Source organism: Hetaerina americana, unplaced genomic scaffold, assembly GCF_022747635.1.
Source record: "Hetaerina americana unplaced genomic scaffold, ioHetAmer1.1.p SCAF_80, whole genome shotgun sequence".
Classification (NCBI taxonomy): domain Eukaryota; kingdom Metazoa; phylum Arthropoda; class Insecta; order Odonata; family Calopterygidae; genus Hetaerina; species Hetaerina americana.
The window spans coordinates 438,602-499,549 of record NW_027287428.1 but is presented as its reverse complement, the minus strand read 5'-3'; the positions used below and the strand labels follow the sequence as shown (position 1 = coordinate 499,549).

The 60,948-nt window shown below is 35.6% G+C and overlaps 5 protein-coding genes across 5 annotated transcripts; 3 read left to right on the top strand and 2 right to left on the bottom strand.

Annotated features, from left to right (window-relative positions):
* Nucleotides 1–3,803: 3,803 nt before the first annotated feature.
* On the top strand, nt 3,804–4,330 carry LOC139698273 (dolichyl-diphosphooligosaccharide--protein glycosyltransferase subunit 4). Its single transcript, XM_071597149.1, has 3 exons — nt 3,804–3,916; nt 3,994–4,112; nt 4,195–4,330. The coding sequence occupies exon 2, from the start codon at nt 3,995–3,997 to the stop codon at nt 4,103–4,105; it is 111 nt and encodes a 36-aa protein (XP_071453250.1). The 5' UTR covers nt 3,804–3,916; nt 3,994; the 3' UTR covers nt 4,106–4,112; nt 4,195–4,330.
* Nucleotides 4,331–4,839: 509 nt separating this feature from the next.
* On the bottom strand, nt 4,840–7,237 carry Cox17 (Cytochrome c oxidase copper chaperone COX17). The gene is made up of 2 exons (XM_071597133.1): nt 7,169–7,237; nt 4,840–5,290 (listed from the first exon to the last, which is right to left on the bottom strand). The coding sequence occupies exon 2, from the start codon at nt 5,247–5,249 to the stop codon at nt 5,067–5,069; it is 183 nt and encodes a 60-aa protein (XP_071453234.1). The 5' UTR covers nt 5,250–5,290; nt 7,169–7,237; the 3' UTR covers nt 4,840–5,066.
* Nucleotides 7,238–7,303: 66 nt separating this feature from the next.
* S1P (membrane-bound transcription factor site-1 protease) lies at nt 7,304–35,335 on the top strand. Its single transcript, XM_071597134.1, has 15 exons — nt 7,304–8,244; nt 8,624–8,774; nt 10,633–10,856; nt 13,721–13,905; nt 17,491–17,607; nt 18,808–18,945; nt 19,192–19,368; nt 22,268–22,690; nt 24,033–24,159; nt 26,842–27,086; nt 27,955–28,157; nt 28,608–28,757; nt 30,064–30,202; nt 30,708–30,818; nt 33,860–35,335. Exons 1-15 carry the CDS (start codon nt 7,657–7,659, stop codon nt 34,251–34,253), a joined length of 3,372 nt encoding a protein of 1,123 aa, XP_071453235.1. The 5' UTR covers nt 7,304–7,656; the 3' UTR covers nt 34,254–35,335.
* Nucleotides 35,336–38,420: 3,085 nt separating this feature from the next.
* LOC139698281 (acyl-coenzyme A diphosphatase NUDT19-like) lies at nt 38,421–43,157 on the bottom strand. Its single transcript, XM_071597161.1, has 3 exons — nt 42,306–43,157; nt 41,692–41,896; nt 38,421–40,421 (listed from the first exon to the last, which is right to left on the bottom strand). Exons 1-3 carry the CDS (start codon nt 43,026–43,028, stop codon nt 40,198–40,200), a joined length of 1,152 nt encoding a protein of 383 aa, XP_071453262.1. The 5' UTR covers nt 43,029–43,157; the 3' UTR covers nt 38,421–40,197.
* A 107-nt stretch (nt 43,158–43,264) lies between these two features.
* On the top strand, nt 43,265–59,259 carry Herp (Homocysteine-induced endoplasmic reticulum protein). Its single transcript, XM_071597160.1, has 6 exons — nt 43,265–43,391; nt 43,729–43,908; nt 44,000–44,520; nt 50,549–50,712; nt 57,548–57,740; nt 57,829–59,259. Exons 2-6 carry the CDS (start codon nt 43,768–43,770, stop codon nt 58,163–58,165), a joined length of 1,356 nt encoding a protein of 451 aa, XP_071453261.1. The 5' UTR covers nt 43,265–43,391; nt 43,729–43,767; the 3' UTR covers nt 58,166–59,259.
* Nucleotides 59,260–60,948: the final 1,689 nt, after the last annotated feature.

Here is a 60,948-nt window from a genome sequence, read left to right as displayed (position 1 = left end):
GGTCAATGAAAAATGTGTGTACATTTTCCGACGATTTTCCAAGTGAATTTGACCAAGTAAATGAGAATATAGCTTAATAAAGATATTTGCATAGGGAATGAAGGTAGGTTCGACGTATTTTTATACAATGGTAATAGAATGCTTCGAAAGCATGAACATGGTAAATTGGGTGATTTCGACACAAGAATACGCTGAATGTGTTCTGACAAGCTATATTCAAGGGAAAAGGAACCGGAAGGGGGAGATAGCACCTTAAAGAAGTATTCAAGTTATCATTGAAACTTTCTTGTAAGGAAAAATGAGTTTAATTTTACAAACGTATGTTTAAGGTGATAATAATAGAGTAATATACAACGGATTGGACGAGAGCCAGCGAGGGGTTGTAATAGTATTGAATAAAAAGGTAAGAAGAAGCGTACTTAAAATAGAGCAAGCAACGGATAGAATATTACTAGTAGAAGTAAAAGCAGAACCAACCAACTTGGTCATTTTTCAGATATATCTGTCACCAAGCAATCATAGGGAAGAAGAAGTCGATAGGATACGATCAGTTCGAGGACACAATCGCGTGTGTTCCGGCAGGGAAATATTTGATAGCGATGGGAGATTGGAATTTGACGGTAAGCGAAGGAAGAAATGGTAATGAGGTGGGGAACTACAGTTTAGGTACGAGGAAAAACCGCGGAGAGAAAGCAATTGACTTCCGCAGGAGACACGTGCTAATCATCACCAATACTTGGTTAAGAAAGGGCGTAGGTATACAATGTGTGATGAAAAAACAGACCTAATTCTATAACTTGTTTATTTCAACGGATACAGCTTGATCGAACTTGTCGCTCTCAAAGTGCATGCCTTGGCTGACGACACACCTTTGCCAACGTTTCTTCCAGCTCTCGGACCCTGCCTGGTAAGCCGCCTTAGGTCCTCTTTAGGTCCAGCGTACAATTAGTTGTAATGTCCGCAATAGAGTCGAATCGGCGCCCTTTCAAGGTTGATTTTAACTTTGAAAACAAAAAAAGTCTGATGGAGCCACGTCTGGAGGGTAGGGTGGCTGCGGGATCACGGAAGTTACGGTTCTGGCGAAAAACTCTGTCACGATCAGCGCCGTGTGAGCCGGCGCGTTATCGTGGTGGCATTGTTTCTCCACATAACCGGCCGCTTTCGGCTCACTGCAACCCTCAGCCTCTTCATTACCTTCAAGTAGAAATATTTGTTGACGGTTTGACCTTGAGGGACATATTAGTAATGAATCAGCCCTTGCCAATCGAAGAAACACACCAGCATAACCTTCTCATTGAACCGGGACATGCTAGCTTTCTTTGGTCGCGGAGAATGAGGACCTTTCGAATGAGAAAACTGGGCCTTTGTCTCGGTATCACAACCGTAAACCAAGGTTTCGTCACCGGTTACGATGGTTTTAAGAAACTCTGGGTCGGTATTGGCTCGATCCAGCAGTTCTTGACAAATGTCCACATGTTTTGTCTCTGTTCATCAGTCAGCACCCGCGGGACGAATTTTGATGCGACGCGCGTCATGCCCAAAATGTCTCTCAAAATTGTCTGACAGAATCCAAAACTAATGTTCACTTCCTCGGCTATTTCTCTCGCAGTTAAACGGTAATTTGCCCGCACCAAATCGTTCATCAATTTGACATGGTTGGGGTATGTCGAAGTGGAAGGCCACCCCTTCGCGAATCTTCATCTGTCGAGGTTCTGCCCGATTTAAATCGACAGTACCACGCAAAACACTGGCTTCGACTCATAGCTTCATTTACAAAGGCTTGCTGAATCAATCCAAATGTCTAGCACTTTTGCCGAGTTTGAAACAAAATTTCACGCATACACGCTGTTCCTCCAGCTCCTTCATTGCTGCCGTTGCACGAGGCGACGAACAGGTTACACGTACCGCTGCTGCTGTGTAACGACTCAACGTAAACAAACGCAACACCTCTCGTTTTAGTCGTCAGATGTGCCGCTAGATGGCACACTGTCTCTCGTTTACTGACGTATACGTACTGACGTCTACTTCGTCTCTACAACAACAAAATAAATGCAAGTGCAAAACAGATAAATGTACCAAATCACGAATACCATATGTACCATCTACACAAATCCTTTAAAAAATGGGGATACCTGCAAAGCCTACTGAACAAAAAAATCCTCAAACTCTCTGTCAATGCATTCCTCGTCCCAAAACAAACATTCCTAAATGCCCTAACCTTCTACCTTCCCTAAACAATCTAACCTTCACCTTCTACCTAAGAGCCAACAAAACCAGACATATAACACTAGAACTCTCCCGAATTTCACAAAACAATCATTCCAAATAACTTTTATTTCCACATTGTCTCATCTAAACACCCGTAGAACTTCCGCGAGGTCTTCAAATCTTCAAGGCCACCTGCACCCCCCCCCCCCCCGTTTCTTCTCCGCCCATCTCCGCACCATGTAACCGCCCACGCTGGAATTTAAATTTTTTAAGTTTAAATTTTCAGGTAATCTTTTACCTTTGAGTTCTCTTGGCGCTTTCGGAAATTCACTCTGGGTAGTCACCCTAGATGCCTTACTATCATAAGTGATCTCGTTTCGTTTATCGCTAGAGGTACTATTCCTTGTATTTTTCATCTTCAAGTGACATAGTGTTTGACGTCTTTACAATTTTATAACTTCCGCGTTGTTCCGTCAAGGTTTTGTCTTATCTATTATAAATTTACTGGGTATGAACTTGTTAACAGGTGACTTATCCTTCTGTAGGCCTGGCATACCTTTCCTTTTTTGAGATAGGAACTAAGTGATCAGGCGAAATCATCCGGACAATTTTTTTCTATTAAATGTAAAGAATTAGACCATAAAAACTCTTCCTCCCACGTTCTAAATATTTAAGTGGTACCACGGGTATGGGATACTCCCACGGCCTTATTTGATATCAAACCCCCGTAGTAATTATTTTGACTTATCTTTAATTTTTTGCTACGATTTCCTCCTTTTAATTCCTGGGTGCTTTCATCTTCCTGTATAGAGCACCATTCCGTCCTTTCTATAAACACTCAGTACCTTCGCACCGCGTCTTCCACCACACTTATTTCGCTCTGTTTTTCGCCTTATTTTAAGTTTATTTACGAACTCTTTATACTTCCTTCTACCTACCTCTGTATTTACATTATTCCATTTCACTCTCATCTACAGTTCTAATTATCTCATCCGGAATTCATGGCATTCTATCCGTGAGGGAGGGCTCTTCCGTTAGTGAGGGGGGCGTTACCCAAGTTCATTAAACTTTAAACTACGCATAGGCTTTGGCCTTATTGTGGACACATTTACTTAATTGGAACACGTTTCTAACGCCTCTCTTTCCAGGGTTATCCACTATTTTTTTTTAACTATAGGACTCCTTCATAGCATTATATTTCTCTATATATGCTACAGAACGATACTTTCACTAAAGTTTAAAAATATGAATTTGGTGCCTCAGTTACAGGCATGGTACATAATCTGTAGAAAGCGTGGATAGAACATGTGTTGACACGTTTATTAGATTAAGTCAACGGCTGTAAGGTCGTTTAAAAATCCAGAATTACCTCCACTCTCCCAGGAATATATTTTCATTAAAATGTTCAACTAGCTTAAAAACACTAGCATTCATTTCAATAACACACCGTATGTCTATGGTCCATTACACTAATTATTTTTTAAATATTAAAGATCTATGTCACCAAATTTTCTTAAAAGAAGTACAGAATGGAAGATGGCCACACTAGGTTTTCATGCGGTTGGCTATATTGACCAGGAATTTCCGGAAATCAACCGAAACAAAGAAGCATCGCTAATGATTGCGCTTCAAATATTTCGTTGATAAAACGACACGTAATTCACTCCTCCTAACTGTAGGATTTTTCAATCCTTGAATAACGCTCTAGGTAAATATTTATCGTATTTATTTTTCATAACTAATATTTATGTTTCGAGACCTACTAATGGTAAGTTTTTCTTACAGAATGATCACCGACGTTCAACTAGCAGTTTTTGCCAACGTCCTCGGCGTTACATTATTTCTATTGGTTGTTTTATATCATTATATCGCTGCAAACTATTCTAAGAGCAGTTAATTAATTGGTAAGTTACAGTGCTTCTCATTTCAAATGTCCCCAATCAATATAAATGGTAATGTTTCTAATATGCAACCACTTGCTTTCAGGCCGGTATTCCCTTTATGTGACCGATTTCCGGCGTAAATGATGTAAAATTATGATCAGGTCTTCAATGAAACAACTGAAAGTACTATGTAACTACAAGTAAAGGTTTTTATTTTTTAAATAAAATGTAACGTTAAATCAAGTATTATTACTTACGCTTACTTCACTGAGAATAATTCATTTTCCAAAAAATGTGACGTGGGACCAGTGTCTGGCTCCTAGATAGTCGGTATACCAGTGCACTTAAGATAAAAATTATCATTAGTCGGTTATGAGAAATATGTACCTTATTAAATGGGTCTGCCAAATGTAAGAAACTTGACTTCGTTATGGAAGCAGACATGATTGCGGGTTTGGATTCGGTATGCAAAATTGTGCATTATTGAACCGTAAACGAGGTTAACAATGCGAATACTGATCGCTGCATTGAAATGCCCAAATCACCTCGACTCGTATTTAACAACCCTTAATTAATCAATGTGTGCTTCTTAGCAATGAACTTCGTAATCTATTATGAAAAAAATGACTTGGTTATATAAAATGAACATTTAATTGACTTTATCATTGCCGTTTGATTCTTCACTACTGGTGTTAGAAAATATGTCTAGTTACCAGTGGGTATACATTGTTAACAAAATAAGTCGAGGTTTTATGAAAAATCCACAGTTATTTACATTTTATTTGATAATTTAACTTACAAAGTGAAATGAACAAGATATACTGTACATGGCAACAATTTCATTCCGGAAGGACTCCCTTTTTCCAGATTTTCCAAGACAAATAAATCAACCCTAGAAACGTCTAAACATTCTTCCCTGGTCAGGCGCTGGAACCTCATTTTCTAAACACTAAATTCACTAAAAAGCGTATGATATTACACCTTAAATCCATGTTTTCTCATACACTCCCTGTGTGCTTCAATAAGATCCTTACAATTTTCTTCGCCTTTTTCTATAATGCAGGCATCACGTAATTTTTTTGTTTCTGGACAAGCACAGCAAGGTTTTAGCTTTTTTTCTTTAGGAGCTTCTTGAGGTGTACTATTCTGGGCTCCCATTTTTCTCTCTGAGAAAGTTCCTTCAATTTGAAATACTATACCTGAAATAAAATAAAGCTTGATGTGAGTTGATGAAAACAAGGTAATATTCGGCGAATTGACTTTGCGGAACAGTAGAATGCTTGAAAATAAATATTCCACCTTTTTGTTGCAATGCCCCTTTAAATTTGAAAGGAAATCACCATAAAAGGAGGGTGTCCATTGACACCAGTGGAGGTATTGTAACAAGTGTGGAATATTTAAGTGCTTAAATTTTCCAACTTAAACGATTAGTTTACGTTTTTTGGTGACGCACGGCTGAAACTACGCACAAAATCGTCAAAAGGTTTCCCCTGGAATGAAAGAATCTTTTCTTTTGCTTGGTTTTAATGGCTTATGTATCACTTTGATTCTAGTTATAAAAAATCCAACCTTACTCATCAACTTTAATTAACAGGGCAGAAAATGGCCTGACTGCATTTAACATAGATATTAAGATAGTCCCATTCTTCAGGAATTCATCAGAACATTCCAACAAATTCACAATGCCATTGATGTTAAGCCACAACATAGCTTTTAACAAAGCGAATTTCACAGGTTTCCTGCATTTCATTATTCTGGTCAACTGCAAAAATTTTCTCACCCATGCACTGCAATATTAAATATTATGAAAAATAACTTTGTTGTAAACTTTCATGGTCTGCAGCCCAGATGTGTATAAAGAAATAGACATTTGAGAGCATTAATAGTGAGGTTAAGCTAAAGTAAAGAAGCAAATATATTTCAATCAAGGTACACAACTGCAGCTCGAAAAGATGTCATCAGAGGCTCACCATGATATGATACAAGTTTTTAATCGAAGAATAACTGGTAAGTTTGGTTTGAAGTAGGGTGATCAGAATTACAGTTACTGGTTTATAATTCGCCCCAAACTTTTTCTTGGGGAAAGCTGTAAATACATACGTAAATATTTTTACTGGAATAAAACTTTTCACCATACCGAAATTAATTTTGCATTGTAATTAAAATATTTAATGGTAATAGGTTTGACCTAGTTATTAGTCAATGTTATATAAAGCCAGATGGGTTAATAGAATTCACATAACCTTAGAAAACTATCTTAACTGAGGCTAATACTGTCAGCTTTATTTCTACGCGATGAAATAATTCAAGTTACCATAAATGTAATCTATATCCGAGTACTTAACATTATTTCAGTATCCAACATCAAGGGGAAACAATGGTAGGCTAAGAAATGGGTCAGCTTTGGTTCAATTTTCACATGAAATCCATACACGGACAATTGCTCAATTCCCAGAATTATAATTTAGAATATATCCTTAAGTTCTTTCAGGTTGATTGCGGCTGAATGTCTATGAATCCGATGGATTCTTCATTGAAAACTTTCAATTCAAGTGGATTTCCTAATTCTACAGGCCAGTTTCACCTATTAATAATACCAATTCACGACAGGCAACTGAAATGAGCGCAACCGATGTTTTCTCTAACGAATTTCTCCCGTGCTATATTAATTATAGGTGGAATTCCGTCGCAGGAAACACTCGAGTTTTTACGATTTTTCAATCTACCTGGATTAAAGGAGAGTTATTTACTGTCATTCATACAATGGTGGAGCTAGATCGCAATATCAAACCAGCCTTGTCGTACTCCAGAGTATACATGATAGACCCTATCATTACTTAGATAATACTTAACATTTTTCGTGCGGCACGTAAATTTTTACTCAAGCCCACAAATAGTCATTCATATTCGTGCTTAAACCTATCATTTGAGGGCCTCCACACATGTCATATCCGCGAACAAAATTGAATGAAAAATTAGTTGTCTAGCTTAAAGAACTCTCCTGAATTGATATTAAAATTACACATATCAATTTTTAAAAACACTACATGAGTTGCATTAAATTAAACAATACTCACCCGACACCCCTTTTCCGTTCACAGCTTAGACTAGTATTTTTGCATTTCGGTTTTCAACCACTTCAAAATTATTCCTCTTACGCTGTTCATTTTTTAATTTTCCAAATGAAGACAGTGTTGCGTATCTAACTTGGAGTGGATCAGTAAGATAATCAATTATCATGTAGCACGTATAGTTAACAATAATATGAATCGTGTGGGCACGGCCAGTTATTTAGAGCAGGATTTAAATATTGTGTGATATTTGTGGCCAAATGGGGACCTTATAAATGGCTTATATTGAGCGCTACTTAAAATGCAGGACTGAAGCCTTGGTGATGGCTAGTGTTGTTAATAGGTGAACAGTTAATTTTATCCCCTGAGCAAAGTTGTCTCTACGTGAGAAGTGAATAAATGTGCTTAATAATGTTACAATTTTATCTAATAAGATACTATTATTTGTGGTAAATTATGTGAAGATATTTGGCCTGGAAGACTTCTGGTTTAGAATGAAACTAAAAGTACGCTTGCGTCAGAGACACCCAAGAACGATACTTACTCTCTTGTTACTTCTTACCCATTTCGGAGGGACAGAAGACAGTATCTCGGGTACCTCGTGCAACAGTTCGTTAGATTCTGTTCAACATGTCAAAATTGGTTTTTCTTCTAGAGTAATAAGAGATGAGTACATCGTGACTTTCCGTGGCTATTATCGTGCGGAAGCTAGGGAAAAATTTGTTCGTGCAGCTTTGGGTGAAAAGTATTCTACTGCATGGAAAGTCCTACCACGTTTAAATCCGGCGAGTGATTATCCTAGCGATTTTGATGTCCTTACTTTAGACCGCAATAGCTTATGTGAAAGTGATGGCAGCTCTTGGGAAAAGGAGCTACGGGATGATCTTGAGGCCCTTGGTGATCACCCGTGTGTGAAAAGGGTTACACCACAACGCTTGGTAAAGAGATCATTGAAGTTTTACAATGGATCAGAAGTGGTTGAAAAATACATGGAAAATGACCAGCTCAGTGAAAACAAAGTGGAAGGATATGAAAGATGGCAGTCCTCACGTTCTTTAAGAGGAAATTCTATCGGACAATATGTGAGTATTTATAGGTTAAATAACTTAAAAAAAGTATATTGTTCTGTTTTTGAGTGTCATTCGTGAGTGGCTACTTATTGGAAAACATTTTGTCTTGTGTGTCATGCCCTTCAGCATTTCTGTTAACACCAGAGAATATCATTTTACTGTTTTCAAACAAATCCACCTGCTTCGCATTTCGGTCGGCTTTAGAATTATGTGCTTTTCTTATGAAACAATAATTGATTGCAAGTAATCTCGCTCAGATGAAACCATTTCACAGTGTAAAAATTACATCTAAGCAATCCCAGGCTGTTGTTGTGGCCAAGTCTGACAATTGTAGCAATACAGTAGTTTGCATTGTGATTTAAGTGTGTTACTGTGTGTTATTTGCTTATAGGAAACTGAGAACGGCGATGCAACATCAGTCGAGGGGAGTGCATTTTGGCATTCCACTGGACGTCTCTCAAGCCGCAGGCTCTTGCGTGCCATTCCAAGGCAGATAACTAGTGTTTTACAGGCTGATGCTCTTTGGTCTATGGGAATCACAGGTATGTGTAATAATAGTTCACTAGTACTTAGTAGTAAGCCACTAAGTGAGAATTCATGTTGCTCATAAGTTGATAAATATCAAATGATTATTAACTTAGGAAGAATATTATCACTACTAGAAATCTAATGATGGAGGTACGCTTTGATGGACACAAGCTACCAAATGGTACAGCGACAATTTCCATGTCTCTCTTAGCAAAGCACAACCCGTCATCCTACATTACAACAGGTCTGTCTTCAATTCTGCATATTTCCTCCCGCCCTGCATTCCGTTCATCCCTTTCCTACTCCTGACCTTTCCTTGCTTTGCTATCACTGCCTTCAACATCCCATTGCCAATTAAAACACTCTGCATCCATCTTTCTTGCCTCTTTTGGATTTATCCCCACAGTTATCTCTCCTCCCTCTCCATAGGTGGTGCTTTCTCGTTTAAGTTTTGGTTATGACTAACCCCTGTCTACTGCAGAACTCAATTGCTTTCTCCCCACATTCATTCATCGTGCCTAAATGTCCCCAACTCACTATCATCTCTTCCTTCTCTTATCGTCTCATTCCAATCCTCCATCACTATTAAGTGTGTTCCTCCAAGAACACCTGTGATTATATCCTGTGGTAGCTTTAGGTTGCTCTTTGCGAAAACTAATTTATGATCACTGTCAACATCCGGACCTGGGTAACCGTGGCTGGATTTTATTTGATTCCTGAACTGTTGTTTAACTATGATGTAATCAATGTGATGCCTTTAAATTTTTCCTGGTTGCTTCCAAAGTGTATCATCTTCTTAATGGTACTTCAAACAATGTATTTATAATGACCATGTTGTGTTGATCACAGTATTCAAGCAGCCATTCTCCTCTATTGTTGATGTTTCCTAGACCGAATTTCCCTGTTGTTTTTATGTCAATGTGAGACCCAATAACAGCATTAAAATCTCCCATTATAATTATATTATCTTTGCCTTTTGTCATCCTTATCAACTCATCAATATCATCGTACATTATACTCATCATCTTCTGAGCTTTATGTTGGGAAGTATGCTTATATAATCACCAAGTCAGTAGGTATGCTTTTAATGTTAATCATCATTAGTCTATCATTTAACATATATGAGCTAGATATTTTATTTCCTACTTGGAATTTAGAATTACTGCTATCCCATTGTTTCCCCTCTTCTCACTTCCGCTATTTATTACTTTGAAAGCATCACTCTTGAATTCTCCATTTCCTATCCACCTGGTTTCAGATATCTCCAGTGTATCTATACGATTGTCTTGCATTACTTTATTTCTTCTAATTTACCTGAATTCAGTTGTGTTCTCACATTCCAGGACCCTATAATCATACATCCCTTACTATATTTGTTTGAGGGATTTTGCTTGATGACTACCCAAGAAACTTGTTCCTTCTCCTGCCAGATCTTGAGTTCGGAAGCCCATAATCAGTAATATTCCTTTGTATATGATCCATAATACATTGTCCATGGCTGCATAAACACAAGATATCAATGGAGTGGTCTCTCCTTGCCTTCTCTATCGTTTGCCGTTGGCCATCTTTGTTGCTCCTCCGCCTTTAGAGGCTATTTCTAGTCCCTGGGACAGGAGGGTGCCCCATATCCATTGAAGGGTGGAGGAGAAGGTTTATACCGACCTTCATTCGGCCTCCAGAGCCACGTTAGCCATCCTTAGGTGCCCTTCCTCCACGACAAGGAGGTGTGGTTGGATATTTCCCTTCATTGAGGAGTGAGATCTGAATGGCATTTCTCAATCTCTCTAGTACTTTAGGGGACACACATTATATTTAGGCTTCTGCTATGACTCTTTCACCCAACGTGAAATCCACATTTTCTTTTCAATTTAGGTGCTGGAGTTAGGGTAGCAATTTTTGACACTGGGCTGCCAAAAGGGCATCCCCATTTCCGACGGGTGCAGGAGCGCACAGATTGGACTCATGAACGTACCCTCGAAGATGGATTGGGGCACGGAACATTTGTTGCTGGTCTGGTTGCAGCAGCAAAGGGCCATTGTCTTGGAATGGCTCCAGATGCTGAACTCCATGTATATCGAGTGTTCACTAATGCACAGGTTTGGCTTTCCAAATTGTCATTTTACTTGTAGATAAGTGATAATATTTGTAAATGAATCATGCCCAGTGTAATTGATAGTTATTCAGGTTATGAGGTTTGGTTGTATATTCAGCATTGTCTGCATTTCAGGTTTCACATATGTTTTTAAGTCTCATAATCAGTAATGATGATTGTTCATTTCAATGCGGGTTGAAAATGGTTGTGACAAATCAACCGAAAACAATGTAGAGGATGCGGGGGCTAAGGGAAACCAACTCTCATGACAATCAGTGCTGCAAAAACTTTTTTTTCTAGTGTATGTATCTACATTAATGGTATAGCTTTATCTTTGGTGATGTTGCAGAAATATCAGCTCATTTTTGGGATAGTGATGGTGTTAATCAAAATGACATTCTTTGGCGTTTCTATTCGTTTGAGGATAGTTATCACTCAAGTATCCCCTTATGTATAATGTGACAATCTTGAATTTTTTTACTGTTAAAACAAGTAAGAAGTTTTAATAATTTATTTTCATATTAGTGCTAACATTTTAAACTTTCTCAATATTTACCCCAGTTTGAAGGTTCATTGATACATAAGCTATATCCTAAAATTTTTATTCCTAGTTCCCAGGACTATAGAATCATGGTAGGGAGCATGGTCAATTCTTTTTCTTTTTTTAGAAATTCGTATTACCCATGTCTACTGAGAATAACCTGATATTTTAGGGTTTCATTGGTGGACAATCATTTAAGGTGTTTCATCAGGGTGTCTAGCTTTCATAAGAGTGGGAAAGATATTGTGCCCAACAAATTTGTTGGTCATTGTCAGAATTAAAAAATTGTATGAAAAATAATAATTAATATTCTATAACGTACAAAGTCTAAATAGAAATTTGTAGACACCCTGCTGTAGAGTACGAAGTATTTGTAACTGAAATCCAATTTGAACATTGGGAACTTTGCTTTTAAAAGAGAAATGAGTTAGCGTGTGTGTTCCTTCTGCAAATAGTAAGCATACTCAATAAGTAGACTCAGAGGTAGGCAGGGAAAATTTTATTATTATAGATTAACTTGACACAGAATGTGGGTTTATAATTGCAACATTTTATAGCTACTTCTTTTTTTGTTTATGTGGCACCTGCTGTGTCAAGCCAGAACTGACTGGCTTAGCAGGACCAAAATGAGTATTCCATTCATAATATTCAATTTATACTACTACTGTATTTAATGAAGATTATTCTACAATTTAAAACACATTTACAGACAATTTTCATCATATTTTATATAAAGAAGATATATTTTGTATTGAAATGTTCTGTTGTATATGGTATATGATGGTGATTATACTACTATTGTATATGAAAAAAATCTGTGGGTTAAGGTAGGTTTGTCGGGACACAAACTACCAAATAATTCTATTGTCTTCCCCAATAAAACACCACCCAATATCTTACCCCACTACAAGCCCCTCTTCATCTTCATTTCCTTCCTACCTTAATCCCATCCAATATTTATTTATTTAGCATTAGTCCGAAAACTGCTCATTTTAGCCTTTACATCAGACTATTAATAATGGACACATTTACAAACACCCAAGCCCTAGGTGGAGGAAAACCCACCCGGGTGGGAATTGAACCCGCGACCCTTGGAATGACAGATGAGGACGTTACCCACCACCACCACCAATATCTATGTCTTATTCCTGGTACTTCCTCACTTTCCAGGTTTTCTCCCCTTTATCACAGCCTTCAATGTCCCAGTACCAATCAATATGCTCTACACCCATTTTTCATGCCTTTTTTTGATTTCTCCCTACAATCCCCTCTCCCAGCATCTCTCAATCTCCTTTGTTTGTTTTCCTTTCTGTTGCTTTTACCTTTGTCATCCTTCTCCAAACCCACATATCAAAAGGCTCCAATCTATGATTATCATCCTGCTTCAATAACCATGCTTCTGTGCCACACATAGCTACGTTACATACCCATATTTTTGTGAGCCTTTTCATAATGTCCTTACTCAACGTCCCAGTTATCAATTCAACATTTAGCTTACCCCCTCTATTTCTGGAAAACCTCATAACCTTTGTTTTATTTACATTTATTCTTATCCCATAACTATCGCACTGAATTTCTAATTCACTCAGCAAAGCTTGAAACCTCTTGGGTGAATGGAAAACTAAAGCATGGTCATCTGCAAATCTTACTGATTTTATGAATTGTCCACCAACTTTCATTCCTATCGCCAGTTCTTCCCATGCCTCTTTAATCATTTCTTCCTCACATATGTTGAACAGTAAAGGTGACAATGGGCACCCCTGTCTTAATCTTCCAAACACTGCCCATCTGGGCTCTACATCTGCCACTTGCTCCTGAGCACACTGAGACATGTACAGAATGCAGGAAAGGCTTCTATCCCTCCAATCTACTCCAATTTACTGCAATACATTCATTGATTCTACCCAATTTACTCGATCAAATGCTTTTTTGAAATCTGTGGAACAGACATATACATTCTGATTGTATTCTATGTTCCTCTCTATTAGTGCCCTCATTACTGCAATGGCATCACATGTGCCTCTCCTCTTCCTGCAATATGTAGGGCAGCAATTTCACCCTTTCTCTGCAAACTTTCCATATCCTCGCACTGTATTTTCCACCATTCTTCTAAAAATATTATCCATAGAATCTAAGTATATGCTTAAACTGGCTGTATGTTAAATATATGTTTTTGTTATATAATTAATATATGATTATAACCATGAAAACATGTTTTTGAAAAGTTGTATGTCATTTGTGTCCTAGAAGTTACATAAATTCCCTTCTTCCATGTTGCTGTGATTTAATTTTGCTTCTGCTTATAATTGAAATATTGTATTCCTTAGGTCTCATACACTTCATGGTTTTTGGATGCTTTCAATTATGCCATCTTGAAACGTATTGGGGTGTTGAATTTGAGCATTGGTGGCCCAGATTTTATGGATCGACCATTTGTTGACAAAGTTTGGGAATTGACTGCTAACCGTGTCATTATGGTCTCAGCAATAGGGAATGATGGGCCACTTTATGGGTAAGTTTCTCAATGAAATATTTGAATTTTCAGAAAGGTACATATCTAATTGGTAGCATTTCTGGCAATTATAATTCATCATAGGTAAATAATCACAAGGCTTTATGTCAAAGATGAAATTTAGTTTGAAAAAACTAAAGTCTGGCTGTTATAATATTCTAATATCCTATTGAGTAATAATATTCTTATCCACTTTTATGAACTAGTAATCCTCATGAATAGTAAAAGTTAAATGTATCATATATCTTCTATATCAAATCGATCTAGAAGGAACACACAAATATTCTCAATCAAAAGCCAAAAAATTACTTTGAAATGGTTTGTAGAAAACCAAAACAATTAGTGTAAATGTTGAAATCATTCTGATTTAAACTGGGAATAAGTTTTCGTCACCTATACCCATGTCGATAGTCACATTTGGTACTTAAATTTGTATTACTGGTAAACTTTTGTCTAGCTTAAACATGAGCCAGATGTAAATGCTTATTATCATCATCAGGTGAGCCGCTTATTCAATGCCATCCATATATGTAATCACTAATGAAGGAAGAGGTTAAATTCTGGAACCACTGAGTTACTGCTGTGAAAATAGTAACCTCTGGGCAGTATGTGTTATTTTAAAACTTATTGCTGTCTTAGAAACCAAAAGGGCATATTCTGATGAAATGATAAACATTTCCATTAAAACTCTTTGATAACTTTTAGAAGAGTGTTTGGAAAATTACTTAAGTTCATGATTATTTCATAATGTGTTAGAATATTCCTTGTCAAGCATATGCATCATCAGAGTCATTGTCCTACTTTATTAAGTTCAGAATTTCAGTGGTATAAGTGTAAAGTCTAACTGGCATCTTACGAAATTAATTTCATTAAAAGAAGAATTCATTAATTTAAATTGTATTTATTATTTTATATGATAGCACTGTATCTTACCATTACTCTTGTTATATACTTGAAATAATTAAATGGTTGGGGAGCCAAAATGGCCTTACATTTCAAAAATGAAATGTAAGGGCATTTAAATGCACTCTAAATGTCAAAATAATTGGGCAACTATCCAGATTATATTTGCAAAACTTGCAAGATTCTTACATTTATATCTGATGAACTGTCAAGTTTTCATGCAAACTTAATTGTTGTGCATTACTGAAACCATAAGATGAATATTTATTGCTTAAATGCTAAACGTTATCTTCTGGCATTATGACATAATGTTAGGTTCAGTGTTTCAAACTGTTGCCTTGCACAAGCAGACATTAATACCAATGAAGAAGAGCTTCAATGTCTAATGAATGAAATAATGTGAGTTGAAAGTATTGTGATTGGAAAAATAGTGATATTTTTCATCTGACCATTAAGCTATCAATGATATATCGTAAAGCTCAATATTTTGCTTTATCCTCAAGGACAAGTGTATCTTGCATTTGTTAATATAAAAGCAGTGCTTTTCTCTTTCATTGATGAGCATATTTTTGTGTATCCTTGCTTCATACCATGATTATGCTTGTCATGTGTAGGGACTACATTGCTCTGCTAAGTATGCCTGTAAAAAGTATTATGTTCTCAGTCCCAAAACAATTAAATTGGATAACATATTTAGTTACATACTTTAGATTAATTTTCTATGGAATTCTAGCCAGAAATTATGTATGATTATACAAAACATTGATTCCATAAAATTTTTGTTTACCATTAGCATTTATTTTCTGTGATTTTGCTATGTGGAGATGATTACTCTGTGGCTCTGGACAACTTTGTTATGCAGCAGTAATAAAAAATATGAACTCATAAATCTTGTGATTCTATTCACACTAACAGGTAATAACTTATCACTTACTTTTGAATTATTTTCTGAAATAAGTGCAAACATGTGTAAAACACATTCTACCTCTGGTGTGCTGGTGATGGGATTGGAATGCATGTGTTGCTTAATGCAGGCACAAGAGGAGGGGCAGATAATTAGCACTACCTAAATGTGTTGAGAGTGTTAATAAGGGCCAGGGACTAAAAGTAATGCTTTGGAGATTTGATATCCAAAAATGCATATCATTATTTTCAGCATATAATTGTAACCCTCCAACCTTCCTTCACCTTACTTCCGCATGAGTCCACCCTTTCACGTTCACTCTCTCTCGGTCTCACCCTTTCTCCTTCTCCCCTCATCTCTCCCTCCCCCACTCTCCCTCTCTTATGTAGCCAAGCAGCATCAAATCCATAAATTATTAAATATTAACTGTGACTCTTATTTTGACTATTTAAGGCACTTGCAGTGTAATTAATTAATTGGCATTCTCTAGCAAATCCTCTCGACATAAAAACTGTGCTTAGATAACAAAAATCTAGCGGCAATCATGGTGTTTGATAAAGGAAAGAGCTAGAAAAACTAATTAATTGGAAATTGATGCCTATGCTTTTATAGAAGTGCTGATAATACTTCATATTGACTTAGATAAGCTGTAGAGGCATTAAGGGCAATTAAGAATTGTTCATGGAACAATGCAGTTTTCATTTGGCATCATATTGCTTCTATGGCATAATTAGTATTGTCCTGTATGGTCCTGGTCAATAATTACATGATGTCCAAAAAATCATAAAGCAGACACATGAATGTAATTTAGTTTTGGAATGTCAAGTTTATGATTACTGAATATGCTCATTTCAAGCTTATTTAACCATCTGGGGGACTATTATGGTTTATTGACCAAAACATTTTGGAATAGTGATGCTACTCATAATTTAAATTTTTCTCATGTCACTTCTATTTTTCAAACTAATTTCTTTTGGTAATGTTGGTTATTTGTTACTTTTTCTTAATAGATGTGTTTAGCACATAAATAGTGCTGATTAAAAATCACATTATTTTATATTCATTTTGGTTGATAATGTATAAGTAATGCTGTCAAGTTCCATGCGTGAACATGGGAACAGTGAATGTTTACAGGATAATACTCATCATCTGCGTGCACAAATATCGTAAGTGATAACTCTCCGTTGTCTCTCTGTGTATAATTGGAGCTTTATAATAATCATTTCCATAATGAGAAAGGCGTACAAACAGAAATTAAAAGAACCCAAGTGCATATTCATTACAGAAGCCCTTGGTGACAGTTTTACTCAAAAGTAATGCCTAGCAGGAGGCCATGCTACTGATTTATACTTACCTTTTTTACAAATTGTAAAAAGGACCAACAAATGTTCAAGAAAGAAAACTAAGGCTTTTGCTCTATACATGCCATTACCAAGGATCATAGTTTAGCAGAAAAGTACTTTGCCTAAAAAGGGAACATACAAGTAAACTTGTAAAATCGGAATTTTTACTATATAATCTCATTTGGTCTGTATTAAATGAAAAAAGATTATTTTGTTGGAAGTTAAATTTTGTCGAGTCTATCCTTACTCTAATATGGAATGACCATTTAGGTTTTCCTTGGCTATCTGGATGCTTTAAAACTTGATTATGTATATGGATATCTATTTCCATCTTAATGCAGAATATAGTGTATTCACAGTCATGAAAGTTATTAATTTGAGAGATAATTATTTGTATATGTTTTTAGACTAAGTTGTCATATTAATTTATTATAGTACTCTCAATAATCCTGCCGATCAAATGGATGTAATTGGAGTTGGAGGGATCAATTTTGAGGACCAAATTGCCAAGTTCTCCTCTCGTGGAATGACTACCTGGGAACTCCCTCAAGGGTATGTGTGTACCATTCTATGATTTGGAATGTTACTTATCTTTTCAAACCAGGTATGAGTTTGAGCTAGTGTGGTCAAGGCTATATATGTCAGATGTGCCAATAATATCTGTTTTGTCCTAAGAGATAAGATTTTTAATGTCTTATTCCTGGTTTGTTTAGTTTTTTTCTGTTACATTATGATCATTCTACTAACAGTTTTTTATGTATCAGCTATCTGTGCTTTCTTCACAGTCAAGTCAGAGTTTAAATATGTTCATGAATTTGCACAATTTTCAATTTTTGCTTTTATTTTTCACATTTTAGGTTACAAGTGGTGTAGAATGACTTAACCCATCAGTTAACCCTAACAAATGTAACTCTGCTAATACTTAAGGATACCTGGGTTTATGAACACAAACACACTATCCTTGACTGTTCACTGGAATGAATTCAATTCAATCCAGGGACAATCACAGAGCTGACACAATCACAAGGACTCAGGAAAACAGTCACTCAGACATTTGAAAAGGGCCCAAGTACTGGGAGAATATTACTCAAATTGAGCAACATCAAGAGATAAAAACAAACAGGGAAAGATGGGGGCGTGCATCGTATGCACACATATTTTGGCCATAAAGTTGCCCTCCTCATCAAGCTGAACGGAACTCCTCAACGGGGTCCCTTAAATACTGTGAAGCATTCCATTTGGGTTGAGTGTGTGTGTCTCAAGTTGGTCACTGATGAGGAAGTAACACCCCCGCAAACTACTACAGAAGGGTATTCTGGTTGAGAGGTTGTGATTGGTCCCTTGTCCCTGGAATTTCTCATGCCCCAAGCCATCACAACAAATTTAGTTTTCTTTGTGGGATGAGTGGTGCTAACGTATTCTGGCAATAGCAATTTTCCTTTGCTTGTTATTTTACGAGCCGTAGAGCTCAAGTTTCCTAGATTAAAAAAAATAGTGTTTACCTGGAAAACTTGCCTGCTAATTTAAAAAGCTGGAGTGAGATTATATTAGTGAAAAAAATTAAAAATTATTAAAAAATTGACGTGAAGTTCCCACCTAGTTATGATTTTGTTGTCTCTTTTGAATGCAATGCCCAAGTCATTTCATTTTTAAAAGTCTAGTACTTTAAGTGAACCTAAATCCCAATGGTGCAATAATATTTCATGGGTAAATGTTGATGAACTTGTATGTGAAAAATTCTTTCCTTTTCAGGTATGGGCGTGTGAAACCTGATATTGTTACTTATGGATCAGCTGTGAGAGGCTCAAGCATAAAAGGAGGTTGTCGCACACTATCTGGCACAAGTGTGGCATCTCCAGTAGTGGCTGGTGCTGTAACTCTTTTGGCCAGGTAGGTTGATTAGTAATAGGTTAGTTTGGTAATTCATTCTGTGGAAAATTGAGTTTTTTGTGAGCACGTTTTTAATTACATAATTCCTATCTGAGTTTTCTTTGTTGGTATTCAAAGATTATTCTCTGTCAAAGTTTCAATATTATGCTACATGGTTACCAGATAAATGTAATATTTGTGGAGCATGGCCTGTAATATTTATGTTGGTTTCTATACTAATATATTGGATCTCATTCTTCCCTGTAGTGGTGTACTTCATCGGGGTAATGTTATTAATCCTGCAAGCATGAAGCAAGCTTTGATGGCTTCAGCGCGACGTCTCCCTGGAGTTGGAATGTTTGAACAAGGCCACGGCAAACTTGATCTCTTGCGAGCATATAGACTGCTGACTACTTACAAGCCCCAGGCCAGTCTTAGTCCCAGGCAAGTATGACAAGATAGGCTGTGATTTGCCATGGCCCTAAACGTGAACCACATTTTTGCAAAGTAGAACTAAGCTATTTTTGATATTCTCAAGATTTGGGTAAGAATAAAGTGTATTTTATTATTATTAAGTAATCTACCGCTAAAGGTAGGTTTTTAATGGAAACAACTATGAAATAAATATTCTGTGACTGCTAACAAAACACAATCCAGCAAGCTAATCTAAATTAAGTCCCTCTTCATCTCTGAGTACTTCCTTCCTCCCATCATCCCGTCCAACATCCTTATCATGTTCCTGCTGTTTCCTTGTTCGCCTAACATTCTCCCCTCTATTACAGTCTTCAACATCCCACTGCCGATCAATATGCCCTTCATCCATTTTTCCTGCCTCCTTAGGATTTCTCCCAACAATCCCCGCTCTTCGCCCACCATACCAAGTACTTCCTCATATGTTTTCCTTTTGGTCCACTTCACCTTCTCAATTCTTCTTCACACCCACCTTTCAAAAGCCTCCAATCTACGTCCATCTTCCTGCTTCAATGACCACGTTTCTGTGCTGTACATAGCTATGCTCCATATCAAAGTTTTAACGAGTCTTTTTTTAGCATCCTTACTCAACGTCCCTGTCATCAACTCCCTCCTCCTTGTAAAAGCTTCTTTGCCTAGCACAATTCTTCTCCATATATCGCTACTACTTTGACCGTGTTGGTCCGAAACCCTTCCAAGATTCTCAAATTGTTCTGCCTGCTCTAGTTTTTGCCCTCCTATTTTAATGTTTAGTTTAGCCTTTTTATTTCTGGAAAATCACATAACCTTTGTTTTATTAATATTGATTCTCATCCCATATCCCAGTCGCACTGAATTTCCATTGCACTCAATGATGCTTGCAATGCCTTGGCTGACTGACAAACTAAAGCTTGGTCATCAGCAAACTTAACTGATATTGCAAATTCCTCTTCAACTTTCATTCCTACCTCCAGTTCTTCCCATGCCCCATTAATCATTTCCTCCTCATACAAGTTGAACAGTAACGGTGATAATGGGCAACCCTGCCTTACACCTCTTTGTAACACTGCTCATCCAGACTTTCCATTCCCCACTCACACCTGCACAGTCTGTGACATGTACAGGTTGCGGATTAGCCTCCTGTCCCACCAATCTATTCCTATTTTCTTTTATATGCTCATTAGTTTTTCCCAATTCACTCTATCAAATGCTTTTTCGAAATCTACGAAACAGGCAACTACGTCCTGATTGTAATATATATTCCTCTCAAATAGTGTTCTCATTACTGCAATGGCATTGTGCGTGCCTCTCCCCTTCCTAAATCGAAAGTGATCATCCCCTAAGTATTCATTTACCTTACTCTCCATCCGATGATGATCCTGAGAATCACTTTAGTTACCTGGGAAATGAAGCTTATTTTTCTGTAGTACTTATGTGATATAGCCTTTTTTTTCAAAATAGGAACTAACACTGATCTCACAAAGTCTTCCAGCCGGATTCCTTCCTCATAGATGGTATGAATCAGTCCATATAGTCTCTTCCTCCCACATTTTCCTAAACCTTTTAGTAGTTCCGCTGGAATGTTGTTCACCCCTGTGGCCTTTTTTGATTTCATCTCCCTCAATGCCCTTTATATCTCATCATTGAGTACGATAGAAGGGTAAGAACCAGAACAGGTGAAACAGTTTATGTATCTTGAAAGGGTCTTGGACCAGGTGACCATAGTTGTTGAGATATAATAAGAAGAATTGCATTAGAGAAAGAAATTTGGAACCTTAAGTATGTGGGCAGGATAAGACTAGGGAAAAAAATTGGTAGTGTGTGTGATTTTGTATGGCTCAGAAATGTAGCTATTGAAGCATGATGACAGGCTTTTGAATATGGGTGTGGAGAAGGATGGAAAAATTTATTATGAGGGATTATGATTGGAGAAGAAATCAAGCCAACAAATACTAAACCTTTTGTAAGGTTCCAATCATATGGCCAGCATCAAGTTTTTGTGGAACTCTTTACCGATATTTTGGTTGGAGTAGTAGTAGTATTTAGGGGAGGCGACCAACAGCTGAGGTCATTTGCGCCATAGGGGATGGATGGACAAGGAAGGATGAAGGGTGGAGAGAAACCCGGCGTCGGCATTAGCCTACTCTTTACGAAAGGCACCAAGGGGTCTGCAGCATAATGTTCCATCCGACAGACGGCGTACTCACTAAGTGCACTCCACAAAGCACCTCAAGTAGGGATCGAGACACCTCTGGAAAATATTCAACACCGCCAGGATTTGAACCCGGGCCCTCTGGGTGGGAAGCCAGTACATTAGCCCCCACACCATCTCGATCCCCCTTTTTGGTTGGATTACTGACCATAACAGTATTGATAGTTTCACAAAGGGAAAGGCGAAAGTATCGAAGTATTGCCCGTGGTGAAGTGATACCAAACAATAAACCTGGTGGGAAAGAAGAGAGCATTATTTGAAGAAATCCAAAGAAGGCAGGAAAGGTGGATGCAGAGCATTTTGATTGGTGATGGAATGTTGAAGACTGATAGAGCGGGGAGGATATTGGATCTTTGAGTTAGGGTTAAGAAAGGGTTAGCAATTTGGGATAAAATGAAGGGAGATAGACTGCATGCAGAATTGAAGAAAAGTTTACTGCTGTGTGGGGTTTCAGGTTTAATCTTGTTAGGTGAGACTAAGAAGTGTAGGAGTGTACAATGTGTCCATCCATAAATTTACCTTAAAATAGTAGACCACCAATAATAATATATATTTAGGTGAAGTCCTGCATTAGTAATCTCTGATATAATATATGTACTTAATTTATGTGTAGAAATTGTTGTTACCATAGTTAAATCAAACACTTCTAACCTGCCATGCATGATGTGTCTTGTGTTGCAGTTATGTGGACTTGACTGAATGCCAGTACATGTGGCCTTACTGCACCCAGCCTCTATACCATGGTTCCATGCCCACATGGGTGAATGTAACTATTCTCAATGGACTGGGAGTGTCGGGAAGGATATCAGGTGGAGGTCCTCAGTGGCATCCATATGCACCTCAAAATGGTGGTCGATTGGATGTCTCTCTCCAGCACTCAGATGTCCTTTGGCCTTGGGCTGGCTACTTGGCTGTGGCACTATGTGTGCCAAAAAGTGCTGCTACCTGGGAAGGGATAGCCCAAGGGCATGTGTCTCTTACAGTTGAGTCACCAGCAGAAGAGGATGGTGCCGGAACCACAGCATCACAGGATGGGGAGAGAGTTAGGCGTTCTTCAGTGCGACTTCCTATAAAAGCAAAAATCATACCAACACCTCCCAGGCAGTAAGTCACGCAATGCTTTGAGTTCATACATGAATTTCTTTCATAATGTGCATTTCAGCGCACAATGTAATGTTTTTTTTAGTCTTCTCTTGCATAAAGTTATTCAGCCAAAAGATCTTCAGGATTGACCTAAGACTTTCTGTGCTGCTATTTTAAGAATTGCATGGTATAGGTAATCCATGGAATAAAGAAAAAGGTATCCCAAAATAATTGCTGATCTGTTTTGCATATAGAACCACATACAGGTTCTGTAGATGTGCTGTATTGGTAGTTAGTTTCATGCATAAAAGGCTCACATAAAAGGATGTCATTATTATTTAATGCTTAGTTAATAAATGTCTAATTATGTAACTTCAAATGAATAAATAATTTGGTTTGTGTTCAAATATTTCAAGCTATGCTCTGATGAAATCAGTTGACTTGTTGTATTTGATTTTGCATCTCAACTGAAATAATTGATAATAAAATGCATTTACAAATTAATTTTTAAAAACTTTTACCTATGATAGGATAACCATTCAGCCAGAAAAATTGTCAGGATTAGCCCGGCTTCATCAATCATTTGGGGAAGAGTGGGGAAGGGAGGTTGAAATTAATGAAAAAGTTGGGAATTGATTATGCAATTGGGAATCATGAATTTCGTACTAAAAGGAACAACCTTCCTTTTAGTTATAAGGTAAATTCATGTTTGCCATCAGGAGTTGAATGTTAAGACCAGGTAGATGTGGAAGATAGGCATGGGCTTTGGTCATACCTGTCTCTCACAAGGAGATAAGGTAATGATATACGAAAAGTGCCTAAAAAATCAGGCAAAATTCTGGAATGAGAATTCATAAAATGAGAGATTCCCCTATCTGCATATACTTGACTGTGAACAATTAATTGCTGTGCCATTTCCTATGGTTTAATATTTATTGAGAATTATAGATATCCCTTAGTTTAATACAAAGTTGCTAGGAATCTATTTGAACCTGCAACTTAATGTCTGCTTCATATTGCTGGCAAAAATTAGCTCTTGTATGAGTTGTTTTCAAATAAATATCTTAAGGTCTTCATGAAGTGAGGGATGGCTGTATTTTCAAACTGTAGACACCTAACAAAAATTATGAGGTAGTACGTTATTTGCTGGAGTGATTTTTAAGTAAGGAGAATGCAGCATTAAGTTTGAATTTTGCTCTCAATTTTTAAAGGTGATTACATAAATGCATGCTGCTTCTAATAGGCACAAAAAACTAATTTTCTAGTAAGAAATGCTTATAATAAGCTTGAGGAATTAAGTTGGTTAAAATTTTGTGGATATCAAATATTGATGTAACTGATCAAATTCTATTTCTATTTGCAGCAAACGAGTACTTTGGGATCAGTATCACAATTTACGTTACCCCCCAGGTTATTTTCCCCGTGACAATTTGCGCATGAAAAATGCTCCACTTGATTGGAATGGAGATCACATACATACCAATTTTAAGGTGAGTAACATGAAAAAATTATGTGCAGAATAAAATAATTCAACTTTCCCAGTACGGTGGAACCTTGTTAACCAGCGTGTCACATAGCAAGTAATTTGAATAACAAGCTAAAATGTGTAATTGACACGGAACTGAGTATGGCTTTGTGTAGGAGGAAAGTGACAACCCCAGTGGAAATAACTGCAGAAATGATTTAGTGGCAGGGATATAAAATATCTGGGATTTTACGATGAATAAATGTTGACATACATGTAGCCGCTAATTTTATAATGTAATAATTCAATTTTCATCATATTAAGTATTAAAATCAAAATACTCCAATCCTTTTCTTTAAAATATATATTGTAAATTCTAGCATGAAGAAATGCTGTGCATCTTATGGAGTGGGGAGTATGGTAAATCATTAAACATTAAATATGATATTTATCCTAAAATTTGGGATTATTATCTTGTACTACGAAACTAGAAATACTTCTTTGAAAAAATAAACGTAGTGTTTGAATTCTAAAAAGACTTGTTTGGTGTGTTGAGTAAATTCATGGTAATTATCAGTTATTTAATGACTGCATATAAACTAAAAGAGTTGCAGTAATTAATCTGACATAATGTAGGTCAATTATCACAAAATATTGCATATTTGAAAATGTGTAATGCATTTTTCTTGCAAAGGTCAGGCAGGTGCCTGCTTGAATCTGTATGAGGAATATTTTATCCTCTATATTTTTAAACACTGCATACATACAGTTTATAAATGAGACTATTATCATATTGCAATAAAACTGATTCATTGTCTTTCATTACAAAAAGGTATTGTCTACAAATTTTATGTTTATAGTTAGAGCTGGAGATCTGGCTTATAATATCAAGGAAATTATTCATTTTATTGACATTTTCTGTACTGAAGCATACATCCTCTTAAATAGCGTTCATCATTATGCTGATCTTTAAAAAAATCATTTAATCGTACCATAGTTTACATACAGATGAACAATGTGGAAATATCCAAGATTTAATGAGTGCAATTTTTTCTTAAATGAACCATGCCATTTAAAAGTTATCATTGGTTTCAATTTTTTCTTATGCTCAAGATTTGTCAGCTTCTCAAGTCTTTCAAAAATTGCAGAGCAAATTTGGCTAAAATATGGACAAAAACTGACGATAGCCCAAAGTATTTTTGCATTGTAGATAAAAATGTAGTTGTACAGTGGCAAAAATTCTTGAATGGGGAGTGGGCATGATGATAAAATTTTCAGTAGGATCAATTTGGTAAAGTGATGATCCCATCGCTGCTAGTGATATATTTAGACTCTCTTTTGATGCTGATATTTTGGTCAACTAGGTTACCATCCTCAGAAGTGCGAGCTTAATTAGTGGGATGACAACAGTATCAAACTTCACTTGACCTTAAACTTTCACTCCTGTTGATTGTTGCCTAGTTGAGTAAAATATCCATATAGAGTTGCGCAAATAATCAAAATTGGCTCTAGGATTGTCACCGTACACAGTTTTTATAATATTAAATATTTATCTGTAACTGAAGACTATATGCTGAAGTGCATTTGTGCAATTTGTGAAGCAACCCCTTCAGTGTATCATAAGGTGCCATTCTAACATGTATTTCTTTGTTTGATTCAGCTTATTTAACCCATGTTTTATAATGTCCCGTTGGACTGAAGATTAACTTTAACCTCTGGTTAACGCCAAAACTCGGTTTTATGACCACTCATTGAGTTCAGAACCTAGTTAAAAGACTCACTTACTGAAAGACTATGTTATTGTGGTTAGAATGTTTACATTCACCAATGTGCAGTATTAGTCATCTATAAAATCAGATCTGCCGGTAATCTCCATGTTAAATTAATTTCCACATTAACTAACAATTTGCTTGTCAATTGGTAATTGGCTCAAATTTATGTGGTAAGCAATAAATGGATGTGAAATTATAAGTAAATGCCATAAAAATTAAGTTGTTGGCAATGAAGTACCATATGTACTTGTGTTTCAGGTTAACTTAGAATACTAAATTTAAATTCCAAAAAAATTAAGGGTTAACCTGTATGTAAAAGGGTTTTCTATTGTTAGTCCAAAAAGATTTAATTTGCAGTATGAGTTTTACCTGCGCAAGGTGGCATATTAAAATTTACTACTTTTACCGCCTAGTAATAATAAGGTCGTTGCAATGCCTTTTCTTTCTACAAACAGTACTGTTGATGCTGTTGTCTACTTGTTGTGGCACATTGGTAAAAGCGAGCATCTGTACATAATGGCAGTACTTGTAGCACTGTTGGTGAATTTTGGAACATACTCAAAATCTCAATATTGGTGATAATGATCAATGCATTGAAGTAATCAAAATAAATATTGATTCTTTACTACTTGATAGCTACTGTTTCTAGGGAAAAGTTGTTTTTCTCTTATTTCTTATTACTTGAGAACATGATTTTCAAAAATGTTTTAAAGTTAAAATTTAAATTAATTTACTGGAATTCAATTGGCAGCATTTAATGATGTTGAAAAAACTCAACTTTTTACAAAATATGTAAAAAATAGGAGTATTGAGTCAAAACTCAGATGGGGTTAACTATATACATACAGTTATTCATTAAAATTTGAATTTTTTTATTTTGTATATCAGAGGAAATTATGAGGAGTGCTTCATGAGAAATAAATTCATTTTCCCAGGACATGTATCGTCACTTGCGATCAGGAGGGAGATATGTGGAGGTCCTCGGCTCCCCATTTACATGTTTTGATGCCCGATCATATGGAGCCTTGCTGTTGGTTGATCCAGAGGAAGAGTTTTTCCCAGAAGAAATTGATAAACTCAGAGATGATGTTCTCACACGAGGGCTCTCTCTCATTGTCTTTGCTGACTGGTACAATTCATCAGTTATGCGTCGAGTGAAGTTCTATGATGAAAATACCAGGTGTGCAATAAATTTTTAGCATTTTTGTATCTATTTGAAACTACAAATTACTAATGAAATAGATAATAACGTACAGTTATTTACATTGAGTATGTATTTTTTTGTGTGATTGTACAAATCTTCCATTGGTTTCAAATGAATCATAAACACCATTTATTTTCTATTGATAAATATCAACAAAGGGCTATCAAATCATTTTTAACACAATCACTACATAATGGTAAAAATTAGTGCCTTTTGTGATACCTTGTTTGCCTAATTCATGTAGGTATCCATTCTGTAAATGGAGATGTGAGAGGTCAGGAGAAGGTAGAAGAGGAAAGAGAGAAAAAAGAGTTCTGTCAATGTGAAAGTGTCTGGACTCATTAAGAGTTTTTGTCTCTTTGTTTACAAATTTGAATTGATTGTGATATCTTGCATTTCAAAGTTCTCCATCCTGACCTCTTCTTTTCATAGAGTTCATGAAATTACCAGGTGTACATGGTTATACAAAACAATCACACTACAAGGAATTACGTATAGGGGAAAAGCACTAAAGTCAATAAGGGCTAGACAGTATTCCACTAGAATAACGTGTGTAGTATTCAATTCCACAGTTTTCACGCTATGAGAAATTAAAACGTTTACCCTGTCACATAATCATTAATAAAGCATCTTTAGATTTTCATTGTTCTAAATTCTCTCTCCAGACAAGCCCAAATCCTCAAAATTCCTTGTTAAATGCAACAAAGAACCATGAGCTCCGAATTTTATGATGAAAATTTTGATGGTCTTATCATTATTATACATGTGTATTTATATATTTATTTTGCATTCACATTAATATGTACATATCAGCACTGTAATGCTTTATGCCTATTCTTCCCAGGCAATGGTGGATGCCAGATACAGGAGGGTCAAATATTCCAGCACTGAATGACCTCCTCTCTTCTTGGGGGATTGCCTTAGGCGATGGTGTGTACGAGGGAGATTTTATGCTTGGTCTTCATCCAATGCATTATGCCTCTGGGACCAGCCTTGCTAAATTTCCGGAAGATGGTATTGTGATCTCAGCTTCATTGAATGACCAGGGTATGTTATGTTCTCAGTGATGGTCTCTTGATTGGAATAGCTATAAAAAATATGAAATAGTATTAACTATTGATGCATTGATATCATACTATAAATAGCTTAAAAAGCAGGGTCCTCTGTTTGAAAAATATTGATTAATTTCCCAGATGCATTTTCTTCAAAAGTTCTAGGGTGCCCCTCATAATAGTATAACTTTCTTTGTTAATATACTTAATACTGCCACATAGGTATTACTTTTTCAGACTTCTCCATTAATATGTTGCTCAAAAATCATTATTTTACTTCTACATTTGTATTATATTCAATGAGTTCTCAAACTGTGGTGTTTTTGTAAATTTACTGAAATGGAAATTTTGGAGAATATTGCATTGCATGAGAAAGTTTTCAGGTTCAGAATGTATCCAGTATCTCAAATTCCTATTCATTGAATTGTTATTCTTACAAAATCAGGGAGGGAGGTTTTAGGTGAAGAGACGAGAAGAGTGGAGAATGTCCCAATACTTGGGCTTCTGCAGCCTAAGGGGCCCACTGGGAGCAATCCTGGGAGGATAGTCATATATGGAGACTCAAATTGTTTAGATAATAGTCATTTGCAAAAAGGTAAGCATCAAATTAACTTATAATAATAGTATAAAAAATAAGGGAGTGATACTAAGAAAGAATTTTTCTTTGTATATTGTCATATATAGTAGATGTTTGCGCAATGGTATTCCATTCTTGTCATCATTTGGTGATTTTTTTAGTTTATGTATATGTGATGAATTCAAAATAACACAAAAATTAGGATATTTGTTTCCCTTTTGGTTAAAATTGCTACTTTCTATTATCTAAATTCCTGTAAAATCTAAATTAATTTAATGAACATTTCTAATTGCTGTTCACTCCTTTATATCATCTTATAATATCGGGAATGTTCATCATTGTTTAAAAATCTATAATTTAAGGAAGTAAATATAAGAGGGAGGGCTGCCACCAAACTCACCTGCAACAAACTTCTATAAATATATAAAGCTATTTAAAACAAGGTGCATCTTCTAGCCAGTGCAGAAGCTGATTGTTGCTCGGGTGGAGACACTCCTAAACCATGACAAACACTAGTTGAAAGGCTGTCTCTTTTTATTTTTTAAATAATTCAGCTTTTAAGGCTACAAATAATAGCGTGATTGGTTTTATGAGTGAAATAATGTGAAAATGTACTCTTCTAAACTTTTCTTTGTAATAGAAAATACTAGTTTGTAATAAAAAGTCCTTTTTTTGTTGAAAAATTTTTTGGGTTCTTCTCTTGTGTCTGTGGTATCTTATTTTATGTACTTTGCTGCTCATCTCCTTCTTACTATCATTGCCTTTGATTGCTGATAGATTCTCCAGTCATCCTGTTGATGCCTTCTGGGCAGTTCAGATTTGAGAGTTAATTTAATGGTTATGATTGGTCAGTTCTCCTGGTTAGTCTTATTGGTTTGAAACCACAGCACAAGAACTGACGTAACAGAGCCATTACATAATATGGCACTGGACATGAATCCTTTATCACCACTCCTGACATGAAGACAGATACTTAATGTATGGTGAAACAGTCATCATTGAAAGACAAGTCAACATGAGGAGAAACTGAAAAAACCAGCAGCTTCATACATTTCTTCATTGAATATTTAAAAAATATGTTATGGGTACAATAAGGAGTAAAATAAGCTTGGAATTGGGAAAAAATATTTCTCACGTTGGGATAAACAATATTTCTCTGCTTGGTAGATGAATACTGAGGAGATTTTTGTGCACAAGGACTGCTCCTTATTGGTGACTATTCTTTAACAGCTGAAGTGTTATTTAGTGTATATGCTAACTGAATTTTAGTTAAATTTTATTGACATGATAATTTTATAATGATAAAGTAATTCTTCATTCACAGATTGTTTTTGGATGCTTGATGCCTTTTTGGAGTTCACATCTACAGGGCAGATACCATCAGTATTTTCAGACCATCAATCTAAGTATGTACTTGCTGATAGTGAATTGCCTGTTCGAATGGAAGGAAATCATTTATACAGGTACCAAAAGCTCTCTAATCAATTTGCCCTCGATATAATAAGATGAGGTGGCCTTACAATGACAATTTCAAGATTTACTAAAATCTTTCATTTCATAAGATATTATTATGCCATAAATATTTCAGAAATAAGTACACATCACAATGCCTTATAAATGCCAAAATATTATTTCTGCTCAAAGAAGAATATAAGTGAAACAAGGCTTAAAATGCTTCTTGTTACAAAACATTATGTCCTCAAACAGGGATCTTGTCTTCCTTAAACCTTTGAAATTTTAGGAATTTACTCTTCATACATGATTTATGACATTTCCGTTTGTTACTCATGATGAAGTATCTATTCCTCAAACAACATCAACTAGTAGTGCATTAGGATCAGTTTTAGAATTCTATACTATTTCTAGTGAAATATCATTATTATTCATAAATTAGTAAATGTTACATAAATAATCACATGCCTTAGCTAATTGAAATTGGTAATGATGACATTTTTGTTACTATTGCAGGTATTCTAAAGTGTTGGAAAACAAGATTGGTCCTCCCCAAGCTAGACCACTGCCACCATGCCCACACCTGTCTTGGGCTCAACCCCTTCCTTTGAATAAATCTGCACCAACGTGAGTGAAACCCCTTTTTTCCTAATCAAATGTCAGATTGCCGCTCAGGAACCACATTTATTACTGTTTGAAAAACTGAATTGGCATGCTAGATAGCTTTACTCAATGTGTTGTTTTGATGTGATTATAATATGCCACAAATTGTAGGATATCAGTCAATGTTTTATCACCCTAAAATATCCAATTTTTATTGTGTAGTATTTTTATTGTATTAGTTTTTATGTTTCTTCTTGTAGATAGTGCATAATTTATTCAAAGCTAGAGAAAAAGACCAGGCAGAAATGTTAGTCATAATTGCACTATTTCACCTTAATGTGAGATACATTTATATTATGTATCATTTTGAATTAATGTAAGTTATGAAAACAAATATAATCAGTGTATGAATGAATCCAGGAGACATATTCCGACAAAAACTCCTAAGTCAATAATGACTACATGGTTTCATGTACCACTTCTGATTGCATGTTTTATGTATGATTATATGAGTGCCATATATTTTTAATATACCAGCAAATATGTTACCATTGTAAATTTTTTGGATCAAGTACTACAAAGATACAACATGAACATAAACAGTGAGAAGACTAAAATCCTAGTATGTGGAAGACAGAAGTGGAATAGTACAGTAGTCACACTTTCCTTCACCTATCTTGGAAGTGCCATCATATGGGACAGAAGAAGTGCTACAGACATCAAGCGAAGAATAGCTCAAGCTAAGAGAGCATTCACAATGATCAGACAACTGCTCTGTTCAAAGAAGATAGAACTACAGAAGAAGAAACGACATGTAAAAACATTTGTATGGAGCATGGCACTCTTAAGAACTACAGAAGAGGAAACAATACGTAAAAACATTTGTATGGAGCATGGCACTCTATGAATCAGAAGCATGGACCATTGGAAACTAGATGAGAAAAGACTTGAAACCCTTGAAACCTGGTGCTGGAGGAAGATGCTTAAGATCAAATTGATGGATAAAATAGGAAATGAAGAAGTATACAGAAGAATAGACAAAGAACGGGCCTTATGGAACACCATAGAGAGAAGAAAAATCATATGGATTGGACACATCCTGAGGCACAATGGATTTGTGAAGAATATAATAGAATGGAAAATCGAGGTAAAATTCCCGAGATGAAGGCCAAAGGATAAATACATGAGACAAATAAATAAGAAATGACATTGCAAAAAATACCAGGAAGTAAGCCAAATAGCATCAGATAAGGTAGGATGGAGGGCTGCAGTCAACCAATCTTAGGGTTGAACGACTAATGATGATGATAAAGATTATGCAAAGGATGTGCCAATTGTAACTTTTATGCACTCATCTATTCTGTTAATGATAAAGGTAGCAGATTTGAGTATGACATGACATGTGGTTTAAGAATAAATATTTTCCAAAGCTACATCATCATAATGTTCTTAGAACAAGTTGCTAAATGTGCAAGAATAACATTAATGCATCTGTGTTTAATATTTATGCAAGTCAAGAACATATTATTATGACACACATTCTTTTGTATGAAAAAATAAAGTGCAGATTTATTAAATATTTGTTTTTTTTTTCACTTCAGAACATTAGTTTAAAACCCCTGCTGTATATGACCCAATGTTAGCACATAATATAAAAAGTTATCTCTTATGAAAGCGTAGACCTCCTTGAGCATATTCAAGTTCTTAAAAGAATGTAGAGCACTTTCAGTTATAATTTTGGGTGTCCTAACTGAGACTATTTTGAGTAAATTGAGACTGTTAGAGTAAATTTTTCTAAAATACTTGTAGATGAAATTTTTACATTACCTTATTCCCTAAAAGAGTATGCAGTGTTTCTAACCCTCTTAGTGCGGCGGGCCGATATATCGGCTCTTGCGTAGGCTATTGTTTAAATCGCTGTAACTTATGGTTTTTTCTTTAATAATTTATGGTTTTTGTGCTATCGATAGGTTGAATTCCATAGAATTACGTAACTAATTTTTTAATTTTTTATTAGCAATTTTAAATGCTTTTCAAAAAGTATAATTCTTACAATAATTTTTCGTTCAGTTTTGTACATGTCGGGAAGCTCAGCCTAATTGTTTGCTCGTTTTTTTTTCTGGGTGGTCTTTCCACTATGAAAAGCCACTGAAAGGATACTAATCTGTTTTTATCTGTAATCTCTTGAATGTGTTGTGGTGTCGTGGTGTTGATATATAGCTGCTTATTCAGACTTTGTTGAGACGACGGAAATGAGAACACTGCTTTGTAATCATTTTGGTTTCTCTTGCCGTCCATCCTATCTAATCAATTGCGCCCTGCGCAATGGATCAAATTGTCAGCAGTTCTCTGTGAGTTAGAACTTGGTTTTTTTCTGCCTTTAGATTGTAAGCACATTGCTGCAGACTCAAGGAAAGGGGAAAAGTCCCAATTTGACTCAGTGAGATCAGCCTTTTCAACAAAATCGAACTATGCAGAGGCTGACAAATAAATTTGCAATTCACTGGTTTTTCTTTATTTATTTATAATATTTTCTGCATGTCTTTTTGATTCGTTATTATATTTAAATATCGTAGTTTAATTGAAAAATGTTTAAAAAAAATATTAGTTTTGTGTCTAAAAATCGAAATAAAATTGCTAAAAAAATATTCTTCAAATTTATGATACTGTAGTAATTAAATTTATTTTTCAGATGATGTAAATGTATTACATCATTATTAACTACAATATTATATTTAAAAATAAAAAAAACTGCATATGGATATCTAAACAAATAACTTCATAATGTTTTTTTTTCTAAGGTGATACATTTTCTTAAATTACCCTTCGCACTTCTCACTAGTACCCCTGACATCCCCGCCGCACTAAGAGGGCTAATATAGCTTAATTAACAATGGAGAGAAGTTAACATTTTAAAATCTTTTATTATTATTATTATGCATGTAAATTACCCGTTAAATATTTCCTTGTGCTTTATTTCTTTCTTTAATAGGACTATTTGTAGCAATGAATTAAGGTTACTGTAAAGCTTTTTAAAAAATTAATGAAAATGATTTATTTTTCAGGAACCTTTACAAATCTCAAAAACTTCTCTCTGTTGGTGGTATGGAAAATCAGCATTTGCCCCCATGGAGACCATCAGATTTGGGATTAGGACCAACCCCTGCCATCGCTGGGGCTGGGGGCAGTCCTGACTATGTAGGAAATGTGAATGGTGACTCATACTTGACTGAAGGTGGAGTATATAGTGATGGATTATTGCCTTTATTTGCTGTTATCCTCCTGTCTGCAGCCGTTGGCTTGTGGGCATGGGGATATATCTGCCGCGGTAGGACTGTGGTTGGATTCAGGGGGAGAAGGAGGAAGCGAGCCCGAACTGGTAGGGTTGCTACTTCCCGGCTCCTGAGTGGAAGTGGCATTTTAGCAAGTGGCCTCAAGGGCACTCCTCCTTCAGTGTGAAACTTTCATGTGGAGTGCAAATAGTATTCAGATTTTGTGATGGTGCATTTTGATAAGTTGTTCATTTGACCTATCCAGGTGTTTTGAGTGTGCCAAACTAAAAAAAAATGCTTGGGGTCTATTTCTTTGGTGAAGGATTTTGGTGATCTGACGTATTGGACTGTTGTACCCACATAATTTATTTTATCGATGACATGTCCCCCTTGTTTACAGATGTATGTACGTGAGCCAAGTCCTTTGTAAAATTTTAACCATTCGATTTATCAGTGTTGCAGCGTGTGATGATGAAATGTTTACAACTGCCAACTGTTTAAAATAAATGTGTACTAAATATAGATAATTTTTGTACTCTATACTTTATCTCATGACATTTATGGATGTTCTCCTGATATATATATATATATAAATGTATATTTTTTTCTAGATATTTATTCTTTGAGCAAAAGCTATTATATTTCAGGTTAAATCAGTGGTTAGCAAACTTAATTAATTTGAGTAGCCGTTAAATATGTGAACTTATCATGTGGCTTATACATTCTACAAATATATCTCCTCATTTAAAAAAATAACATGTGGTGTGCTTAAGGGTTATGAAGGTTTTCTTTTGTGATATTAACAGAGGCACCAGTAATACAATCCCATCAGATGCTCCCAAAAATACTCTGTATCCTTTCCGGCACTTTCCAGCATACCAGTCAATTAAGAGTGAAGTATGTTTTATTGTTAAAGTATCCATTATTTGGCTGGTGTCATGAAAAATTGTATAGTGAATTCACTTTTTAAGTCATGTGCTATTGTTTACACATTCTGGATGTTACATTTGGTGTGAATGAATTTTATATTATGTTTGTAAGCCACTGGGTGACCTGCATTTTACCAATTTTATATTTAAATGTTCTCGCTGAACCCAACAGTATTGTTACAACCAAAGGCAGTATCTTAAAAAAATTAACTTTACACGTTTGTATGTTTTAAATTTTTGCTGTTTTTATGTATCAAATGAACGTGAAATTTATTTTTATCTTTCTTACTGAAAAAAGCAGTTGTTAAATTCACCACATTAAGTGCATTTGCAAATCTTTATGGAACTTATTAAATATTGTTTAAAGCTAAATATGCTATATCTCTTCCTTCTTATACTATTCACACGTATATTACATCCATCAAGTTTTTTGATTTTTTTGTCTGTTATTTAGCTTGAGACTCATACTCTCTTCCTTTTACTTATCAATAGATGTGATGCTCATATAATTGAAATTCGATGCTATAGTCTCTAATACAAAATAAGGTTCCTATCATGAAGTTATTACCACACTGCAACACTTTATTTCTCATTTTACCATTCTGTAATCTCAATTAAACAATTATGCAAACTGTGTAATAACAAAATTGCAGCAAAATATAATAATAATTATAATCATTTTTGTAGCATGTATAGATGAGAAAAAATCACTGCTAAAACTATATTTCCAGATTTCTCTATTTATAGAGCATAGTGATTTTTATACACTGAATCAGACTTATGTGTTTCACTTCCAAAAAGAATCTTCCCAGGTTAATGAGTACAAGAACCAGTGAATGCTTTCATTACTTTGCCGAAAAGTGCTGCCTTACCTTGCTTGCCCAATTTTTTAAATTATTTAACAACCTGATTGGGACTTCTGTTGTCCCTTCTTCCACCTAACCCTTAAACATTACATTGAAAACAATTACAAGAGCTTAAGCCCGAGGTGGAAAAACCCACGTCGGTGGGAATCAAACCTGCGACCTATGGGTTAGCAGGCGAGTTTGTGTACCTGTTCTTATGTCAGATTAAAACCAGTCAACTGGGAAGTACAATGTATTTGCCATGCAATATGTGGCTGTTTATGCACGTGTTCACATACACATGTATTGCATTCCCCCTTTTTTCAAATTTTTATATTTTCTTTACTGGATAATATTCTAAAATTTAAATACTTCACAAGCATATCCTTTCAACGGAAAACTGATGCCAGTGTTTATATTTTCAATAACTGGAATTTCAATGAAAATTTCACTAAGCAGTTTCATTAGTTTGCCTTCTATATCTTTTGGAAGTTTTTGTACTCAATGCATCACTATAGCATGTTCTAAATTACTTTTGTTGGCTTAGGACAAGGTGTTTATGTTAGCATCATATGTCAATAGGTTTAGTCAGCATGAAATCGAAGGGCTGAATGTGCATCAATTAGAATTTGCTTTAGATATCAGCAATTAAACCAATTCGTTCGACCCTGATTTTGAGATTTGCTGGATGACCATTAAAGTTGATCTCACATGAATCAGCCATTTTTAAGATTAATATTTCAACATTTCAAGGTCTATTCTTCTGAAGTATAATATTTAATAATAACTTTTTTGATAATCTGGTGTAAAAGCACTTCACAGAAAATATAAGTAAATTCATTTTGATATTTTCACTCCATTCTCCAAAAAAATGAAAAAAAGTTAACTAGTCACAATGTTTCTTATTACGCAGTTAGTTAGGTAATCAACCTATTACTACTATTGAAGTGGTGTGGGGACTCTCTGTGCAATAATTTGTTAGCAAGGTATTTTTTTGGTGATAAATGAAGTTGGGGAACTTTTTTAATAGACCTCATATCACTGCTGTACTAGCTGAATATACAATTAATGGTTTCTGGCGTAACTTTATGGAACCGATTCATTATAAATAAATGAAAGGACTAACTTTGTAGTTCCACACGAAAACGATTTATTCACACGACCCGGGTTTCGAAGTACACCTGATGATGAAGTTTTACTTGGAAACCCGGGTCGTGTGAATAAATCTTTTTCGTGTGGAACTACAAAGTTAGTCCTTTCATTTATTTATAAGCTGAATATACCTAAAATATACACTATATTAAAGTATTATTTATGTATCATGGATGAGTTAAATTTCAGATGAACCCTTTTTTTATTTTTCTTCATTGGTACTTGAGAAATTAACCTTAATTTTCTTTCATTGTCATACCTTTGTAAATGACAAGGCTTTATAGCTATAACATGGATTTTGGCCCATATTTTGATAATGTTTAAGATTATTTTATGCATAGCAATGGAAGTCCTTAATTTCATGCTAGGTTAACCAGTTGGATTGTAATTAATTCTGGCTGATGTAAATGAGTGGAATAGTTGTCTCAGAATTCCTCAGTACTTCAAAATAACTGTTGCTAGTCCTCCCAGTCGAAAATGTCCTAAGTTTCTAACTGAACATTAATTTTATATTCATATATTTTAGAGTGACTTCATGGTTAATATTGTGCAACTCCTACATATGTGGGATCAATCTTATCACAATCTTGCCTTCAATTTGGTTGAAGTGTCACAAATTTCAACACCCTCTCCTGCTGCCATAAAAGATTACAAAAAACTACCACTTAGTAGTAATTTCCCAGATTTTTATTGTCTGTTAATCATATTGATTAATTTTGAGCGAGATGATACTACGAGGGTCATCCGGAAAGTAGTACCCGTTCGTGAAATAAAAAGACAAAAGTAAATATTAACAAACATAAAAAATTTTATTTGAAAGAGGATACTTTAAACTACTTCTCAACATAATCTCCAAGCAAATTAAGGCATTTGTCATAACGTGTGACAAGTTTCTGTATTCCTGCTGCATAGTCCTTCGCCGCCAGCTCATTGAGATACGCGAGGGACCCATCTTGCACAAATTTTTGCATAATGCAGATGGTGTTTAACAATTTCATGAACAATTGTTCGAGAAACATTGGGAAAATGCTCACAGATGTCATCAATTGTGACGCGCCGATCGTTCCTCACGAATTCGTCAACTGAGCTCACCAGTTGGTCTGTAATGACAGACGGTCTCCCCGAACGCTCATCGTCGTGTGTGTTCCCCCTCCCCATGTTGAAGTTGCGACACCACCGCCGAACAGACGACTCGTCCATTACATTGTCTCCATACACCTCCTTAAATTGGCGATGAATATCACATGGGCGAACGTTTCTTGCATTGAGGAATTTAATCACTGCCCTCACTTCACAACTGGCCGCGTTCTCAATTTTTTTAAACATTGTAAACAATCACAGAAACAACACAGGCAATGCTAGCGTCACGCAACTTGGCTCAGAGAAGGCAGACAAGCCACTGAAGCTATCTGACCTCGTCCAGCGGCTACTCGCGTCGTCAGCACTTCATGCGGCACGAACGGGTACTACTTTCCGGATGACCCTCGTACATAGTTAACATTTATAATTATAACTTTGAACTTACATCATCATATTTCAAAAGTAGGGAGAAGAAAAGAGGAACATAGATAGAAAAATGGTAATTTTATTCCATATTTTAGTGGCATGGAAGACTTAATATAGCTCAAAAGTCATCAGCAAGAAATGAAAATTGAGGTTGAGTAGGTCCATAGCATTCATTTCTACCACAAAACCCTCAATTAACTGACTAGAATTGGCAACATTATTTTGTATTATAGCATGTAAAATAATCTAATATTTATTATGGTTCAGTTAAACCAAAGCTGTGGCTAAGAAGACAGCATGTTTTTATTTGCCTATGTGAATATATAGGTGTATGCTCAATTGATTCAAGCAGAAAAGTAATGGGTAAAAGAAACCGGGAAGAAGTTGCAGTATGAGGATATGGAAGGTTTACAAAGAATGAGTGAAATCGGTGCACTGTATAAAAAGTTGAAAGCACTCTCAGAATGTAAGAAAAGCTATGCACCCTATTAGAGATAAGTCAGTAAAATTATTGATTCAACCAGGAAAGAGGGATAGAATATGTGGAAGATCTATACTGTAAAGATATTAGGTCTGCATGCTTAGAAAGAGAATATGATATAGATGGGGATAGTCCAGACATACTTGATTGTGAGATAAAAAGGGCATTAAAGGGATTTGAACCAAATAAGGTTGTGGGAATGAATAACATCTCAATGAACTACGTTAAGGATTTGGTTAAACGTGGAAAAGTTTTTATGGACTAAACTGCAATATTTATGGAGAAATTTGTCTGAAACATTTCGTCAGATAGTGTTAGTCCTGTGTTCAGTCTACCCATCCAAAACCTTACCATGTAGTCAATCACATTAATGCTAGCAATAAGCCTGTCATGTATAACTCTGATAAACATGTAGGTTTGATGGAACTTTGTGGAAGTGCCACATGTTCATGGATTCATATCTTTTGAAAGGTTTCTTATGGTAAACAAATGATAAGATGTAAATAATTTTACTTGAAGTGCCAGTGAAGCTCTTGATCACTTCTGTATTCTCTTTGACCTTAGTAATATCTTGATGCTTAAATATGCTGCCTGCTAAAAAGTTTGGTCAGAAAATATACTCATTATTTCAAATCAATATTCTCCACAAAAAGTCTGATTACATCCCTAGTGGAAGTGCCTACACAAGGTGTACAACTGACTACAGAGGATGTGTTATCATTCATGAAGCTACTTACACAGCTGTATATCAGCCGTTTATCTGTTCATGCCTATCATCTTGGGAAATATTATAAGCATTGGTAGTCATTGAACAACACTTCTTATTACTTTCAATTATCTCCACCAATTTCGAATTTTACTACGTAAACTATTTTCTACACTGCTGAATACCCAGTCAATTTTGTCAGTTTTACTGCTCAATAAAAAACTAAACTACATCATTGGACACATGAAAAGCATGTGCTTATAAAAATATACAATTACTAATATGTACATACATGGAATATGAACAGAGTGATAACTTGTTTTGGCACATTCCATTTCCATCAATATCAGATTTTCTCCAAATGCATATATATAACCGATCATAAAGAAGGACTTAGTGCATAGAGTCTTAAAAATACATGGAGTAGTTTTATCACAAGTGAAAATCAGTACGAAATACTTTTCAGCAGATCTATTAAAAAAATACAACAAAATTTCTAAAAGATTTCCTTGCTATAGACATGATTCTTTTTTAAAGCTCTGTTCAGGATAGACATGATCGGTGGATGGATTATGGCTGATGACAATGTTAACACTGTAAGTATCTTTTATTTCCATTCGATGTAGTCTTATGCAATTGTTTCTCAACTCAGCCATTTGCAATTCACTGCGGTTCTTCTCTTTTTTAACATCTTCAACGTTAAAAAAATCTGGCTCTGCAGGATACATGTCATCACCTGCAAATAAGCAATGCATATTTAGAATCATGCATCGCCATTCAAACTTGTAACAAAAATACAAAATTTAGAAAAATCCTAAGGAAAATTTGCCTGAATAATTCCTATGAACTTAGCGCTTGGTCCAGAACTCGATATATCTCATTAGACACAGGTTAGTTCACAGTCAACAGGGAGTTAATTGTGCAGTCATACGCACTATATATTAATTTTTAGCTCATAATGTGAATTTTTCTAGTCAAGAGGACCTCAAAAGTCTATTCTGTTTATACCTTACTCAAGTAATCTTTCTGACATTGACTGCTATCCATAAGTAGGGCATGAATTCTCCATTGACTAAGGAACAAACCACTAAAGATTATTTTAGTAGTATTTTGACGGCCCATCAATTCAATAATGAGCTAAATTAATTCACACAGTATGAATCAGGACTATGAACTAATTTCCCACACACAGATTTATAATGTTAACCCAACGTCCTAAAGTTGCAGCTGTGTGGAAAGTAAATGCAGTGAGGCACTGCTAATTTCAGGCCCAGCACTGCTTAAAGAAGAATAGCCATCAAGGCCAATTCGATTAAGGGTACCCTTTAGGTGCACTAAAAATGCAACGGAAACAATTTTGGAGCCACTTTTTACGAGAGTTAATTTGTATTTACTTACACATGATGTTACGACAAGCTGTGAATAGTTAAATCAAAATTAATTCCAAAGGTTCCACAAACATTATTTTTGAATCCCACCAATGCAATGACATCAATTCATGCACAAATGACATGAATAAAACGAGATTAGAGGCCTGTAATGATATGAGTCAATAACATGCTGGAATAGCCACCCAAAGGGTCATGACTTAGTTTCCTGCTTCAGGCTTAGTGTTCTCTTTGCCCTAAGGCAGGAATGGTGAACCTTTTGGCGATTGTCTGCCAATGTTTATGTACACAATAAGAGTGTATAATCTTGACTCGTGTTTCAACCCATCGTTATCATCGAGGTATTTGGTTTACATCGTGGTTCGTAGTACCCTACCGGCTCTGCGCGCCACTTAGGGCATGGGCGCAGGATTAATGGAATGTAAATATCTTTAGCCGATAAACTTGAAATACTTTTCTTCTTCATTGGACTTCATAGTTTCACCATGACGAAGTTCAATATTGTGGTTCTTATGACAGATATTCATGTTAATGTATATGTCTGGAGCTAAACCTGCTCTATTTTTGAGTTCAAATAAATGGCAATTAATCAAGTCACATTTCTCTAGAAAACCTCACCTGGTAATACATATACCCAACCATCGGCTGCTTTAATTCCAACTGGCATCCATCTTGGACAACCACACCAATATTTAGAATAATCCAAGAACTGGTTAATCTGATGAAAATTCTTAGCAATTCTTGCAAGTTCATAGCACTGCGGAGGAGGCAACCATATTCCTTGGGATCTGTATTCGTCTAACAACTGATCTGGTGCCTCCCACTTAGAGAAAAAAGCATAAATTAAAATTAGCCAAGACTGTGACTCATATATTGAGGCATGTGAACTCACAATTCCAGAGCTTTTATTTATGAAGACACTAAACATAATACATGTCAATACCCCAAAATGCATGGATTAAAGATTGTATTACAAATGCTGCACTACTAGAGTTAATATGCATGTCTCTATTTAACCTCAAGACTCTTCGAAAGGAGCAAATTCTTTCATTTTGACGCTGAGTTCCAAAACATTAGAAATTAAGTAGTCGGTGAAATGGAATATTTCGGCAGAAGAATGCCTCAAATCGAAATTCTATGGTACCCATTTCAATTTGGCCCGGAAGAATTACGTACACTGTATGTATTTTAATACCATGGGTTGTTCAACTTGGTTCCTAAGTGCTATCTACCTTTAGCTCTGATAGTTCCTTGCCGTCAGGTACAGTGGGTGGTATTTGATTTAATGCTGCCACAAAAAAGGTGGTATCGAATCTTTTGGAAGGCAAGTGCTTCGGTGTCAACCAAATACTCCAGTCTTTAAGACCCCAAACGTCAGGGACACACATGAATTCCTCACAGAGTTTGATAAATTCTCGAGGATTTCTTTGTACCCTTTGTTGCCACTGTAATATTTCGTGGCTGTGAAGGAAAGAGGACCAACCTGAATTACTACCTTCTTTGTCTATTTTAACAGTGGCTTTTTTGGCTAATAATAATCCGCATTCTTCAAAGAGTTCACGAATAGCAGTTATCCGAAAAGCTACATTGCTAGGCAAGCAGTCCCCGTGATTGCTGAAACAAAGAGCATTATTCGTTCTTATTTTCTTCTCCACCAGAAAGGTGCTGGTGCCGAGGTGCGACGTTTTAAGAGACGGGCACATGTTCATCTCACGATACAGCTTTAACCAATCTCGACAGGCGTCAGCTTCGTGGTATATACCTCCAGGGAAAACAATACCATTAGGCATGAATGAACTTTTAGAGGACCTCTTAACGACAAGAATTTTATAATCAACGGGCGGAAGGTGTTTTTCTCCAACATTGCTTCGCTTTGGTATGGACGATATAGAATCCAAGAAGACAGATTTGCCAAAGACAATAACACTGGCAGCTTTCTTAACAGAGTTTGACATCCCCAATATAGTTTCGATACAACTTCACAAGGTCTGCTATGACGCTCCCAAGCACAAAAATTGCGACGTTGCTAAATTAAAACGCTAATATCCATGAAGAAAAATTCCACTACACTTGATATCTACTCATGATAATTCCTTTAATGAGGCGTGACGAAATCTCGACCCCTTCCTCTGCAAGGACTTCAGCCAATCAGATATCGAATTAAAGATATCGTGCACCAATCCCGTCTTGCCAAATACTCCATACTTACATAGTGCGATGGAATCGTCTGTTTAGCTGTGATCTGGTTTGTAAAATAATATTATTGCGTGAAAGAAGTTGCGGACCTAACCTGTATTCGGTGCTGCGAAATTTTCTAGGTAATATTTGTTCATGTAGTGTTTTGATTTCTTTTGTATCATGGCTGTTGTGCGCTGTCGTAGTCGCGAAGGACGGGTTTAACTGATATGCAATTGAATTGGTAGAACATTTTGTTGCTAACCCACGGCCATTACAAACATAACTGTAGAAAGTGATATATTGTCCTTTTTATTAACACGTTTATGGTCACGTATAAATTTATAGGTGCAATTATAATTTCGTACATAAAAACGAATTTTCTGTTTACAAAACATTGCGCACCATTTCAGTGCACCAATTCACTTCATCCAGTGCCAAGAAGACTTGATGTTAAGCAAATGTACTTATCTATTGCAGATGCGAAAATAAATTAGTGTGAGTTTGCACTGTGATAATATGGAGACCATGGAAATGCCTGTGACCTTAATCGTTAAGGCTCCAAACCAGCAAATTGAAGACCAAACGATACAGTGTCAGCTTAATTGGACTGTTCAAAAACTTAAAAGCCATCTATCAGAAGTATATCCCAGTAAACCGGTAAGTAAATGTTTCAAATATGTTATGTACTATATGGTGTGATGCAAAAACAAATATTTATTGATTTCATTTTGTTCGCTCACTTCCAAAGAAAACTGAAGAGCAGAAGCTGATCTACTCCGGACATTTATTGCACGACTCTTCCACTCTTAAAGAAGTTTTGAGGCGGTACGAAGGTCAAGAGGATGGCCCTAGCACGCACACACTTCACTTAGTATGTTCTGCTTCATCCCCACCTCAGCGCACATCTTCACATTCGAATAAAACCCCCCCTGTCTTAAGAGACCCTACCCCTCATGTGGAAAGATCATCCAGTGCTCCGACAATTGGGAATCAAGTGCAAGATAATAACACTCCGATAAACGAGGAAATCTCTCGTGATGAGAGCTCTAGTGATGGGTTAAGGCATAGGTTTTCGTCTGAAGGACAGGCAGAAGTGGATGGCGGGTTCAGTGTGGGTGGAGGTGTATTCATCAATCCTTGGGCAGCTTGGGCCATGCAGACAACCGAGGGAATGGAGCAGATTGGAATGTCATCAAGTTCCCAGCAGCAGTGGCAAATGCAGTGGATGCAGCAGGCGTACGCTCAATACTTGGCACAGTATATGCAATTGTAAGACATTTAAATTAATTAAACTGCATCAATTTCAATTACTAATAATTCTTTTATTAACTTGCTTGCATTAGCATGACCAATCAGCATGCTGGCCCTTTAAAAACCGGATGATTTTAAGATTTTTATTGGTAATAAATTAAATATTGACCGTCGAAAAATGAAGATTTTTTATACTTAAACTTAATCACCTAAGTATGTACCAAGAAAACCTATCAATTCCGCATTTTAGTTTTTAAATTAAACTGAAGCATGGTTACCTGTTGATTGACTTAGGCTCTTAACTTATTTTTGTAGACAGATAGTAATTTCTTAATTAATATCTCATGGTTTGATATTTAGTAGTTGTATCTTGGTCTTTGTGTCCTTGGAAATTTTAGTGTCTATAGTTAATAATTTAGTGTACTAACATGAATTCTTTTCTACTAAATCAAATATTTCAATCAAATACTGGTATATCAAACAAGTGTTTGATAAGTGTTGATAAAGCAATACACTGATGTTATCTTTACGGCTTCAGATTCTTTGAATAAATACTCAAATCATTTCTGTCATGATAACTAACTGTTTTAGGCAACAATGATGCTCCAATCAAGCTAGAAATAAACTAGTAAGATGATTCACTAATATGTGTGCCGGCATAAAATTATTTAAGTCATGCTTGTGAATGGTATCGGATTTAGTTATGGGTTGAATAAAAATTCACCTTTAAACTTGTACTATTGCAGCCCTTTTAAGTGTTTGGTACTGCTCTCTACCACTTGCAAGTAGTGTTAGAAATACACCAATGGATTTCACCACTAGTCAATGTAAAGCTTTCTTTTTCAATGCTATTCTCACATACATATTCGTCGCATGACCAGGGCAGGTCCTAGAGTAATATAATGACCTAATTTTTATTTCGTGAAACCTAGTAATTTTTCTTGAAATAAAATTTATATATCTTTTGGAAAGTATGGATACCAAAATTCAGTTATCATGTCAGTCAGTTTTAATTATGCAAGTATCTCAAATTTTGGGAGAAATAATTGGTTCAAGTCACCCTTTATAGTTAGGAAAATACATTCTTAGAGGTAGAATGCTCATAACTTTTTATCATTTGGGTCCTAGATTTTGTATTAAAAAGTAATATTTTATTTAGGCAACCAACTTCCAAAACTTTGGAAAATGAATTAAAGCTGAGGAATATTTATAAAATCTCAAATCAGGGGCTACAGCTTTATCAATAGTGGGAGAATGTTAGGCAAACGAGGAATGGGCAGGAACAGGATTGGGATGTTGAACGGGATGAAGGGAGGAAGGAAGTACTCAAGAGATGAAGAGGGATTTGATGTGGAGTAGATTGCTGGATTGTGTTTTACTAGGAGTCACAAAATATTTATTTGGTAATTGTGTCCATCCAAAACCCACCTTAGCCGGCAGATTACTTAAAAAAAATTGAATTTATCGAGTTATGGAATTTGAAGCAATGTTCTTAGAAATTCATTCCGGTTGTCTTCACTGGAATGACTTTTATGTTTTTGGAGAAAAGCCAAAATAATTAAGTAAATCTTCAGAATGACACTTCAGTAGAAGAGAAAAATTGAAAGCCATTTTACAGGCATATCATGTAAGTGAGGCTGAACTATGGAGTAAAGCGTAGATTTTTCATTTTATTTTCAAATAACAGCAATTATTATCTCTGCATAGGTACCCCAGAACTTGAAATTCTGGGGAAGGTGAACTTTGAGACACCCTAAAACCTCTCTCTCATTGAAAAGAAAACTAATCAACGTCATAAAAGTTGTGACATCATTCTCATCTTAGATTGGACAGAAAATAATCTTGAGTTTCCCCATATGGCTCATTCAGCATTTATAAAAATTAACCACCTGAGATGTGAATTTTAATGGCAAAAAACCCTTGAGATAGATTTTTTGTATATTTTGAGTTTAGTAACTCTGATCTGAGTTGTCTAAGACAAAAGCAAAAACAACATCCTAGTTTCCCAGGTTCCTGTGATTGTAACCACTTCTTCCCATAGCTTACCCTTTTGCTCCTCTCTCTCCATAACTCTCCCCCTCTTTATAATTGGTTCTGCAGAATCCTATTCCAATAGTGGTTGAATTGACATGGATTCTAATAATGCCTTCAAAAGGGTGAGATCATTTGCTGTTTCTTGAATGCAGAAAAATATCAGGGAGTTTTTAAGGTTGATATTTCAGGAGATTGAACCTGAACACGGCTCTTGAGGGCATCAATTTTTCTCGTAGGCTCTCGACTCTACATGGGAATGAAAGCTGTTTAATTTGCTCACTCCAACCTAATGTTGTGCATTATTTTGTACGGTCATATACTCTTGGGTTCAGAGAGTTAAGTTTTGACTTGAAACTCCAGTTCAGAACAAAAAAGGTTTTTAGAGGAAGCACCTTAGTTGGAGAGGTTGGACATCAACCAAAACTGAACAGGATGCCAAAGGAAAACCAAGAATTTAAATGCAGTTGATATTAAGGTTTGCCTCATTCATCACTCATGAACTCTTGGAATTATGAGTGTGTGCATCAGCATAAAATTTTGCAAATAAGGGCAAATTTTCAGCATTGCACTTGATGTAGATATATACCTGTATGTATTCTAGTAAGTGACATAAAGTGACCATGCAAAATAGAATTTTGGAAAGTAATTAGATATGTACAGGACAGAAAACCTAAAGTCTGAGTATAAAATTCAATGTGTGAGTATAATTTTATAAATACTGCCAGAAACATAATGATGTAAATTATGCTGAGTGTACAATTGCACTGGAATAGTTTTCCTATATTACTTTGTTGAAATGCTAGCTTAGGTATTAGGATTCAGTCAGCATGTCAATAGGTAAATCTCTTCATCCATTATGGAACCAGTAACGGAGAAAGTAATGTGCTGGGTATTTCAGATATTTTTCTAAATATTTTATTACAATACCATATTACTTTGTCTGGCCATTTCGTCCCACTGCTCCAAGACTGGTTCTCCTCCCACCTTCAATCTTTTCCTTATCTTCCATGCTTATTCATCTAGACCAGGAGCATTATCATTTACTAGATAGAGAGACAATGAAATGGGTCACGATTAGGGAAAAAAAACTGTTAGTATGGACTCTCTTTAAATATTTCAGCTCTTGTTTGATTTGCTATGATCACTTCATTTTAAATCAATCAAGCCTTTTACCTTCAACCTAACCTGACAATTTTTAAGAAATTTGGTACCAAATCTATACCCAAAAATAGTATATTTTGTAAGAATGTTGGCTCCTTCATTCTCTACAGCTATGGACCTTGGAAATAGCAAGAAATGTCTGGAATTTATCTCGTAGAGAAAATTGAAATCACATATATCCTAGCTAAGAATCTGGTCCGCTGATATATTTCATTCTAAAAGTCTTGCTATGGGCTTTAATGTGATGCATAGTGATACACATGATTAAAATTTATCTTAAATATTTAAAAAAATGAAACACAAAAATTGAGTGTTTTCTGAAGTTTTTGAAAAGTATATTTAATTTTAATTATTATAGCATTTAAGATAGTTTATTAACTTATTAATATAGATATGACTTTCATATGGTAATTTATTTAAAGATTTGTCTTAATATGGGATTCAAAGTATTTTTCATGCATCAACAGTAAAAATTCTCAATGCAACAATTTCAGAGTAAAAATCATTTGCCTTGACCGGGATTCAAACCCGGATCCCTTGATGTCTTGCTGAGTGCTTAAACTAGTTAAGCTATTGAGGTGTCCCTATTCCTAACAAATAGGTGTTCTGCATCGAGGCATCCCGAGAGCTTAACTGACTCTAAAGCACTTGGCCGGACAATGAGGGATCCAGGTTCAAATCCCAGTCAAGGCAAATGATTTTTACACAGAAATTGTTGCATTGAAATGCATATTAGCGGATGACTCCATTAAAAGTTACTGTTGCGGCATCCCTCGCAGTTCTGGGAAGCGAAAATTCTGATTCATTTTGAGTTTGAAAATATTCATTAGTTCAAACCATTAAAATCATTATTAATTTATTATTACTTGCAAGTAACACCATTAAAAATTATTTCTCAATGGTTTCAGAATGTTTTTCCATGGCTAGTATATTTTTATTTCACAAGATTCGTTTTGGCTTTATTCCTATCCAATGGGTGTTATGCATATTAGGAAGGAAGTCTCATTTTAAGTCTGTCTCTGATTGCATTTTTGGATAAAATACTGATTAGAAATGCAGGTAACTAAAGTGTAGAAAGATAAGCAATATTGTCAAAAGTTTGGCAGTGTAAGAACTGGTGAGAGTACCTATTTCAAGGATGTATTTTTAATGGCTCCATCAATAAGTGAAAAAACTAGTAAAAGAAAAAGGAATTTCTTCTCCAAGCCAACAACAGACTCACCCACACTTTCAGCTTGTTAAAGAATTTTTTGAGAGTTGACTAATAAGCTGCCAAATGCCCGGTGAAGAATTTTTTTAGTAGTTGTTTTTATGGGAGGCGACTGACAACTAAGGTCATTTGTGCCTCTAGGAATGGATGGGAAAGGAAGGGTGAAGAGAAACCTGGCATCGGCATTAGCCTACTCTTAAAGAAAGGCTCCCAGGGGTCTGTAGTTTTAACTTCCTATCCGGCGGATATTGTACTCACTCAAAGGGCTCTCCACAAAGCACCTCAAGGAGGGATCAGGATATCACTGAAAAATATCTGCTGAATTTTTTTTACTGTTAGAATATGATAAATGTGCATATATGGTAATAAAAATCTTGTGCTCAATAGCTTACCTGCTTGAAATCCCCTTTTTAAAGGGAAAGCTTCCAAAGTACAAAATATGATTTCCATTTTCTGTAGATTTTGGCATGTGGGTTATGCTCTAGCTGGAGTCCATCTCTTTTATAAATTGGAGTGAAAAACTAATGGTACAGTGGACTTTGACTGGATTGACATATGCTGTTGTTAAGCCTCTCAAATTACTTGAAGACATTCTTTTGAGCGTAATTTGTGAAACATACTCTGAGAAATATGCAAATGTACATTAGACCTTGTTATTCACTGACATTAAAAAATAATAGGCCAAGTAATTTATGATTACATTTTTATGCTATTTTGATTGGTGCGGCAGTCAAGCGTCTGCATTCATAATTAAAGTTAACTGGACATAGGATGCATGGATATTTTGACTATTCTTACACTTAAATATGTGGAAACTAATATGTATGTAATTTTAATTTTCAAAAATTAATAATTGATCTTAGTGGACATTTAACATGCCTATCCTAAAATAATTTTATTCCTTTTTTTCTTTTCCAATGCTTGGATAGTTCTATTTGCCTCAATAGAAAACCAGCCAAGTTGGCTTTAAACAATTTGTGTTGCATGTATATCATGAAATATCAACTAACACACCAGCAAGTGACCAAGCTTAAGGTAGAAGAAAGTACATCTCTGGGTTAGCAAATTAAAGTGATTTTCCACTGGCACTGAAATCCAAAATATTCTCCCGCTAATATAAAAAATGAAGATTTACTTATGTGCTGGCAACCCAAGGAGCATTATGTTATTATTATTTGTGTGTATTGTTATCTTGAGTTTTGCCATGTCTTTGAATTTCATTAGTTAGCTTTCTTAGACATATGCATTTTTAGTCTTATGAGTATCTACCATTTTTACACTTACTGTTCATGGTGAAGCCTTTATTACTGGTCTGTTGCCAGTGTATGAATTAAAAAAGGAACTAAGCTATTATGGAATAAAATGAAAATATTTCCTGGGCTTTTTTTGTAGAAATATTGGCCGTATGTTTTCATCATGGTGTTCTATAAAAACATCATTCAAAACTTCCATTTTAAGATTTAACAATCTTCAATTAATTTGTCAGTCAGTCAAATCAGTGTGTTTGCATAATTGTGGAAACTATAATAGATAATTATTATTTTTATTTTATTTCTACTTAATTTTGTGAACTAATTTTTTCCCATGGACTAATTTCTTCTCAATATGTTTCTGTAATCTTTCCAACTTAAATATTTGCAGGGTCCAGTCAGGTGCTGCCCCACAGGGATTCTTTGTTCCAACTCCATTTGGGGCAGGCATGTCTTCGGATGGCTCTGGATTTAACAATTCAGATTCTTCTGGTCCAAGCACCCCTTCATTCACACCACCTTTGAACAACAATAATAATGAGCCAGCTGCACCAGGTAGTTCATATCTTAGTTCCAATTTTCATATCGTGTCCCTGTACAAAACGTGATTTATTAGTTGATGTCCTCTTTCTGGTTTTTTAGATTGCCTTTTGATTTACCAGTTGGAAGTGCTTTCTGTATTGATGTAGTGGAATCCTTTCAGTTATTAACTGTTCTATGAGTGGTGTGAAATGACTGCACAAAGATATGACTTTACTTGCTTCATTTTGCATTAAGGTTAGAATTATTTTCACTTTGGGCACACTTTGTTTTGTCAGCTGTACTAAGGTAGGCTTTTTAGCCTACAATTCCATGTTTAGATGAGAGTAAGTTGGTGGTCTTTGTCAAAATCTATTGATTAGCCTCAAGTGACTTGGTGATTTTTGAGGTTTAAACTGTAGAAATAAAATACTGTCATGTTACTAGAAAGAGGGACTCCCCGTAACTGTTCTATAATTTATCAGCATTCCTTTTGTCTTAAATGTAAAATTATCTTACCTGCTAGTAAGAAAGGGAATTGAGTAAAAATTTTAGGAAATAAAATTATGCCCAACCTTTGTTGTATTTAGTTTGCTACTGCTACCAAACCTAGATATTGATGAATAGCTTTTCCATGTATTTATATGTGTTCAAGCTCAGTTTCATTTCATCATAAAATCACTGGAAAATGAAATATTTAAAAAAATTCACAGTTGATGAATGTGTATACACCTTGAGAAGAGAAATTTTTGTCCTCATTGTGCAATTATCACTGGCACGATACTATCATGTTCATCAAAACTATGATTTGCAACACTATATATTATCAAGTGGTAACTGATTTTTTAAACTTATATTCACTCATTTCATTCAAGCCATAATTCAAATATTATTTTTAAAATTCTACAATCTCCTATTTTCTATAAGTTGTTCAATGTTATAATATCATATATTTATAGCTCTTAAATAGGGGGCAATTATGAATTCCTAATCAAAAGTTTTTATTTTATCCTGGTGCCAGAGCACTTGCTTTGTCAGATTCACATTGTGATTTTGGAAATAATTCTTAAGTCTTTGGAAAATTGCTTGTAAAATTTTCCCTGCAATATCTTTATCAAAAGCAATCTCGTATGGTGGCATAATATCATGTAATGGCTCTCTTAAATTGAAGAAAAAACTCCTGAAATTCAGCATAGAATAAAATGCTAGATTTAGAATGTAACTTTTGAATTCCAGTAAGTTAATATCACTTGAATTTTTAAGATGTTTTAATGAGCTAAGGTAGGAATTTTATATCGACTGATTTTTTACAAGGGTAGTTTGAAAGGTTCTCACCACCAGATGTCAGTCAGCACTAGCACAACGAGTTTCCCACGTAATAATAGGTAATTCTTTATGAGTAAACATGTAACATCTCAGTGCCCTGGGAAGAGATCTGTGCTCCGGACGACTCTCTGTTGCTTTTCTAGTGTAGTGATTTGTAAAGATGGAAAAAATAAAAATTCAAGCCGTGATAAAATACTTTGTAAAGAAAGGTATGAAAGCAAAGGAAATTCATGCCGGCTTTCAGAACACTCTGGGGGACTCTGCTCCTTCATGTTCAACTGTGGCCAAGTGGACAAATGAGTTTAAGTTTGTTCGGGATAGCTTAGATGATGATCCACATAGTCGTCGGCCAAAATGTGCCACTACCCTAGAAATTATTGCAAAAATGCATAAAATGGTTATGGAGGCTCGCTGAATAAAAGCGCAGGAAATCGCTGAATCTGTAGGGATGTCATCTGAAAGGGCATATCACATTTTAACAGTGGAATTGGAAATGAGAAAATTATCTGCTAGATGGGTGCCACAACTCTTGATGCAGGATCACAAATGTATTAGAATGGAAATTTCCTAGCAATGTTCAACATGTATTAAGAGCAATCAACAAGATATTCTGTGCCGGTTTGTGTCCACAGATGAAACTCGGGTCCATTACAATACCCCAGTGACAGAACAGCTGTCAAAGCAGTGGAAACATGTTGATTCACCAGCGCCAAAGAAAGGAAAGGCAATACGGCCAGCTGGAAAGGTGATGGCTAATGTTTTCTGGGATGTGAAAGGGATTCTGCGGATAGATTATCTATCCACTGGTCAAGCAATTACTGGACAATTCTACACTAACCTCCTGGACCTACTACGGGAAAAGATACTTGAAAAAAGGCCGTGTTTGGCAAGGAAGAAAGTCATCTTTGATCAAGACAATGCACATCCACACACAAGTGTCATTGCTATGGCAAAAATACATATTATCCACTCATACCAGAGCTATGATATGAGTTGTTACCATATCCACCTTATTTGCCTGATTTGGCTCCATCAGATTTCCATTTCTCTCTCAAGCTCAACATTTTCCTCATTGGATGGAGGATCTCTTCAAACAAAGAACTAACAGCTGAAATAGACCTAAAGGTATTTTGCAGACCTGAAGGAATCTAATTTTTGAGATGGGAACAAGACATTGGGACATCGCTTGACCAAGTTCATTCATGTAATTCACTTGGGTTACAAAATCCATTGGCAAAACTGTATGGCAGCATACCAACATATGCTAGTCCTCAATATTAAGGTTAAAATATTTAACTTTAAATATGATCATTATCCTTAAATTTAAGATTATTATCTTCTGCTAAGAAGCCAAAGAGACGATGCAATGGTAGTCGATAGTGTAATGTTTTTGGTAAAAAAGACTTTATATGAAGTAAAAGTGTTGCTGTAATTAGTCTGACATAATGTAGGTTAATCCTCATAAAATAGTTAAAATTGTAAAATGTGTAATGCAATTTTGCTTGCATAGGTCAGGAAGCTGCCATTTTGAATTTTGATACGGAATATTTTATCTTCCATGTAGTAAACACTGCATTTATATAGTTAAGTTTATAAATGATAATGTAAGCACATTGCAATAAAACTGATTCATTATCAGTTATTCATTACAGATAAGTTTTATGTACAAATGTTTTTAGGATTGGAAATCTGGCTTATAATATCAATGAAATTACAGGTATTACTGTATTTATTTGGTCAAATATTTTGTACTGTAGAATAACAATTTTATATATAATCAGTATTTATCATGATACTGTTTTCGCCTTGACTGGGATACGAACCAAGATCCCTCAATATCTGGTCGAGTGCTTTAGCCAGTTAAGCTATCGAGGTTCCTTTAAAAGCCCCAAAATTTCAGAGTTTAAATGATACTGTTATATAAAAGAATCTTTTAATCCTACTGGTGAATACATACAGATGAATGATTTGGAAATGTTCAAGATTTCATGAGTTATGCTTTCTTAATACACCATGCCATTTCAAAATTTTTGTTGGTTTCAATTTTTTCCTATTTTCAAGATTTGTCAACCTCCCAAGTATTTTAGGAATTTCAGAGCAAAATTTGCTTGAATATGGAAAAAAATGACTGCAACACAACATTTATTTACACAATGGCAAAAATTCATAGATAGGGAGTAGGCATGATGATAACATTTTCAGTGGGACCTTGATTTTACACCATCAGAGTTAATTGCCAGGGTGATGATACTGATTTATGATGAATCTCTTGAGATGCCGATTTTTTGGTCTACTATGTGGCCTTCCACAGAAGTGTGAGTAATGAAGTACTGCCCATGATCAAGTCACCATGGATATTATTTTGATACTATTGTCTTCTCCATTTTTCACGCTTGGTGAGGTCAAGATAGTTAAGTATTGAGGTTCTCCTATACTAAAAGCAATGACATATGAAATTCACACATTGGGGAAAAGGGTAAGTGTGTTAGAGGTTCAGTAGTGAAATGATTTCAGAAGCAGTTAGTCCATAAGAAAATTCTTTTAACCAGTAACTGATTGCAGATCTGACATATGCATTCTATATTTTAACATTTGACTATTACCACTAATTTTATTAGCAAGCCGTTCATATTTTACAACCACTTTTGTACATTAGTACAACGTACATCATACTCTAAATTAATTCATTCTTTTAGCATTATACATTCTGAAATTTTAATATCATTCATTTTATATTTTTGTTCATGGAGAAATAGGTATGAAAAATTTACGCAGTATTTTTGTATAGTGGATTTTTGGAAGAAGATATCTGCCACATATGAACACATCAGTCAGGAAAGATGCCTTTGGATTTTTAAGGTTTTTGATTTGTATGGAAGGGTTACTATGAGTTAACACTTAAGTTGGGGTAAAACTGGTTGGTAAACTAATTGTTTATCTGAATAAGGATATTAAATGAAAGGTGGATTTTCAATTAGAATTTTTATCTATTCACTGCCATTAAAATTTTGTAGAATCCTAATTAGTCTCACCCTATAGTTAAAAGTGACAAGAATCAAAAAGGTATTTTAGGTACTTGAAGCAAGAACAAGTCTTGTCAGCCATTCTCTTCCTGTAGTAGAGATTTAAGTTATTTTAGATGGTATTGTAGTTTTAAACAGAAATGGTATAACTGGTCATCAATCACATAAGGAGAGAGAGGTTTCCCTAGCTCTTGCCTGTAGGTAGGCACTTTGTGTCAAGAAGAAAGACTATTTTACTTTCATAACTTTTTATCTTCATGATTTCAAATTATTTTCAATGTGCTATTTGTAAAATGTCATAATTAATCTAACTAATCATAATTAAGCATCCATATTAACTTTGGAAATTTAAAAATGTCATTTGTAACATGTTCAATAGATATAATGTGTAGTTCCTGAAAATAATAAATGCAATATACAGGGTGCTGCACAAAAATCAAGACGAATGAAACAATTTTTTCAAAAAAAAATTTATAAAATGAAAAATTTTTTTTTCTAAATTGTTTGTATGACCATAAACAACGATTTTATTCAATGTATCCCCCACTTGCTTGAATGATGGCCTCCATTCTTGGTCTGAAGCATTCACCAGCCCGTTTTAACACACCATGGTCCATATTGGCAAATGTTGTTTCAATAATGGCTCTCAATGTCAAAACTTTGGAATATCTGGATTGTTGGTGACCCTTTGGACCATGCTCCAATATACCATAGTAGTCTAATGGATTTAAATCTGGGCTATTGGGAGCCCAGAATTCTTTGTACCAAAACATATGGACGTTGTCTGACAACCAATTTTGCATCAGTTGACTCATATGGGCTGGCACCATGGCGTTCTGCTGGAAAACTTAAGGCCTTGCAGATGACACAAGTGCCATCCACGGCTTCGCTTCATTTGTCAGAATATGCAAATAAACCTCTTTGTTGATATTTTCCCCTTAGTTAAATAAATGCAGTGGTATGACATCACCCTCAGTGGACACAACTCTTAACACATGAACATTCACTGTAAATTTTGTTCTGGAAACAACAGGGACATCTTCAGGGTGTGGTAACCAAGCCAGTGGTTGTTCCTATAATTGTTTTTAACATCTTTAGTGAAAAAATTTTTGTCAGAAAAATATCTGATTCCTCCAGCAGGATTATTTTTTTATTAACAAAAAAACAGGTTTCAATGTTCAACTCGCTTTGCCCTGGCAGCTTCAGGTCTTATTTTAATGGTCGAAGACTTGTAGCAGAGGTCCTCCTTGATGATTCGATGCATAGTCTTTATATTCACAATGGCATATGACATCAATTTTTGGATCAATTGGTTATGATCGACAAAAATGAGCTCCTGAGTCCATTGGATGACATCTGGAGTCCTGACAATGCACTCCTTTGAGTGAGTATTCATTGCTGGTGGTGTGAAACCTTGTTGGACTTTTCCAACTCATTTAACTTTTAACAGCCTAGTGTGGTAGTGGGTAGGGATAGAGCCACCATCTTGGTGGTTAAACGTCCATGCACCAGTACGCATCCTGCTGTGGTAGTTTGCAGACTGTGGTTAATCTACTTTTCTCCCTGCAAACTGTTAAAATGTGCACTGCAATGAAAAATCCTGAAAGCTGTAGGTTGGGCTGTCCAGAAAGTAATTTACATTTTGAAATAAAATATCAACACCTAGTGACAAGACAAAGTTTCATTTTATACATCTGAAAGGTACATTCTTAAACTATTTTCTTGTACATTCTTAAACTTTTTCTACGTAGTCGCCATTCAAATTGAGGCTTTCATTGTTACAATACACAAGCTTCTCAATTCTGCCTTTGAAGAAATCTGCCGATTGAAATTTTAACCACTTGCTTACACCAGCATGCAATTCTGCATCACTGTCCAAGTAACTTTGCAAAGTGTTACTAGCCATGTCTTTGGAGAGATCTGTAATCGTAAATTGATAATTTTCATGAATGTTTTGTTGATTTTCACCATCAGTTCATCTGTCAGAAGGCTAGGCTGACCACTACGGTTATTGTCATGAACATTGGTGTGGCCAGTTTAAAAGTGAATGCATCACTGCCTCATTCCTCAAATTGAATTTTGACGGGCCTCACCCTGTAGTTACATCACAAAATAAAACTTGATTTATTAGGTGTCATTTCAGTATATACAATTTTAAATAAACAGTTACAAACTACAAATTTATATATCTTAAGATCTCTCTTGACTTGTTGCGTCAATGTCTCACATTTTCATCAGGTAAAAATTACCCATAAATTGAAACATTATACTGAATATGAGTTTGAGTGTGTATACTGAAAGTGAGAAGTTTGTAATGAGTTTGAAATTCATGGGAATTACCTCATGAGCACCCTTGTACAAAGGAACTAATCCCGCCAAATTTTAAATAAGATTATTGGTGTTAGAAAATCTTTGGCCAAAAATCCAGGATATCATTTGAGAATAAGTTTTAAGCTAACTTCGGTCAACCTGTATCAAATTGTGTCCATTTTTATTATGTGCCATTTTTGTTGTCTTGACAGATGCTGCAGCAGTTGGGCCTGAAGAAGGAGCAGATGGCATTGGTCCAGATGGCCTCCCTCAGGGTCAAAACAGGGACTGGATTGACTGGATATACTTTGGCAGCCGGTTCATGGTGTTTCTTAGCATTATCTATTTCTACTCAACTCTTGCCCGGGTTCTTCTTGTTACAGGGATTGGGATGGCCATGTATTTGTAAGTTACATTTTTTTCCCTAGCTTTTTATGGGCATCTTTATCTGGCTAATAAGATTTTCACCTAACCTCTCCTTGTTTCTCTCTAGGTGGAAGGTTGGTTTCTTTCGCCTTCAACAACCCCCCATTCCTAATGTTCCGAGGGAGGCAGCCAGGGATGCGGATGCAAGGGAAGCACCTCCGAATAACCCTGACGAATGGAACCAGCGACAAGCCGATCGTGCAGCTGAGGCATCCGCTCCTGGAAACACCACTCCAACAGTCGACGGAGATGGTGGTTTGAGGCAGGACGACGAGGAACCAAGGGTCAATAGGGGACACCCAGTGGTGGAAGAAGTGGATAGTCCCACTATTTGGGCAGTTACTTGGACTTTTCTTACATCCTTCTTTACATCTCTCATTCCTGATTCTCCAAATGCCATATGAAAGGATAGTTGGGTCAGATGATTGGTAGGGTGAAGGAAAGCGCACAAGTTGAATGAATGAAAAAGGGATAGCCTGAAAAAATACAAAGTATCGGTGGATGTTTTAGTTTGTAATCTCCTTTCCAGAAAAAAATGATAATGCTCCATGTGTGGGCCCAATTCAATTGACATTTGTCGCCCCAAACCAGAGAAGGTGCAAAGCAATGGGAGGTAGTGTACGAGGCAAGAAAAATATTCTCCTTAATGAACTGTTGGAATAAAAAAATGTCAGCTGTTGCCATCCAATGCAGGAGAGAGTAACTCAATTTGCTCGTTTTGATTAATTCAAAAGAGTGGAGCTATTTATTATCACTCACTGCTCCTCATTGTTGAAATTCATCAAGCACATGGCTTATCTGTAGTATGTTCATTTTTAATCCATTTGCAGTTGTACCAATGCCATATGTGTATATATGGCAGAAACTCTGTGAAAAGATATCGGAAGCAGATTTCGTCTTCGTTTACGATATTGTCCTTTTGACATATGTGTAATAATTAACTCTATTGTCGTCATCCATCCATCTTGTTGGTATGTGTACCCGCAGTTAGCAGATACATTCAACTTCAAATTTATGCTATTCCTTGTAATCTGCTCTGATGACCCAAAAGCTATTCCATTGTCCTTCCTAGGGGCCATGCAGATATATAAGAGGAGTTTGACCACTGTTGCTGGTCATAATGTTTTGAGGGCAGTTGTATTTGGTGATGTGCTAATTAGTGGTAAATGGATTGCCACCAGATAATTTCCAAAGCCTGTAAGGCATTACTGCTCATATTTGAATACTTAATTTGCATGGCTGCCTACACGTATTTAAATAATATATTTTAATGTTTTCTACAAGTAAACCAAAGATTACTTCCTTATTTAGAAGAAATTGTCTGTAACAATTAAATGATGCCCATTTGGGTATGATCAATCAGTTAAAACAATCATTGCGGCAGCAATGTATAATTGCTCCTCATTTTATGTATGATTATTGTTTATTAGTCATTCTTTGTACATATCTGAGTGTATATATGCTTATATATTGAATTAAAGACCACAGCTTGAAGTGATTACCTTTATCATTATACACATGATTACTGCGACAATTTTTTTCCACATAGATATGAGGGTAATCCAGAGAATAACCTTTCCGTGTAGTGCGAGAATTAGTGGAGGGAGCCGAATGGTCGCTGTATTGACACATACAGTAGGTCAGTACGCCTCAAACTGCAGTGGTTGGAAGGTTGCGCTGCTTGTCGTTTGTTTACAATAGTAAACAAAATGAACAATTCAACTAAATTTCCCGCCAAATTTGAAGTTCGTTCTGTGATAAGGTTTTTACTGATAAAAGAACTTCAAAACTGCTGAAATTCATCAGAAAGTTATTGCTCTATATGGGCTATATAGTATGTGATGAGTGACAAGAGTTGTGCGTCATTGTTGTCATTTGTTTTAGAGTGAATCCAAATCTCCATGATGGCCTGTGGTGAAATGGCCTGTGAACTGCACCTGAAAATTGATGATAAAGTTTGTTCAAATCATTTTGTGATAAGTGAAATCTTTAGTAAGTTTTCCACTGATTACTAGGACTCAGTTGCATGAAGACATGACTGAAAATTTAGGCTATTATGTATCTTGTACATTGGAGGTCACTTTCTGGACAGGCCATTTGGTGGGAATTTCAATTGTGTTGTTCTTTTTAATCGCTATTGTAAACAAACGTCAAGCGGTGTGACCTTCCAGCCCCTGCAGCTGCAGGCTTACTGAACTATTGTTTGCATCAATACAGCATATTGTTTGCATCAATACAGCATATTGTTTGCATCAATACAGCATATTGTTTGCATCAATACAGCAACCATTGGGATCCTACCACTAATTCTCACGCTGCACGAAAACAGACGTTACTTTCTGAACAGCCCTCATATCCTAGGTGATGTTTTTTTATAAATGATGTCTTAATTGAAAAACATTTGTATCAATTTTGTAATGCCATGTGTAAAAGTTTCTTTAATATTGGCAGAAAATTCCAGATATTAGTAAATAGGGGACATGATATAAAATTGGGCTGAAAGGTCCCCAAACCTTAAGGTATGTCCTTTTATTTGAACATTATGGAAGTAGGTATGAATATCATTAATGGATTGAAAGGGTCCTGATGATGTTGATGAGGGGTTTGCTCTGTACTGGGTAAGACAAATCAGAAAATTTAAGCAACTGCCACAGGTATTATAGGGCAAAGAAAAATGGTAACAAAAATCATGATTACCTTAGAATGGATGAATTAATGTTATGTTAAGGATAAAATGCAGTATATATTTAGAAAAGGATTTCTTGGTCTGGAAACACAAGGCTCCTATGCAAAATCAATTTAAATAATGAGAGCTATTGGCATTAATATTTCTGGAGAGTTCTTCGTCATAGTGAAGATGAATAACTGTTTCATAGTTTGTAAAACATTTTGAGAAGTTTCCAAAGCGAGTATTTAACACTGAAGGAATTAGTATTGGAGTTAATTATGCTTCACCATTACTCCATGAATCTGTATTCAAGCTTAAAGTCATTCATAGTGTTGTCTAATTGCCTGGAGAATATGAGGGCTAAGAATTTTTATATTTCATCAAATGTCGACAGTAAACACTTGATTTACAGTATTTGTTTTTGTTGCTCATATTTTTTCCTAGAAATTGATGAAGAAGAGGGTTCAACATTGTAAATGAAAACATCATTAATAGAAAGAAGAAGATAGGAGCCCACCT

Excerpts from the sequence above, each read along its gene's own strand:
- LOC139698281 (XM_071597161.1), bottom strand. The coding sequence starts at position 43,028 with ATGTCAAACTCTGTTAAGAAAGCTGCCAGTGTTATTGTCTTTGGCAAA. Across the intron at positions 41,897-42,305 it reads AGGAACTATCAGAGCTAAAG|TGGGAGGCACCAGATCAGTT; the intron begins GTAGATAGCACT and ends TTTTTCTCTAAG. Across the intron at positions 40,422-41,691 it reads TTGGGTATATGTATTACCAG|GTGATGACATGTATCCTGCA; the intron begins GTGAGGTTTTCT and ends GCTTATTTGCAG.
- S1P (XM_071597134.1), top strand. The coding sequence starts at position 7,657 with ATGAAACTAAAAGTACGCTTGCGTCAGAGACACCCAAGAACGATACTT. Across the intron at positions 8,245-8,623 it reads GAAATTCTATCGGACAATAT|GAAACTGAGAACGGCGATGC; the intron begins GTGAGTATTTAT and ends ATTTGCTTATAG. Across the intron at positions 28,158-28,607 it reads AGCTTCATTGAATGACCAGG|GGAGGGAGGTTTTAGGTGAA; the intron begins GTATGTTATGTT and ends TTACAAAATCAG.
- Herp (XM_071597160.1), top strand. The coding sequence starts at position 43,768 with ATGGAGACCATGGAAATGCCTGTGACCTTAATCGTTAAGGCTCCAAAC. Across the intron at positions 44,521-50,548 it reads TTGGCACAGTATATGCAATT|GGTCCAGTCAGGTGCTGCCC; the intron begins GTAAGACATTTA and ends AAATATTTGCAG. Across the intron at positions 57,741-57,828 it reads ATTGGGATGGCCATGTATTT|GTGGAAGGTTGGTTTCTTTC; the intron begins GTAAGTTACATT and ends GTTTCTCTCTAG.
- Cox17 (XM_071597133.1), bottom strand. The coding sequence starts at position 5,249 with ATGGGAGCCCAGAATAGTACACCTCAAGAAGCTCCTAAAGAAAAAAAG.
- LOC139698273 (XM_071597149.1), top strand. The coding sequence starts at position 3,995 with ATGATCACCGACGTTCAACTAGCAGTTTTTGCCAACGTCCTCGGCGTT.